The sequence below is a fragment of the Meles meles genome, chromosome X (assembly GCF_922984935.1).
Source record: "Meles meles chromosome X, mMelMel3.1 paternal haplotype, whole genome shotgun sequence".
NCBI classification, from domain to species: Eukaryota; Metazoa; Chordata; class Mammalia; order Carnivora; family Mustelidae; genus Meles; species Meles meles.
Window position 1 is genome coordinate 19,897,819 of NC_060087.1, and position 72,089 is coordinate 19,969,907.

The 72,089-nt window shown below is 39.3% G+C and overlaps 2 protein-coding genes and 1 non-coding gene across 3 annotated transcripts; 1 reads left to right on the top strand and 2 right to left on the bottom strand.

The window, feature by feature from the left end:
• Nucleotides 1-809: 809 nt before the first annotated feature.
• Nucleotides 810-36,251, bottom strand: KLHL15 (kelch like family member 15). Its single transcript, XM_045994868.1, has 4 exons — nucleotides 36,214-36,251; nucleotides 35,449-35,639; nucleotides 21,515-22,226; nucleotides 810-6,157 (listed from the first exon to the last, which is right to left on the bottom strand). The coding sequence occupies exons 3-4, from the start codon at nucleotides 22,217-22,219 to the stop codon at nucleotides 5,048-5,050; spliced, it is 1,815 nt and encodes a 604-aa protein (XP_045850824.1). The 5' UTR covers nucleotides 22,220-22,226; nucleotides 35,449-35,639; nucleotides 36,214-36,251; the 3' UTR covers nucleotides 810-5,047.
• A 3,291-nt stretch (nucleotides 36,252-39,542) lies between these two features.
• On the bottom strand, nucleotides 39,543-39,681 carry LOC123935636. The gene has a single exon (XR_006816928.1). It is a non-coding gene; the product is annotated as a U4 spliceosomal RNA (small nuclear RNA).
• Nucleotides 39,682-47,751: 8,070 nt separating this feature from the next.
• On the top strand, nucleotides 47,752-66,381 carry EIF2S3 (eukaryotic translation initiation factor 2 subunit gamma). Its single transcript, XM_045994869.1, has 12 exons — nucleotides 47,752-47,885; nucleotides 48,437-48,500; nucleotides 49,454-49,581; nucleotides 49,666-49,787; nucleotides 51,772-51,866; nucleotides 53,374-53,532; nucleotides 55,417-55,551; nucleotides 57,946-58,040; nucleotides 58,565-58,709; nucleotides 60,104-60,273; nucleotides 60,539-60,711; nucleotides 65,960-66,381. The coding sequence occupies exons 1-12, from the start codon at nucleotides 47,817-47,819 to the stop codon at nucleotides 66,021-66,023; spliced, it is 1,419 nt and encodes a 472-aa protein (XP_045850825.1). The 5' UTR covers nucleotides 47,752-47,816; the 3' UTR covers nucleotides 66,024-66,381.
• Nucleotides 66,382-72,089: the final 5,708 nt, after the last annotated feature.

A 72,089-nucleotide genomic window follows, 5' to 3' on the forward strand; every position in this document is an offset into this window, starting at 1 on the left:
GTGGGCCACAGAAAGTGTCACACTAGATGTGAGCATACGAAGAGAAATAAAAGATCCCTTCGTCCAAGGAGACTATGATGTCGTTGTGGAGAAAGAATTCTACCCAACTATTATGAAAATGACATGAAGAGCTATGGATATGTTGAGTGTAGAAGAGGCAATTAATCCAATGGAAGATATAACCCAGGTTTCCGGAAAACAGGAGAGCATCTGAGTTGAGTGGGAAAGTAAGCGGATTTTGCAAGCGGGGAAGGGGAAAGAAGGCAAGTAATTTGAGGCTGGAAACTAACAGATCACAAGAGAATGGAGTGCGGGAAGTGACAGAGAGAAAGAGGCTGGAAGGGTGGCTTGAGGCCAGGATCCAGGGAATCCTGCTGAGATTTCTCAGGAGTCCATTTTAAAGAGGGCACACACGGGCCTATGTATATCCAAGGGCCAGCTTCGTGATGTAGCCAGCTTCGTTTCTGCCTATTCACTAATTTCAGAAATGCATTTAAAAACGATCCATCATAAATGCTAAAGGAAACCTACAAAACCACCACACTGCATTTCCATTCTGCAAAACTCTGCGTTAGTGGAACTTTAATTACTTGGCTTCATTATAAAATTTCCACTGCATGTAAGTGTAAATAATTTCACTCTAATGCACTCATTTGAATCTGTGGCTGAAAGCATTGGTAGAAATCCCATTTTTGTGGCACTTCCTTGGCACACTGAAGGAAAACAAAATGTATACTGTTAATCAAGTCATGAGTGACTCTGAAAGTGATGGGTTGCATAAAGATAGCAAATAATAAGAGAAAAATCTATTTTAAAGATTAAAAATATTTTATTTAAACTTTTCTTCATAAACACTTTTAACATTTTTTTCTCAATTTAAAAACAGAATGGATAGCATAAACATGTTTGAATAGATTATATTCACGGCTTGGGAAAAATTACCTGACAAAAATGTAAAGGCTTTCAAAACAGGTATAAAAGGCAAACCTTACATTATTCTAAGATTTTTAAATCGGCCCTAGGATTATTTGACTACTGGCCCAAAATGTACCTAAAGGTCAAAATATTTTTCTATAGACAAAGGATGCCCAAGAGGTAGAGGGCATATACAAGTTAGGTAGAAAATAACCTCTCTGACCACCTCACTGTAACTCTCCTTCGGAAAGCGAACACCTAATCCTTACTGACACACTGATAGATAAGGTTTTTAATGCAGTTGTTCCCAAAGATGTAAAAAGAAAATCCAAGAGTATCGAGGGGGAACAAAGCAAGCTGATGGCATTCTCTCGGCGTTGCTCGTGTAACACCGAAGTTACACGGGTACATGTACTGAAAGGCTAGGACTTCCACGAGCTTACCGATTCCAGTCTGTCTATTGAATATTTGACTTTATAAACTCTCAATAAACTAATTTTTCAGGACTTGCATTTTTAAGATAAATCTCTTTTTAGAAGATATTTATTCCCAAACCAACTCTAATCTCATTGAACAGACATATGATCCCTAAAAATGTTCAGAGTACAAAAAAAAAAATCAAAAATGTGTAATAGGCAAAAAAGAAAAATGGCACTAGCAGTTTTACTGCCATATAGCCCTCAGTTATATCTAATTTACACTATTATCTATGTTGTGTTTTACTTCAGTCTAAAACTTTAAATTATGTATTCTCAAAAGAGCTAGTCTTTTCTGAGATAGCTTATAAACTGAAATATCAATTTATATTATAAACTGAAATGTTATGACCTACAACCACATATACATATATAAAAATAGTCCCACTGAACGTTTGACATGTTTAGATTATGCAGCTCAAATAATTTGTTATAAAATATTTTAAAGCTTAGTTTCATGTAATTAAGACAAAACTCTCCATTTTTACCACTTCTCCTCACACAAATGTGTGTGTCCTTTACTATGACTCGAGCAGGCTTCCCAGAATGAGGTGTCCAAAGGTGCTGCTTTAGAAAAGATAAGTGAAGGGCTCAGTCAATATTTCACAAATTAGAGTAACACGCACACAGAGCAGAGTAATGAGGACACAGAGAATGCTGTCTCAAGAAAAGCTAATAGTTCTATTAATTAAGCTTTGCTTTTTTAAAAACCAGTAGTATTTCTTCCAATATAAAACCTTCAATGTGAGAATCTTGAATTTTATGAAACGGCTGTAGTGCAAGGATTTTCTTTAAGCAGACTAAAATCAAAACTGAGAGGGCCAAAGATATGGGGGAGAACAAACATTTCTAATTAAGATGTAATTAATGAAAATCGGCTATTTTTGTAAAGTCTGCCGTTTAAAATGTAAAGTGAAAACACACAAGGATCACAACAGTTACACTGTATAGTTTCCAATCTGACTGAATTTTTTAAAAACAACTATTTTGAGCACATACAATGTATATTAACAAAAATGGTTCCAAATGAAGCACACAAAAAATAAACTTGAAAAAAATTCTATGGAAAAATTTTCCATAGTTTAGTATAACAAAAATAAATCTCTTTCAACAATTAAACCACAATTTTAAAAGGGAATGTAAGTTAATCATGGATTTAAAATAACCTATATTAGCACTACATATAAACAGGTGAGTTTTCTCAATACATTCAGAACCCAAGCAAATAGCAACTATTCTTAAAGCTCAAAACTGATTACAGCTAACATCAGGTCAGACATGACTTACGTGTGAAGCTGAACCCAGAGTTAGTTCAAGTTAAGATTTCAGAAATTTTCTAAAATGTGAACTTTGATCTTGGCCTTGTGTCTTGAGAATGGAAGACCAAGAATATGGAACTGTTTGCCCAGACTTTACCCTAACTAGGGCTATGAAGTCATACCTAAGCAATTAAAGAGAACCACCACTGGTGTGTGTGAAGTATAAAAGCCTGATGGGGTACCCTGTCTTGGTTTTTTCCAGCAAAAGACAACGATGAGGAAAATAATGAAGACGTTATTGTTATTTTCTTTAAAGCAAGACAGCACACACACAAAACACTAAACCAACTAATGTATTAGAAAAAGAATTAAATGGCTAACCTAATGCCTAACTTTCAAAAGTAAAACGATTAAAAATGCTTGTTAAAAGGTAGAAAAAGACTTTTACTCATATTACTATGGCAAACAAGATACTGAATTCCATTTTTAGAAAGTGAAAGTAAATGACAGAACCACTTAATAAAAATTTAAGTCTCATATACAAAAGAATATCATTAACTTGATTTCTAAAACCAACGCCAATGTTTCTCTTTCTCAAAAACTACTTGTGTACCTGACTGTTTCTTAAACTCAAATGCCTCCAGTTTTGGAGTTTTAAAACCAGGTCTTTTTTTCATAGTTATCTAACTGCCAAAAAAACAAAACAAAACAAAAAAAAAACAAAACCCAAAAGTCTTCACATTTCCGTGACTTCACTCTTTCATTTTGTGTTCAGTGGTGGCAGCAGCAAAAAAAAAAAAAAAAAAAGTGAAACTAGAAAATTTATACAACAGCCATAGAAGAAGGCATTGCAATATTGCACCAATATCCTAAGACCTGGCAAGTTTTGCCAGTGTAGAACTAGTCTGTATCAGATATAGACTCTATTCAGGAGAAAATGGCATCCATGTGAATGATCCACTCCCTGGTTATTCTTGCTTAATCTTGTTCTTCCTTCTGAGTTTCAAGAGTTGAAAGGTGCGCGGCTAATCCTAAAACACTTACTATAAATGCTTTTAAACAGTTATTCTTGATCTGTTCTGAACTTTGAGGTTACTATCCTTCATGCTAGTAGCTTTCAGTAAATAAAACAAAGGCTGGGGGCTTACATCCCCAGTGCCACTAAGTATTCTGTACTAAATAAACAAGTAGATATGACCAGTAAGATTATAATTCTGTTTCTTACCTCTACATCAAAAATGAGCTCAAATTTTCCACGAGTTGCTACTTTCCATTCAATAACAGACGCAGCAGCCTTACTGAGTGTAAAGAATGGGAGTTGCACTTACTTTTAAGGGGCCTCTATTTAGGAGTCTGGTATGACCTAAATGCTCTTTAAAAGTGCTTGCACGCCGCAAGGCCCGGGCTGCGTCTACCACTCCGATTCTCACTAAAAACAGGGTAACGTTAAACAGACTGCAAAGAAAAACATTTTCAAAAAGAAGACATACATTGAATAAGGAACACTAACGTTTACTTTTGAAAAGAAAATATAAAATGTTAGTTTTCAGAAATCCATACATGTTTCAGGAACACACGGAGTTCCAATATTACTTCAGTAATATTCAGTACGGATTGAAGATAGGCTACTTTGATACCAATGAGGACTCCAGTTATTTTAACTTTCTAAAAATGTTAACACACGAAAAGACGTTACATCTAAAATTCAACAAGTATGGCAAACCGTGTGTGCAAGTGCACTAGCTTAAAAATATCGCATCCTAACCACGCATAAAAGGAGATGTGCCTTATATGTTTGTAAGATGTATGCAAGTATGGATATGTTTTCACTAACACAATGCAGATAAGAGAAGGCAGCTTAGAAATAGTGTTTTGAATATAAAAAAGTTAATTTTGTAGAAAATTTATATTTTTGCATTTTCAGCAAAAAGCCATGCAAAAAGGTCAAGAGTTTTAAACTTAAATTATAAAACCAAAAGGTCTAACAGACTGTAATACACTGAAAGGTTCCAAAAGATTTCAGATCGAGATAGGAACCGAAATTACATCCAGTGACACTTATCAGGTCTTCTCTTAGAAGATGCAGGACTCCTACGCTGACATCTGAAAGAAATGTTTAAAGCATAAAATCAACTTCTCAGATAAGTGGATCACTCTATTAAACTGCTTCTGGAAGTAGTTTCAAGAGCTAGCGCTTAGAATGAACTTATTGCATGAGTCTGAGGCCACTAAAAAGAAAAAAAAACGGATGCTAGCACAGAATGAAAATTTTTTCACGATATTAGACCAATGGCTTTGATAGTAAAACTGGTGAGGTTTTTCTTTACTTTTTTTAATTAACTACTTTGTCACAAACAAATCTTTTGTTTGGCTTTTTTTAAAGGGAGAAAGATGTCATTAGTTGCAACGCCTGACCTCGTCCAGTATGTATTCCGGGAAGTGCAGGTTGCACACTTGTAAACCATCCAGCTTGCAGGGCATCCGCGGGTACTCATCTTCCTTCCACTTGTTTTCTTCCGGATCAAAAGTAAGGATGGAATCGCTGTAGTGACCGTTGTAGCAAAGGCCTCCAAGAACCATTATTTGTTTGTCCAGCACAGTCACACCGTGGCCACTTCTGCCAATTGGCATGGATGCCAAGATGGTCCACTGATCAGTCTCTGGGTTGTACACTTCTGTGGAAGGGCATCCCTGAGACTCAAAAGAGGCCCTCAAGATCACACAGACACCACCGAAGACATAAAGCTTGCCGTTGTAAGAAATCATCTTGTGAAAGCATCTTGCGTAATTCATTTTGCTCTTATTCTCCCAACAGTTGGTAACCACTTGCGTTCTTCTGGTCCGCTGTTCTATGGTCCCTTCTTTACTGGGGTCGAACACGCACACTTGTTTAGAGGTGGAAGATGAGGTGATTCCACCGGTGATAAACAACTTGTTGTTGAGCACTGTCCCTTCATGTCCATATTTGTTAACTGGATAAGGATCCACGAATTCCCATTTATCATTGGTGATGTCGTATCTCTCGGTTGAATAGAAAGTCTCATCTCTGGTTCTGCCAGCTACGGCATAAATAAACTTCCCAATAACACCAACTGCAAACTCTGAACGTGGCACTGACATGTCTGCCATCCGGAGCCAAGAGTTCTGCCTCGGGTCATACCTGAACACTTTGGAAGAAGCATGGAATTCGCCATCTGGGCCCAGTTCTTCCCCGCCCAACAAGAACACGAAGTTATTGACGATAGCAAGGCAGTCCGGGCGCAGAGGAACCTGCGGGCCCTCCAGCTCCCACCAGACTCTTGGTTTCTTTAAGAGAAGGATTTTACTGTTAACCATGCTATGTCCAATCATTCCTCGGAATACTGTAGTTTGGGGTTTGGCAGAGCGGATGCGGCTGGATTTCATGTCCAACAAAGGCTGCTGGTGAACGTTCTGAAAGTAATTCAATGCTTGGTCAACTTCATAGCGCAGCTGACGGGAGTATCTATAAAATTCGGATGTCTTAACCTAAGAATACAAGTAAAATAATTTAACCAAAAGAAAGAACATCAATGGCAAAAAAAAAAAAAAATATATCAAAGCCAACTAAGGAGACTAGTGTATGATCTGAGGCTTGCTGTACTAAAATTGCTTTTCCTGTTAAGATCACATACTTTTTTTTAAAACAAAGCTATTATATATCTGTTTTTATAATAATCTATGCACAGTCCCAAGCCTTTGAAAGTAAACAAGCTATTTTCCAGGCACAAGCTAAACTCCTCTAGCAAAATGTACTAATCTACTCTATGTCAGGCCCTGGGATATAAGTGGTGATTATGAGGACAAACAGAGGTTTCACAGTAGAGGGAGTCACCGCCATGGTTTCCTTAACCACAAGGAACACTGTAAGAGCAACCATGACAGAATAACTTGGGCAATCAAGTTAGTGGGTTAGTAAAAATTTTAAAAGACACAAAATTCTCAGTAGGTTTTTGCTAAAAAGACTTTGTTGGATATCAGCAACTCCTACAACCATCAAGCAGGTGACAAGGTCCAATTTCTTCCTTTTTGTTTTTGGAGATGGAACTACCTCATTGTGATGATTTATTTTTTTTAACCAAGATCTTATGAAGCACTTTTAAGTACTGTGCTAAGTTCCATAGGGAGACAAAAATGTTAAGTATAAGATGGGGTCTGTTTCCTCAAAGAACTTCGAATATGTTTGGGGAAATGAAAATAGACCCAGATTTGCCAACAAGTGAACGAGGCGGTTGACTGTTGGAAATGAGAGCACACAGCCCATCTTTGAGTGCTGCAGATGTGAAGACAGGGACATACCAAACCGGCCCAAAACATGGGCTGCCTCGTGGAAGAGGTAGGAAGCTGGACAACCACGAAGAAAAAGCCTGTGTCATGACAACAAGGATGAAGTGAGAGTCTCCCATTTCGATGGGAAAATCAGATATTGAGAGAGAAAATGGGCACAAGTGCATGACTGACGTGAAGTAGGGATAGGTTACAAAAGTGAGTACTCCAATCTGAGAATTTAGACTTGAGGTGCTCTGGAGAGTGCTGTCACTAAGGGACACGGGAGAGGCATTCCACCCACTGGCGATCCATGTGAACTGCTGAACTGCTGGGAGGACGCGGACATGGCAAGGTCCAGGCACCCGTGTGGGGGATCCAGGGTGACTGCTTGGGAGGGAGCCACCACCAGGCATTTACTTAGGAGCTTCCTTTTCCTACCTCTGCCCTTTTTCCTCCCTCTTCCCTATTTTTCTCATTCATTCCCCACCTCGGTCCAAAGAAAGTCTGAAACAGAAAGGACCACAAATGTGTTTTAAGTATTTTGGTAATTGTCTTTCAATATAATTGGCTTCCTTTGTAATCCCAAGCATTGAACTTTATGGATTTAATATCATTATTCTGAGAAGGGGTCCTTCCGTGGGTTTCACCAGGCTAGTGAAAGGGTAAACAGCACCAAAAAAAGGTTGAGAATTCCTTGTCTTACTGCGTAAGAGACAAAATGGATATCAATACTTCACTGGGGCTTTACATGTAATATCTCAAGTTAAATTATTCCTCCCATAAGAGAGTAACAAGCATCACTATTTTCCTGAAAAAATGAGGATCAATTCCAAGATGAAAAAACTGAAGCGCAGAACCTTAAGTGACTTGCCCAAATTGTTTACATGACTAAAACTTACAGAGCTGGGATCTGAAACTTGCACTAGGACAGTCTTGCTCCAAAGCTATTTCCAGTAGGTTACTGCACAGCTTCCAGTACTCATTAGAAAACTCTTTAAATGACAAACTCATTTATTAAAACACTTAACATACATGTTCAACAAGTTATCCTAATGACCCTTCTCAAAGAAAAGATAATATAAGGGTTCTTGAAACAAAGAATCAATTGTGTGGATCACAATGACTGGACATCCAACCCCACTCTTCCTAGCAAAACACCTAATGTAGAAGAGATCAAATAATGAATGGTAAAGAAGTAATTTCAATAAACAGTCTAATAATAAAAAATATAGGATCTGAAGTCTCATCCTCTACTTTTGCTTCACATATAAAAAGGTACAGAACAAAGGAAATGAAGTGAGCTTCAATCACTTATGAGAAACAATGGAAACCTGTATCGCCATCATCACCGAGTGTTTATTAACATGGAACGATGTTCACAATAGATTCAGTTTTTTAAAAAAGCAATTGTACACTGGTAGCTCAATTGAATAAGATTTTGTGTATGCCTGCTCACGTTAATAATGGTTATCTCTGAAACTTCAGAAACATCTCTGCATTCTTTTTTATGTATCATATTTATAAACAAGAGTCTTGCCATTTAAAACTGGGTCTCTTAAAACCATCAAATATATATTTGCTTAGGAAAAACGAGCATCTTTTTGTCTTTCCATTTCTTCTATGAATTGCCTAATGGTGTACCTCACCCATTTTTCCTCACCTTTTTCTTAATTGCAAGAGCTAAAAGGCAATACCCTGGAAATCAACAAGAAACAGAAACCTCAAATTAAATATTTAAGTGCCTACTGTGCACAGCCAGTGGCCTGAGAGCTACACAGGTTTTGAAGTAACAGAATCCCGTCCAGCACTGTAATTAAGCACCACGTCAAGCTGCCCAGGATAGCCGATTAAGAATCCAGTAGAGAAAATATCCGACCTTGGCACTCAGGAGTTGTGGGATCTTGGGAAAGTAACTCAACATCCTTATAGCCATTTCCTCATCTGTATTACTGGGAAAACAATATTAGTACCTATGGCTCATAACCCTAAGGCAGGAGACAAGCAAGATCGTCTACGTGAAAAGGAGACTATGATGCCTGTCATGTGGCAACGTAAAACAAACAGTCATTCTTAGCTACCATCACTGACCAGTGGACATCTCTAGAAGTGTCAGCTTAAGTCAGTGCGTCTGATGATGTACTTTCGGTCTGCATAAAAATTCAGTCTTTCCAAAGTAAGAGGAGAAAGGAGACAAACTGTTACTCTGGACCTAACTCTCCCCAATAAAACATGACTGGTAAGATGCAAGGAGGAGGAAGCTTTACAGAAAGCAGCCATGTCATTTGGAAATCGAGAAGGGAAGGGGAATGTTGCACATATTGGATAGGCAGATTTCAAGTTTTTTAAAGGAAAATTAGGATCAATTCCAAGATCGGAAACTGTGTAAAGAAGCTCAAGAAGGCTTGGAGGCTCTCAAAAGCATAATGCTGACTGCATAATTGTAAAACACACTGATGAGGGGAAGAAAAGGGGAAAGTATCTAAAAAATCTGATGTGCTGCACAGAGAACTTTCTGGAATTCAGATGTTAAAAAACCACTTACAACAGATGGTAAAAAAAAAAAAAAACACAAAAAACAAGTATTACAAAGGGTGAAATGGAGCTGTAAGCATGTTGTGAATGAGGCTAAAGCCTCAGGATGAACTGTGACTTTACAAAGCGCCAGATAATGAATAAACGGCGTCTTAGAGGTTAGAGTAAAAAGAAGTAGAGGCAAAAGGGAAGCCCCCTCCTGGACGGGGTGGTTAATGTAATAGTAACAAAGACAAATAGCCTTCTCCTATTTTATTTCCATTCTTGGCTAAGGATGTTTTCTTCTTTCTAATCTGAAGATCAAACACAATGACTAAGAAGAAACTTAAATCCAAGATGGCTGAGAAAAAAGAAAAGAAAAACTAGATAGATATTCTCATTAAATTCAAGTCATTTGATCTCAAAATCACATCCTGGGATCCTGAGAAGCTTCACAGATAAGGCTGCTTAATTGCTTTTCGTAATCTGTGTAGAATCATGAATGGGAAAGTACTAGAAGCCAGACTTCCAAACTACAGACTGGTTAGCCTGAGGCTGATCTGTATTGTTAAAAAACACCACTTGCGATAAGAAAGCGCTACACGCTGGGAGGCAGCATGGACTCACCCAGCAATGCCAAACCTTGACCACTTCCAGTTGAATGAGGACGTAACAGAACTGGCAGAGAATGAGAGAATCTGAATTTGGCAAAGTAATCAACAAGTCCAATGATAAAGAGAAACACCAGGGACCCATGAACCACATAAAACTGCAGAAGTACTTGTGTTAATGCATTCGGGGAGCGGGGGGTCAGCGCGCCGTAAAGTGAGAAGGTGGGAAGTCCACAGCTTTGGTCAAATACCCCAGGGATCCGTAAACTCCAATGGAAAGCTATAACTGACTACCCTCGATACAGACTAACAATGCGATAGGGCAGAAGAAAATCATGGGCTGAATTAAAACAGACAATCCCACCCTCTCCACTTGGTGAAACCACAGCTAAGAGGGCTGAGTTCCATCACTACAATTTAGACATCACAAAGCGGACCACATCCCGGACAGCAAAGGGATCCAAACCATAGGAAAAAATGGTAAAACTGACAAGGAATGTTTAAACTCAAGAGAAAACTCAGGAGAAAGATGGCAACCATTTTCGGGACCAGTCAGTGGAAGTTAGAAGGAAGATTTTGGGCCAGCATAGGGAAAAGCTTTGTAATTAGAACTGTCAAGATAATGGATGTTCATCGCATTATTTTAGGAGCACAGAAACCAGGACAACTCAAGTATCTCACAAATAAGACACTGGTTGGCTGAACTCTCGTATGCAGTCTTTACCATATGCAGTAATTAAAAAGGAGGAGGTTAGTCCACATGCATGCACACAGCTGTTCAAATGTCAAGTGATAAAAACTGCAGAAGAGTATAACATTCTCAAAAAATAAAAATGGACTCTTTTACACAGCTGGCAGTATATTCAGAGGAAAACATATGTATACACATACAACATACAGTTGCCCCTTTTCGGGTTCTCTATAGGTCTATACTTGGCTTTCTTTTTAAAGGACTATGGTAGAAATGGTATGGGTACATATTCTCCCCAAGTCAGGACTGTCCACCTCTGGAGTCAGCATTCCTGCCAGCGGAGGTCGTCCAGGTGGGACCACGTATCAGGAGCGCCACAGAGGTGTCCTGGCATCACATGAGGACGAGGCACCGTGGCCTGTGTGATAGCCTTCCACATTCCAAACCCAGGTTCTTACAGATTCCATCAAACTGAGTCAGCTTAACTACTTCTTACAGTCATTCTCCTGTCTCATTTTCTACCCAACCTCCGGGTCCCTTTGTCCTTTTCTCCCTCCATCCATTCTGTTGTCTTCCTTTGAAACTCCAACTCCAAAGAGTTTAAAAAGTCACTTCAACTCTGTTAAAATCCACATCACAGCTACCTATCTTTATCCAGCCTGTTCTACCTGTAGGCCCCCAATAATGGAAGCTGTGTCTTTGAGATAGTTGATTATACCCAAGAATATTTTCTTTTTTTTATTTATTTGACAGAGAGAGATCACAAGTAGACAGAGAGGCGGGCAGAGAGAGAGAGGGGGGGGAGCAGGCTCCCCGCCGAGCGGAGAGCCCGATGCGGGACTCGATCCCAGGACCCTGAGATCATGACCTGAGCCGAAGGCAGCGGCTTAACCCACTGAGCCACCCAGGCGCCCCACCCAAGAATATTTTCTAACCAAAGAAATTTAGCTCCTCCCCTCTGTCACAACTCAAAGTTCTAGATCTACCTTGCCCTTTTCCCAGGGCTACAATTTTCCTCTGAAACCAAATAATACAAATAAGCATAATTAGTTTCTTCTTTCAGCAAAGAAATGAGGAATTAATGCCTCTTCAATAATCCTGGACAAAGTAATTACAGATACTCTGCTTTAAAACAAAAGGTGGAGGGCTATATGAATGGCATCATTTGAATGCATTAACAAAGGGAGCTATCAAAAAAGAAACATGTGGCTCATCCTTAAGCATTTCTCCCATCATTCACTCCCCACTAACAGTTTATCTGTATATCAGGTGCTTCCAAAAGCAAGATATGGGGGAAAATGACATTTCTTTCATGTTCTAAAGAACTTTCCTTATCCTTTCATAGGACTAAAAAAGCTATCTTAATACTTAGAATATATTCAATATTACTTTTCTTACTCTGACACTTAAAAACCGTATTACAAAAAAGCATCTTCTCTTATGCTGAATACAAAATTAAATTTGTTACCTCTCAAAAACAGTGATCTGAAAATCCTAAATTGGCCATTTCTTCCTCTGATCTTCTTTTAATGTAATTGTGTATGTGCATATAAAGGAGAAAATGTGAGAAATTATTAAATTGGAATGTGGTTCCTATAAATATATATTCAGGTGAAGAAATAATAGCTAGCTATTACCACTGGTCAAAAATTCCATGTTTCTCCCTCCGCTGTCAAAATGTTACATCATCCATTCATAGAATTTTTAACTTGTAAAGGTAATTCGTATATTTTGAGAATTTTGAGAATGAAAACAGAACTGACGATGTAACTAAAACAGCCATTTCCACAGAGCTTACTACTTTTATTTGATTAAAAATCTGCAATTTAAAAAATCTACTAAAACTGGCTCAGCCAGTAGAGCATGTGACTCTTGATCTCAGAGTCATAAGTTCCAGCCCCACATTGAGTGGAGAAATTACTGAAAAATAAAATATTTAAGAAAAAATAGCTGGTTACAGTCTAAAATTATTTTAGGCCTTCAGCCAGCCAATTTAAGATATTATCAGCTATTTCACCTTTCAAAATGTTTTTTTTAAATGCCCAATATACTTAAACAAAACCTCACGCCTTTCACTAGTTTATCCATCAGTGGGGGGTGGGAAGTGCCACTGGGGACCGGAATAATCCCCGAACTAAAGATCCCAGATCTTAGGCTTGACACCGTCCCCAAGTCACTGTGATTATGGACAAGCCTCTGGTTTAGATATTTCCTCCTTATAAAAAGAATCAGTTGCATGAAGACACCTAAGGCCCTTCCTATATCCCAAAATGTTAACCTAATTTTCAGAATGATGAGTATAAGGTGTCATGTGGAAGGAAGACAGGCCTGGCTATCAGTTTTATCATCCCCTCTCCATAATTCAATCTGTTCAAAAGAAATATCCAGAAACAAAGCAGTTACTAAAACAAATTATACCTCTGGGAACCACAGCTACATTTAGTATTATTTTGATATTCAACAAAACGTGGAGCAGTCTTTATGTGCTGCATTACAAAAACATCTACCCTAGTATGAGAAGTCTCTTTATAAAATCATGCTCAGAACTGAAGCTTATACTGATTTATGTTAAAATCATCACCAAAAAAGCTAGGTGTAAAATACCTTTAATTAATCCCTTTGTCCTGAAAAACCGAGTTAACGACCAAGGATAAGGCTATAAAAAAAATCAGTTCCTGCTAAGCACAAATCCTCTCATAATACTGTAATTGCAGTCAAATACCAAGCAGTAAAGACAAATTTTAGTAAGGATTTACCTAACTCTTCTTCAAGCAGGCAACCGAACAGAACTTCCAAAGTCAAGAAACCAGCATAACTGGGGGGTGAGGAAGAGGCCTTTCCTCAACACAATACTCCACCTAATACAAGTTTCAGCATCATTTGGTTAGTGGTCTATCCCTTCAATTTTCTAGAGTGAAAAATATGTAGTTCAAAAATAAGTATGCTCAGAAAGTCTAATTTCCTTCCAATTTCAGCCAAGTCATAGAACACCACTAGAAATTAAATAAGTGTGCACAAGCCTAAAAGGTAGAAAATGACTTCCAGAAAGCCCCTTAAGTGCACTGTATTATTTCATTATAGTTATATTTAGATAGTACAACTAAATTCTAAAGTTCTTCCTATTTATGGAAATATTTTCAACGATGTAAATACTGTAATTTTATTTAAAAATATGGTAAAACAGAAGGAAAGCCAAAAAGGTTTAATCCTAAAGCTAACTTCTGAATGAGTAAGGCTTACCCATGACACATGTAACATTTTCTGAGTAAATATTAAATCTGAGAATTAAAACTTTAAGGCCTAAAATCTTAGTATTTGCCCTTGTTCCTCTCCTGCTGCTAATCTCATCTCCATTTTCTAACTTCTCTGATCTTGTTTGATTTCTGCTTATCATTTGGTTTCTCTCCCTCCTTTTTCTTCCGTTCATTAAAAAAACTTTCTCCTTCTACAAGTCAATATAGCTGTCTGTACTCCATCTCTTCCTGCATGGCTAATTTCCAATTCTAGGATTTTGTTTTCATCAGCCATTTATTTTATTTAAAAGGAAAATCAGCAAGACTGAATTTGTAAACTCCTGTTTTCACTAGGTTCCTGCCTGCTTCATACACCCCTACCAAAGTCTCTCTCCCAGGGGAATCTAACAGCAGTCCACACCGTGAATTACGCACCCTCCAGGAACCTACGAACCTGGGATGAATGCAAGTCAAAGGTAGAAAATAAGAGCACTCTACTCCCCTACATAAAGGGCTTAAGACTTGAGGAGAAAAACACCTTGGGTGATTTTTTAAGATCTCTGCCCATGTTAATTACAATCATCCAAGTCCACGGGGCTGGGGAGGAAGGGTAGGCAAAAAGGAGACGGATACAGAAAAAGACACTAAGTGAACGGTGAAAGTCTGCTTAACCTAATGACCTAGTTTCTACCAGAAAACCCGCTCATCTCTGTGCTTTCACTCCAAGGGGCAAGTGAGCTAGCTGACTGTCAGTTTAAACAATTTCAAGTTTATAGCTGTGTAAGTACTATTTAATATACAAAAGGGATTTTAAACTTCTTCAAAAACAACTCAAACTTATGAGGAACCCTAACCAAATTTCACATTTGAAATCTAGGTTACTGGCTTTGGAAAAACGAACAAACAAACATTTGTATTGTCAAATAAAGCACTGCTTACATTTCTCATGTACTTCAATGAGGGTGGGAAGCAAATTTCTGTTTTCTCCTCTAGATTTGTCTGGCTGTGGCTGAAGTTATTAGAAATAAACTTTGAATTTTCCGCTGAACTGTGGTAACACTACAGGTAATGGTCTGGCTGCTGGACAGAAATTTTGGATCACTCAAGCGTTAGATTAGTCAAAACATGTCACAGTATCTAAGTAAAGGAACTGTGGAGGGCATATAGCACCTACACTTTACACAGATGCAACCGTACCCATACAGTGTCATTACAAGTGATCTGCACCTCAAGTAACTGGAATATCACACCATCCAAGTGTGACACTAAGGACAATCCATTTACTTATGTCACACAGTCCACTGTTAATGCTATCGACATCAACTAAGCTAACAGAGAAAATATTTGGAAGATTATCAGTGTTTTGTGAAGACCAGTTCTGAGGGCTACTAACATTCTTCAGTATCCAAGGTACACTGGGACACTTAATTTATAATCCTTGAATTCTTTCCCTTTCAAGGTGAGTACCAGACACCTTACCCCCATTTTAACATGTAGCTTTTAAAGCCACAAATTCTGCACCTTAAGTTAAAACCTTTTTAAAAAAAGGTATTAGGAAGTTCTTCTGTAGCATTTTTATTCTGATCCTAGGATTAATTTTTACTAATAATGAAGCTGGTTTTTTTTAGCAGACTATCAAAATTATCTCAAAGTTGTAAAAGTTTCTATAACAAGCTTTCATAAAATGCAGACAGTTTGTTAAATCCAAATATATTCTCAGTAAAAGAGAACTTTTTTCTCACTAAAACATTAGATTTGCTCTTTAAAAGTTACATAAACCCAAATTTGGGGCCATATGATGAATTACGCTTAATATATGAGGAAAAAAGCACACTAGGGAACCTGACTATCACAAGCTAGTTTATAAAACATTAAGAATAAAGCAGAATACATCTTTATAATCTGCTCCCTTACTGAACAGCCAGTGAAAAACCAACTGTAAAAGCCTAATTATAAGCTGAACAAATGTGTTATTTTTAATCTTTACAGGACTGAAAGATTTTCCTTCCTTTTGAAAAACTGGAAGATTTTATGATTATGATTAATACAATTTCTAAGGGGAATCATTGGCACACTCTTACCTTATGCATATTTATGATATTGAAGATGCCCTAGGTTCAAAAAAATATTAAAATGTCACTGTACTAAAGAATCAACATATGGGTATTTTAATGAATAATTTAACAATTTTGCTAAAAAGATCTTTTCTATACAAAAAAAGTACAATAGCATTTTGCCAAATACACATTTACTTCACAAAATGTTTTCAATAAAGCAGTAATTGTTTTTTAAAATCCGAAAGACCAAAGAAAGCAAGGTTTAAACTATTTAAATCTTCCCATCACTGAAATTCAAAATGACAAATGTCAGGCCTTATCCCTGTTAACAGACACAAAGACCCTCAGAGCTAGTAAAACACAAAAAACAAAAACACAAAAAACAAAAACGCCACAGACATTTATGTCAGTAAAAACTGAAAATGAAGTCTATTTTAAACACCCACTACAGAGGGGACCTGGGTGGCTCAGTCAGTTAAGCATCTGCCTTTGGCTCAGGTCATGATCCCAGGGTCCTGGGATTGAGCTGAGCATCGGGCTCCCTGCTCCCACTGCCTCTACTCGTTCTCTCTGTAAAATAAATAAAATCTTTTAAAAAATCCACTAGAGATAAAAGGAATCCTAAGACCCCTTCAGCAACTATATTAAAAGGACAAGATCCTTAAAATTTATTTTTAGTTTTCTTTGATAATACATCGAAATCTCCTGAACTGGCCTTGCACATCTCGAAGTTTTCCCACACCTTGTACTTTTTTCAGTGCCATTAAATTTCTCTGGCTGTATTTTGTTCATGCAAACAAACTGGAATTTTCATGACTATGTAACAACTTCTAAACGACCCAAGCTGGGCCAGAACAACTTATATATGTCAGATTGTGCCTCAAAAGCTCTACACAAAGGTTGAGTCTACAGGTTAGTTCCCTTTTACAGATTAAAAAAACAGGCTCAGAAAGGTTAGGAATCTTATCCCAGAACAAGTGGCACTTGTTCAGAGTGGAACCCAGGTCTGCTCGCTTCCCGGTCCAAGGGCTTCCTACGATGGCTGCTAGAGCAGGGAGGGAGAGGACCGCGAGGTGCAGAAGCATGCACTTAACCCTGTGGCTTCTAAGGAACTCTGTGAGGAAATCTGGAAGCCACGATCTCTTTGGTGATGGTCCCACAGAGTACTCAGTACAATGTAAGACCGTCTGTTTTCAGCTGGGGAGAAAAGTAGAGGATAAGGGAGAAAGATACTACAGAAACAGAAACAGAAACTCAAAGATTTCAGCATAGCCGGAGGACAAGACTCAGGTCCCCGCAACAAAAGAGGGCTATTCCCTGATGAGAAGTGGAATGCCCCGTTCCCTTACTATGAAGCTTCTGCTCAGATGTGTTCGTTACTACCAAAGAAAGAATTAAAGTCCACACAGGTTCCTTCCACCAAGCTTTGTTCACTTGCTTTTTATTTTCCTAAGGCCAGGGTCGGGATCCTGACAAAGAGATGCTACACTCAAGGTAACCTCATCAGCCGCGCTACAGAATAGGTAGGTAGGTAAGCTCATTTGACAGTAGAGTGTGCAGAACATCTTCAAAGGCTGAGAAACCAGGAAAAGGGTCTAATATGTGAGAAAGACTGTTTACCATATGCACATTCAGAGAGTTTCTAATGTGAACGACTCACTCCCTGAACTTCTAGAGCAGCGCTGTGCAACAGAAATATAAAGAGCCACAAATGTGAGCCACTGATTAATTGTACACTTTCTGGTAGCCGCGTTTAAGGGAGTAAAAAGGTGAGGTTGATTTTATGAGACTGACACGCTGCCTACTACACTAATGAGGCAACTGAAGTTGATTTAATAATGTGTTTCATTTAACCCAGTATACCCAAAATATCATTTCAAGTTATGATCAATATAAAAATGAGTAATGACACCCTTTTTGTCATCCTAATTGTTAAAATCTCAATTCAGACTTGCCACATCTCAAGTATTCAGTAGCCACTAGCAGTAACCTTACTGAACAGCAGAGTTCTAGAGTCATAGCTATATACTAATTTTTTTTTAGAGAGTAATCTTTTAATCTTGACTTCAGCTAGTTTTAATCCCATCAAACTGAATGGAAAGGCTCTCCATTTTTTTTAAAGGAGGGAAATTTTAAGAATCTAAAAGAAATCTAACAATACTGTGAATAAAATTCTTGATTATCTTAGTCATAGGATAAGGCTACTTAGCCTCCTAAGACCAAAAAAAAAATCATAAATTCTAAGTTTGATTAGAGCTGCTAAGTGCCAAGACTTCTTTGGCATTACAACAATATTTCCCTGTAACTGTTCCTGAAAAAACACAATGCTGAAAAGTAGATGTGTTAACAGGACACATAAGGAAAAGAGGAACTAAGTTAACACCAACACAAAGAAATAATCTGATAAATCCAGAATGTGGGACACACTAAGACAATCAGAGATCTGACCTTTCTCAAGAATAAAAAAAAAGTGCGGGACTGTTTTAGATTAAGATTAGACAGATGTGATAATCAAAAGCAATACATAAATAACGACTAAATTCTAGGGCATTTTAAGAAATGGGAAAATTTGAATATGGACTAGCTATCAGATGATATTATTGTTGATTAACCTAAGTGAAATGGCACTGAACTTGGGTAGGGCAGTTCTTGAATCTAGGTGACAACTATAGAGTTAGGTTATACTATTCTTCCATATTTTCATGTTTGAACATCCTCATCATAAACTAAGAAAAAGGAGAGACAGTTCCAGATTCAAAGGGAGACATAACAATCCAATATGCTGTGTGAACCTTGATTAAATCCTTAAAAAAAAAGACATTTAGGGGACAAGTGAGAAAAATCAAAAAATGAAGAGCCTATTACATGACATTAAGGAATTATTGTTAATTTCAACAATGGTATTATGGTTATGTCGAATTTCCTCACTCTTGGGAGATGAGCTGCTCGCTCAAGCAGTTAGGGATGAAGTGTCATAATGTCTACAACATTCTCTGAAATGGTTTTACACAGCTAAAGCCAATGTGGCAAGATGATAACAATATTAACCGAAAGGATATGTTTATGGGTGATCATTCCACTATTCTTTCAGACATTTTTTTATGTTTAGAAAGTCATAGGAAGTTTTTAATAATTTAAAGCTAAAAATAAAATGTGCCTATCAATATTGAGTTTTTCTAAATTTCAGCAAACATGATAAAACCACAAATCAAAACTGCCTACGCTTTTCCCCATGTAGATTCTCATACTAAAAAAGGACCAGCACAGATGTAACATGTCTTTATTTCTGTGCCCTTTCTGGCAGTGTGCATATATAATGGATATTAAAATGGCTTTGTTTGAGACCTGCAGCATACCAAGTAAAGGAAAAATGGATGGGCCCTATTTTCAAGGGAGCTCAAAATAGTATGGTGCAAAATAGTTCAAATTCTTATTTCCCAATTTTCCATCTCAGTTTGGTTTATGAAGTTTTATTTCTAGAGATAAGCTCTCAAAAATGTTTCTCAACATTCAGAAAGCCATACATTCCTCCTGAAACTAATATAACAATGTATGTTAAACTCCATTGGAAATAAAAGAGAAAGCCACAGATTACTATGATAAGCAGTAACTTTCATACATCACTAAGACAAGAATCACTGACTACTTTCCATTTATCTTACCAGTATTACGAAAATAAAACTAAAAGATTTCTACTATATTACAAAAAAAACAAAGATCCCTCTTTGGCCAGGGCCTTAAGTTTTCCTAAAAAATTAACTCAAGAAGGAAGCTTTAACATTTTTATTCTGGAGGAGATCTACCCAATACTGGGCCAGTGGTGAATAATCACATCCTATGCTACAGAAGCAAACAAAATCCATCAGAAGGTACAACAGATGTTTCATATAATTTACAAAACTACCCGATGGTATTAACTTTCATTTCAGCCACTGTCACTACTGACCACCTTGAACTGGTAATTAGAACATAAAAAGGCTCAGCACTCAGCAATTAAAAATCATTTACTGCTAGCAATTATCCATCATATTGTCCCACAGAAGGAGAAATTTTATTTCTTATTTCACCAGTACTTCCATCTAGACTAAAGTTGGAGGATTTTGTTTAAGCAGCGGGAGAGCATTTGCATTTAGTGCATAAAGACAAAACAGGATTCCCCAGAGAAAGAAAACAATAAAAACAATAGTAAGGAAAAAAATCGTTATCAGAGACAAATGATTTACATAGTTGACGTGGGGCCAATTATCACCCAACAAAAAGTAATGAAGCAATGTATTCTTTAGTTTCAATTATTTCTGCCAGATTGAGTGCATTCTGAGAATAAAGATAAAATCCCATAAAGTTGGGTTCTCTATTAAAAGTATAAGTTAATGATATTTCACAGCATTTCGGGGGGGGGGGGACATGCCAGGCTGCTGAGTGTTATCAGAAAGGGCAAATCTGTTTATTTTTCAAACGGTGTAAACAACCCTCCTTTGCAAATATTATATTTTTATCACCATGTGTGGTAACTAAAGCTAAAGAACTATTTAACATGAAGGGCGTTGAACCAAAGCTTTAAGTGTGCTTTCTAGAAAGAGGAAAAGATGCAAGAGGTAAACAGCCCCAGAGGTAACCGTCTGATTAGAAACCAATTAAGTTAAGCAATTATTGAAACTGCTTTCTCTCTTTTTGGCAAGAAAGGATCATAAGTGAGACTCTGATATAAAAATGAAAGATGCTTGCGTGCAAAAAGGCCAAGGCTCTTTTGGAGAAAGACTATTTTTCAAACAACAGAACTATTACATGGTAAAATGTGCACAAGGCTATTTGATCAACGTCGACAGAGGATTTATAGTCTATTTAGTTAGAAATGCCAAAACAATGGTTTTAGACATAAACATGTTTTCGCGGTTAAATTTAGTTAGTATTCATAGTGAAACGGGAAAAACAGAACTACTTCAAGAGTAGGGAAGAAACAACTAGGTAAGGGTAGGGAAGCATCACCACTAGGGCCTACTGCTTTTCAAGAACCACTTTATGTTTACTCACTACATTTTAGAGGAATACAAAACTGCATTAATGTACATCACTCAAAACTACAAAAACTCTTCTCAACTCTAATTTCTGCATGTATTACTTAAATTAATTTTTTTAAACAGAGCTAACCTGACCCAGTTCAGATTTAATTACTTTGTGAAAAGAAAGAAAAGCTAAAGCAAACTTGGAATATTTTGGATTAAAAAATTATGCTTCAACTTTACAAGTAATTTTAAACAAAACTACTCTACTACCTACCTGGTTCTTCTTTCCCCCACAAAATGTGTTTTTAAAAACCTAAATGTACAAGCTACAACACATTAGACTGCTTACCCACTAACTATCCTTATAAACTATTCTTCTTAGCTCCTGACCAAGCCTGGCAATCTTACCTATAAAGACATACTGCCTCAACTAAACGGTGAGTCCTGTCTGTTGCTTTCAAATGCACTAACCTTCTCAAAAACACTGGATGGGGTCATCAAACAAAACCTGATGTTCTGAATGATGGTATCGGTATGTCTCCAGCGTCTTCTATCATGCCGCAGCCAAGACTGCACAGCCTCGTACAGCTCTATCTCTGGGAACCTGCTCAGATGATCATTATCCAAATAAGACATGAGCTTCTCAAAGCTCAGATAAGACAGGAAGTCAGGTCTGGACATGAGTGGCACAAAGTTGTCTAGCAGAAAGGCGTCCAACTTCTCCCTGACTCCCTCGATGTTTACACCAAAATCATCTAAGAGTCTCATAATTTCTGCACAATTTTCTAAGCAGATTTTTGCTAATAGAAAAGAGCAGCAGAACTTCACCACTTCTATAAGTTGAACATACATGGCAGCCTGAAGGATCTCATGAACAGTATTCATACTCAGTTCTATAGTTCCATAATACATAAATTGAAGGACGTGGCTGAAACCAGTAGCAGTTAGACCTTTTAAATGAATTTTGTCCTGATCTCGCTCCCTCATGTCTGCAGTAAACATAATTCTGAAGTAATCACTCTGGGTGGCCAAGAGTGCTTTATGGGCCTGGAACTGATGATCTTCAATAACCAGAGTGACATCAAGAAGCAATCCCTCCTCATACAGTGCTCTGAACCCAGCAGAGACACTGGTGTCATGGATGGAGGAACAGAATCCTTCCACGTCCCCTGCCATGAATCACCTGGAAAAAAGGTAATCAAAGAAAACTGTGTTAATCATTTCCATGCATTCTGAAGACATTATTAACTTAAGAGCTTAAACAATTTTTCATAATTATCTCAATTCCACTGCCTAAGTCTTAAATGTACAAGCCCTTTGGGAGAAGACAACCTAAAGGTTTACAGGCTAATGTTTTTGGCTTCCCTACCTGGGGAAAAAGTCTTATTACATATCTAGCAAATGATGGTAAGTTGTTAACATACAAATAATATATGCCTAGCCCACTGATTTTACACTGTTCACCGAATATATTTCACTATTCCCCAAAACTATCAACACAAAAAAGATGTCAGCCAAATGCTAAATTATGAGAAAAAGCAACAAAAAAGAAATCACACCAAAAAGTACCACTGTTGACCTTGAAAAAACCTAGGAACTTACCCAAAGGAAATAATCAGATAAATACGCCAAACTGGACACACAAGATTTTTCTTTCTAGCCTTACTTATAATAAAAAACTGGAAAATATTCAAAAGCCCAACAACAGAGTATATTAAGTAAATGTGGTGTAGTTCTCTAATGGAGTACTGTAACAACTAAAAACGATGGCGGAAATCTACCTATTCTGACAAAGGATATTTATTAGGTATTGTTACATGAAAAAACAATGAAGCAGACAACTGCAGTTTACTTGGTGTATTTTCCAAAATGAAATATGCACATGCATGCTGAGATGAGAAAACGTCTGGAGGAACAGATACCAAAATGATATCCCTGGGTAGTAAGATTTCAAGAAAATGAGATTTACCCCCTTCTCTTTTTTACTTACCTCATTAACCTTATTCTAAAAAAACAATGATCACATGTTATTTATATATTTAAAATATAAATATGTAAATTTTTGAAAGGAATGAAAGCACATTTTTGCATATCAGAGAAATGAAGCCAAGAGAGTGGAATGATAATTAGTTCTAGGCAGAATAAACTAATTGAGTTTATTAGGCTGTTTCTGAAGCAAAGTAATTTTCTCCTTTTCACACAACTACTCTCCTTTCCACCCTGCTGGCCAGGCCAAGGGCCACTTATCTTCTCCTCTCATCCTTTACAGCTCCGGGGCCTCCTCCCATCCCGAATTCCCTCCCTACCCTTTCGTCTGTGCCCTGTGGAACCTTGGTTCAGAGTAAACAAACTCCCCTACCAGCTCCTGCTGATCGCAAAGTTTTCTCCACAGTCTGATTTAAACATACAAAAAAAATACTCTTCTGTAGCTTATTAAGCCTACCTTCTAAGCCTTCTTTTAGGTTTCCACTGTCCTTTTTCTAAAATATGGCCTTTCGCTCAGATAAAAATCCATCTTCTACTGCTCCTTGTCACTGATCACATACCCACATCCTCACCAATGACTCTCGCCCCCATGTTCATGGACAACCTTGGCATCCGGCTAAGGCTCCTGTTCTCCACCTTTTCAATGCTCACATTAAGATCACTTGTACAAAACCCACAAAGTCCAACTTCCCTGGCCACCTCAACTCCTACAACCTCCCCCCTTATTCCATTTTAAAATCATGCTCCCCTACCTGCTAGAACGCACCACAATCTAAAACCGGTTGCCATCTAAAATCTCAACTGTCAACTTTTCACTCTGGCTTAACCTTCATCTCTCTTTTCACTTGGCCTATCAATCCCAAACTTTACCTTCCGTCCTTCTCCAGCTTAGACTTTCTAGTGTCAGACCCAATCTCCCAAGTGCTTTCCTTTCCGGTCTCCCCACTCTATCACCAATACCTCCTCCTTTACTTGCCACAAGAGCGCCTCCATGTGTGCCAGGCATTGTGGTAGGCTTCTGGGAATCCCTCACGCACCCTGGATTTGGCAGAGCCCTTCCATGTGGCAGTGAAAAGGCAGCTTCCATGGCCATGCTAAAAGCACTACTTCTCCACCCCAGTGAGTAGGCTATCACTTTATTTTTCTACTTTGTTTCATCAATATGTTATCTGTGACACCCTATGTTTAATTTCTTGACCTATTAACCCATTGATTCAGCAGTTATCCCAATCTAAAGTCATCTTTAAAAAAAATCCTGGGGGGGGCGCCTGGGTGGCTCAGTGGATTAAAGCCTCTGCCTTCGGCTCAGGTCATGATCCCAGAGTCCTGGGATCCAGCCCCACGATAGGTTCTCTGCTCGGTGGGGAGCCTGCTTCCTCCTCTCTCTCTGCCTGCCTCTCTGCCTACTTGTGATCTCTGTCAAATAAATAAATAAAATCTTGTTTTAAAAAAAAGTGATTTTAATTAAAAAAAAAATTCTGGAGGGCCTAGGTGGCTCAGTGGGTTAAAGCCTCTGCCTTCAGCTCAGGTCATGATCTCAGGGTCCTGGGACTGAGCCCCGCATTAGGCTCTTTGCTCAGCAGGAGTCTGCTTCCCTTCCTCTCTCTGCCTGCCTCTCTGCCTACTTGTGATCTCTCTGTATCAAATAAATAAATAAAATCTTTAAAAAAATCCTTTGTTAGTCAGCAAGAAAAATGTCTGAAAGGATAATAGAACACAATGTTAAAAATGGTTATCTCGGGATGGTAGAATATCAAGCAGTTCTAATTTTTTCCCTTTTGCTAAACTGTGTTTTCTAATCTCTCTGCCACAAAAGTGTACTGTGGTTTTTGAAATTTCATTTCTAAAATCTCATTTTAAAAATTGAAATTTCATTTTAAAAATTAAAGGTTTAAAAAAAAACCCTTTAATTGCCAAATCCAATGATTATATACTAGCCCCTATTTCTCAGAATCCTTCTGCAGTATGACTTCCTCCCTTGGTTCATCACTTGCTCTATTTCATGATACTATTTCCCCAATTGTCTTCCTATTCCTGGGCTGCTTACTTCTGAATCTCCTCCCTGGGCTCATGTTTCTGGAATGAACACTGGTGTCCCCCCAGACTTCTGTTCTCAGACCTTTTCTCTTCTCATCTAAACACTGTGTCTCCTCAAATGACTTCATTTAAACCCACGGTTTCTCCTATTACCTACCTCTACCCACACCTTGACCACCTCTGTCCCAGTGGTGAATGGTCCGCTAGATACTCCTGGGTGCCCCACTGGGATCACAAAATCATCATGTCTAAAAAGAGTCATAATTCTACCCTCTCCCAATCAGTTCTTTCTTCCGTATTCCCCATCTTACCAAGAGGCATCGTAGGTGCTCTCGTCCCAGTTTGTCCCTAACTTACCTTCAAGTATTACTGATTAAATGACATAGTATGTTTACTTACCTAAGACAGCAAAGTATGCATAAGGTGAAATTATTATCAAGGTTTTTTTTTTTATTAGTACTCCATTAATCCAAAAGCTATACTTTCATTTTGGAAAGGCAGAACACAAGAGGGCTGTTTATCATTTGGAAAAGAGATATAAAATATTTTAGACTCCGTAAGCAATGCTTGGCAGAACAACTTTACTAATACATTCAAGATTAAAGTAAGCTACTAGGATTTTTTTCCTGAATTATTTTTAAAGGTCAAATTAGAATTAGAGCTTAGAATTTTCCAAGTGATATGAGGCATATGTACACAACTGAACACTGGGAACAAAAGGAACATCATACAGTGTGGTATCTGAATAATCAAACATTATGGTTAATAGAAGACTACCCACATCACACAAATGATCAACTTTCAGAATAACTGGAATTAAAAAACACAGTAAGTTAAACCCATAAAATATCTGATATTTCATTATCTTTCTCAGGATCACCAATTAGCACTCTGACATCAGTCAAGATATTGGTCACATTTAATGAAGATTCAGCAGTATAAGACCGGACATTAGCATTCATATACTTGAGAGTAGACTACTTTGTCTTTTATTAATCTGTTATTTTGATAGTGCCTAAAATACCATATATTTCACTCCTTGTCAAAGTAACCCTCTCTATCCAACAGCTGTCACTATCAGATTAGGTCTCAAATAGCTATCATTCACCTTTCTGAAAAAGGTTCCATCTAAAGGAAATTTTTTTTTAAAGATTTATTTATTTATTTGACAGACAGAGATCACAAGCAGGCAGAGAGGCAGACAGAGAGAGAGGAAGAAGCAGGCCTCCCGCTGAGCAGAGAGCCCAATGCGGGGCTCGATCCCAGGACTCTGGGATCATGACCCGAGCCGAAGGCAGAGGCTTTAACCCACTGAGCCACCCAGATGCCCCATCTAAAGGAAATTTTTAAAAGGAGATACTATGCTGCAGTAAACATAGAAGTACATAGATCTTTTTGAATTCATGCTTTCAGTTTTCTTTGGGTAAATACCCAGAAGTGGAATTACTGGGTCATATGGTAATTCTATTTTTAATTTTTTGCGAAACCTCCATATTGTTTTGCACAATGGCTGTACCAATCTGCAATAGCCAAAATATGGAAGCAACCTAAGTGTCTACTGACTGATGAATGGATAAAGAATGTGGAGTTATACATATATATATATCACACACAGGGAATACTACTCAGCCACAAAAAAGAAAAAAAAAAGAAATCTTGCCATTTGCAACAAGATGGATGGACCTAGAGGGTATAATGCTAAGTAAGTCAGAAAGACAGATATCATATGATTTCACTAATATGCAGAATTTTAAAAACAAATGAACAAGGAAAAAAGAGACAACAGACTCTTAAATACAGAGAACAAACTGGTGGTTGCCAGAGGGGAAGCCAGTGGGGGAATGGGTGAAATAAAGAGGATTAAGAGTACACTTCTCTTGATGAACACTGAGAAATGTATAAAATTGTTCAATCACTATATTGTATACCTGAAACCAATATAAGCCTGTATATTAATGGTACTTGAATTAAAAAAAAATTTTTTTAAAAGGAGAAACCATGCTTTCTCAAAAGCAGCAATCTAGGTTCCAGATACTTACTATGGGAGAATCATCACAGGGCAAAGAAGCAAGGAAAAAAAAAAAGAAAAGGAGAATGACTGGTAAACTGGGAGTCAAAAGACCCTAAAAATACAACACCCATTCGTATTCCTCTGGGCAACCAGCCCACTAAGGGGGACTCCAAGTAGGCCGGCTTCCACCCTGTGATCCTGTCCGGTCACATAAGGTCAGAGTGGGGTGGGAAACAGGCACCAAGATGAACTCTCTCTTGTCAAGAATTTAGAAAAGGGAAAAAGAGAGGCACACCGACTGTGTATGACTAGGACTAGAATATGTCAAAGAGCAGCTGTGGGCACTGACTTCTGCCTGCCATGCTGGCTGACTATCAGAGAAAGCCTGTGAGCTGAGAAAGAAGAATAAAGCTAAAACAAGAGGACAGGGAGTGCTCCCCAATACCCTCATTTTTCCCGTTGCTAAGCCCAGCTCTATTCCTGTCCCCGGATTCTAAAAGAAATCCTTCCATGCTTAGAATGAATTCCAATTTTACTACCTTAGGTGGGTTTTTCCTTCATATTATAATCAAGGTCCCTGACTAATATGTTTTAGAACAGAAATTGCTATACTTTAAGTTACTCAAACCTTCTTGGTCTTATATGTGTACATCTGTAAAACTGAAAACATTGAACATGATTGAATTCAAAATTTTTAGTCATAAAACTCTCACTTATTCTCCTCCAGAGGTATAATGCACTTAGGCAGGCATGCAGACTAAATAAACTATAGTTATTTCCCAAGTCCTAGCAACGCATTTGTCAAATTTACTTGATCTAAGTTGACTCTTAAAACTAATTTGTGATAGCTGGAACATATCAGTAACTTTTTTCTACATGAAAAAGCTTGGGGCATCTATCAATAAGACTAACAGCTTTAGAGCAGCAGCAGTATTTTACATTTTAATGGGAAGCATGTGTATAAGCAGAAAACGGTAAAATACTCAGTGATTAACTGACCAACATTTAATCTCTAAACGGAAGTAGTGAGTTAAGAGTACAGGTGTGGAGTAAGGTGCCATGTTTGAATCCCGGGTCTGCCTCTTACCAGCTGTGACCTTGGGGCAAGCTATTTACTCTCTGTGCTCTGATGTCCTGATCTGTAAAAAGCGACATCAGTATCAATAGAACCTTCCTTATAGGTTGCTGTGAGGATTACATGAATGACTACACGTAAAGACTTGAGACCAGTATGTGGCCCTTAAGGACACCATAATGTTAGGGCTTATTATGCCCTTTCTGTTGGTGTTACTGGAATCAGCATAACAGACCTAACCCTTTAAGAGTCCTGTTGTCTCTGGAAAAACCCTTCTCCTTAGCCATAGCATTTCCTTCAAACCCCAACCTGTCTTTATCAGTTAAGTCCAACTCTAACTTGATAAAGACACTAAGGTTGATGGGTGAAATTTTTCAAGATCATGCAACTAGTTAAGAGAGATAAAACTGGAATTTGATTTGCAAAAAATACAAAGGAATTTGTATTCTGTTGGAAAGAGCAAAACTTTGGAGATTAAGAGTGCTCACTAGTACTTACCACTGCGTGAATTTCAGTTCCTGGAGAATTTCAGTTAACTTCCTGACTTCAGTTTCCATCCATCCACACATTAGGAATTATCACCACCACCTTATTAGTGAGTTGTGGTGGTGATTAAACGAATTTACTTAAATGCCTAGCCCAGAGCAAGGCACTCCACCAGAGGTCACTCAATCTTGGCTTCCACTGTCTAACTCTTGCCTATTTATCATTCACAAAACCAAAGTAACGTGATACCCCCTCAAAATCAGCTCTACAGATCCCACACCTCCCTAGGGTTTATCACAATGTAAGTTTAGAAGAGAGTAGGAGATGTAATGGTAGTCAATTTTGCAATGGCATTATTTTCCATTTTTTCTCATCACACAAGTATAATTTTCTAGCTTTTATTTTGCAATGGCATTATTTTCCATTTTTTCTCATCACACAAGTATAATTTTCTAGCTTTTATGGGCTCTTCAAGTTTTTCTGCCCTAACCAGAGTACCCACTCTCTACATTTGTCCTGTTCAATACACAAGGGCTATGGAGCCCTTGAAATGTATCTAGTCCAAACTGACATGTGCTGTTAAATATAAAATGGATGCCAGATTTTGAAGAGTTGGTACAAAAAAGAAAGGGTAAGTTATCTCATTGTACAAAATGTTGTACTGATCACATACTGAAGTAATATTTTGGATATAGTGGGTTAAATAAGATACGTTAAAAGTAATCTCATCTATTTTTTACTTAAAAAAACCCCAGTGACTATGAGAAAATTTAAAATTACATGTATCTTGTATTATAGTCTATTGGGCAGCACAAATAGACAACATCAATGCTTAAGGCATCAAACAACCAAACTTATAAATGAACACTTGAAATAAAACCACCTTGTTCACAATCCATACCCTGGAAGCTACAAAAAAAGAAAAAAAGAAAAAAAAGTGAGTCTTAAAATAAAAACACAAAACACACGTAGAAGCAAATTAAAAATATTAATTAGAAAAAGGAAAGTGTAAGAATACAAAAAAAAATTAAAACTTATGCATAAGAATTCTGTAAGAATTATAGCAAATTATGGAATAAGTAAATAATTATAAAAATAAATCACTGTAAAACTAAGCTCAAATAACTAAAAATCAATGAGGGCTGGTGAAAAAACCCATTAAGGGGTTTTGAGAAGAGAGATTCACTAACATACAAAATGTTCAATGTACAAAAATTCTGTATCCTCACTTTTCAAAAACAGATCATCAGATTAAAGGGAATCGTGGTTTATAAACCCACGTATGTATATATTCTACATTTGGCTTTAGAATTTCAAATGGAAGATTTTTTCCCTAAGCAGGACCAACTTAAACTAGTGACAAGACATACACTACTAGGAAAGAAATATTGAAGAGATTGTCTTGTCTCATCAACTTGGCACTGATTTTTTTTTTAAAAGCCTCATATTTTCTACGCATAAGAATGATTAGTATAGGGGTGCCTGGGTGGCTTAGTGGGTTAAGCCTCTGCCTTCGGCTCAGGTCATGATCTCAGGGTCCTGGGATCTAGCCCTGCATCGGGCGCTCTGCTGAGCGGGGGAGCCTGCTTCCCCTTCTCTCTCTGCCCGCCTCCCTACTTGTGATCTCTCTGTCAAATAAATAAATAAAAATCTTTAAAAATAAAAATAATTTTTAAAAAAGAATGATTAGTATAGCAATTTCCAAAGTGTAGTCCAGGGACAAATGGGGTCCTCATACCCTAAAAGGACTCCACAAAGTCAAAACTATTTTCATAGTAATAATTTTAAAAGTTGTTTTTTTCACTTTCATTCTCTCAGTGTTTTCCAGAAGCAACACATGTGATATGGTAACAGATTAAACACAGAAGCTGATAAGATGCCTATTGTCTTCCATTAAGTCAGACATTAATTAGATCTTCTCACCAAGTTTTGTATGGTTTTGGAAAACACTTTTGTCAAAAATGCTATTTAATGTGTAATGGGTTTAATATTCCAGTTTTAATTTATATTATGATAAATATAAACAGATACAACCCACACAAACAAAAGCTCTTTAGGGTCTCCAAAATTTTTTTTTTCTTTTTTAAAGATTCTATTTATTTACTTGACAGAGAGAGAGGTCACAAGTAGGCAGAGAGGCAGGCAGAGAGAGGAGGAAGCAGGCTCCCCGCAGAGCAGAGAGCCCGATGTGGGGCTCGATCCCAGGACCCCGAGATCATGACCCGAGCCGAAGGCAGCGGCCTAATCCACTGAGCCACCCAGGCGCCCCAGGGTCTCCAAAATTTTTAAGAGAATAATGAAGTCTTGAGACCAAAAGGTTTAAGTACCACTGATGGTATGATCAAGAGATCAATGACAACACACACATATACACAAAACATACTCTTCCTACCTCTGCCCTGGAAGCCTATTACTGCTATTTATATCACAGAAATTTCTAACAGTTCAAACTCTCTAGTGACCAGTAAAGAAAGAAGTCTGGTGGGGGTAAAATTGGACAGGAAATTAAAGGCAAAGAAATTAAATGCTTCCTTTTCAGTTAGAAGGCTGCCATTCTGATTTGAAGGCAAAATTCTAGGCAATTAAATAGAAGATGTTTCAAAATTAACCTCCATGTTTATGCCATAAGCATTAATGCTTTCGCATTCCTCCCAAAGGTCCTTAAAAATTCATACAAAATCCTAAGTCATTTGAAACAAAAGCCAGATTCTCAGAGCTTGATACACTTATTTTCAATGAAAAGTTTAAATTATTTCATACTACCTTCATGCTTAAACTGGTAGCTTACCAAAGTTGGTGCCTAATGCAGAAAATCCCATACTCACACACTAAAAAGAAAATGCAAGGCTTACTATGGATAAAAACAGAATTAATTTCTGAGTCATAAAGTTTCTCACCATTTCTGTAACTTATAAAGAAAAAAAATTTTAAGTTCGGCAATCTCAAAGTGGCTAACTTCTCAATCTAAACGGCAAGAAAGGGGCGCCTGGGTGGCTCAGTGGTTTAAGCTGCTGCCTTTGGCTCAGGTCATGATCTCAGGGTCCTGGGATCGAGTCCCGCATCGGGCTCTCTGCTCGGCAGGGAGCCTGCTTCCCTCTCACTCTCTCTGCCTGCCTCTCTGCCTACTTGTGATCTCTCTCTGTCAAATAAATAAATAAGAAATCTTAAAAAAAAAAAAAAACCGGCAAGAAAATTTTAAAAACAGACTCACTGTATTAGCTATATTAGCAGTCATTTTACTCTTGGATACACTATTCAGACTGAGAAACAACTCAGTTTAATATGGGAGGAAAGCCTGCACAACTTTAATTTGTTTAATACTGGAAATTCTTTCTTGTCTATCTAAATGTTTTTATAACTCAGTACCAAATTGCAAATGACTGTTTAAGCTTTTAGGAAGGCTCTGGGTTCTCCAGCCCCAGGTTGGCACCTATCATCCAAATTACTTCACTTGTCAGGTATGTTTAGCATTTAATCATTCTATAATATAAGAAACCTTGCAAGAAAAAAAAATCACTCCTGCTTCAATGCTATTTTTTCATCAGAAGATTTTCATTTAATGCTCCTCTGCCTATTCCTCAGTACGAACGGTAGTAGTCCAAGAGTGATGTCATGGAAAACAGCTTCCCTAGCCTTTAGAGATTGGATCCAGTGAGAATTCTAGGAAAAGCCTCTATTGGGGAATAAAACCCCAAATCTTCTAAGTTATATCCTAACAAGAAATCATCAACATTATAATGTTAACATTCTAGTTCTCTATAAGAATTATACAATCAAACTAAATCTTTCATAAGGTCTTGATATTCTGATATAGATTTACTGCAAATCTTTAAATAATGCAAAATCATTAACTAAACTCAATGATTTTATCAGAGACAAAGGAATAAATTTTCTATCTGTTCTTATGTTTTTTTCAGTGATTCAGCCAGATGAGCCTTATATTAAAAACAGAGTACCTTGCCTTTTCCAGCTTCTTCCGAAGTAAAAATTTCTAATTCTGAAAACACCTTCCACTTTTGGGCTAGTAGCAGTACAACATATATCCACATAAAGATGAAACATGAGAGCCCCTCCAACGATTCTTAAGATGGTAATAATAATTATCTATTACTCTCCTCCCTCATTCACCCTGCCCCAGATACACTGGCCTCTTTAGCTGTTTCTTGAAAACCAGCCACACACCCACCTTAAGGCTTCCACACTTGCTGTTCCCTTTGCCTGGATCACTACATTCCCAAATATATACGGTTCCCTTAAAGTCTACTCCAGTGGCATCTCAAGTGAGGCCTTCCCCAAACCTCATCTTTAAAAACAAAACAAAAAAACCAAAAACCTCACCCACCCCCCACAACCAGAAATCCTCACTTTCCCTTTCTGCTTTATTTTTCTCTATAGTACACTAAAATAGAGATAACAGGCTCTTTTTTCCTTAATTAGTTTGCTTTTTATGGTTTTTTTTTTGTTTTGCTTTGACTGCTGTATCCCTCACAACCTAGAAATAACAGCACTTGGCACGTAATAAGTGCTTAATATTTGTTGGATGAAGAGATCAATTTAATCTTCGTGACACTCCATGTTCTGTAACCCTCCTTGATTTAAAGATGAAAAGAATCAAAAGCTCACAGAGGTTAAGGAACCTGCCCAAAGCTATGATTCTTAAGTGGTGGAGTTGGGGTCCATCCCACTTCAGATCATGTGTGTTTAACCAGTGTCCTACAATGCTTCACCAATGACTCTTTCATTTCTCTTCAGTAAAAAACCCCACACCAACTATAGCATTCCAGTTCAGAGGACACATATGCTAATAAATTAATTCAACCTCTCAAACTAAATATTCATTCTTCTCCCAGCTAATGTTATTAACCCTTAAAATATTTACAATGTGAATGGCAAGCTGACAACAGGCCAACTAATTTTGGGGGCCCAAGCGAAATGAAAGTTTGGGTCCCTTATCCAAAAGCAGGAAAAAAATGTTATTAAAGGTACTAGAATAAAAAGGTTTCTCCTTTCTTCTGTGGTCTCTCTTGACTTGTCATGGTGTTTTTTTATTTGTTGTTTAATGCATTCTAAGTGAAGAAAAATTAAAAGTTTAAATTAGCATGAATTTTACCGTTCACCTTTATATTACACAATGCCAGTTTTAAATGCAGATTATTACACCAACTTCAGGGCCCTTTTGAACACCCATGAAGCCAAGCCAGCCCTGGTTCCAAGATTTTAGACCCAGGTAACCCAAATCAAGGCAGAGAGAAGGTCAAACCTTGAAACTCCCAATAAAGCAGTGATTTGCCAAAATTTTATCTTTAGGACAAACGATAAGCCCAATTTATAAAAGATAGCACATTAAGATAGGCTCTTCCATTTGCTAATTTAATCGTGCCTGCTTATATTACTCTGCCTTTTTATAAAACACAAAAGCATACTCTAAAAAACAACTGGTATTGGATTATAAATAAAACATTTCAGAAAAAACTCAGAAAACCATTTGCTGGCTAAAATAACAAAATACTAAAAAAAATGCTTCTCTTTCACTTTTTGTGGACCATTTTTAAGCCAAACCATACTACATTTTTGATGTACCCAGTAGGAATGATTCCATACTGATCTGTTACACACATATTAGTTCTGACAAATAATAAATCCAATTTCTCAAACCACAAATACTTACTCTTCTATTATTCCTAAGTTACATCAGCAAGAGAGTGCAAATTAACACCAATTCCCTCTGAAAAACTGGCTCTAAGCACCTACTAGGTGCTGCGATGATTTAAAAAGAGAATTATATAAACACTATTACATTGTCAAAAAGTTGAAAATTTCTATGCATTTCTAGATCTGTTAAGAATTACAGATATCTGAATCCATTTATAAGCTCTTCAAAAACAATTTTCAAATTAGTAGAGATATTCAGGCATCCTGTTCTCTAGACATGAAAAATAGCATTAGAGTATATATCTTAAAAGCATTTTCTAAGTTACCATTAAATCGGATCAACAAAAATAAATATAAATTCGGAAAATATATAAGACTAAACAGTAAATACTCCAATAAGCGGCCTAGAAAAATGAAAAGCAAAGAACTACAGTAACGTTAAATTTGAATTAAAGAATACCGTTATTTAAATAAGCAGTTAGCATTTCGTAGGAAGAAGGCCAAGCAACGTGACTATTATATATCCAGTCGATTCACAGCACTGCTTCGCTATTCCGTACGTATTGCTTATACTTATAATGCAGGGGGGAAAAAAAGAGGCAGCAACAGTTAGCCACTACAACATTAACCACTCTGGCAAAGGTTACTTAAAAAATCGCTTTGCATTTTTACAACACTTTACATCTATAGGTTATTTTCACATATATGACCTCATATAGTCCTCTCTACCCTGTGATGTGGCTATTACTGCCTAGATTTCATAGATAAGAAACCGATGTTCGGTAAGCGATTTTCTCAGCGTCACCCAGTCGAACCCAGACCTTCTGATTCCACGTTTTATGCCTCGCATTTCGCATAGTTCTATTTCAGGCATAAACAGAATTTTTAAAGGGGAGGAACGGGTTAGGGAAAAAATAATCATGGTACCTGCAGCTGTGTGCTGCAAAAAATGGCTGAATTATGCTTCTTCCGTTTTTTCCCCCCTCCCTGAAAAAAATTATATTTCAAACAATTTAAGTAAACTCAAATTAGGTCCCGGCGTCTACCAAATGTTTGACTCGGGTCTGTGCAGAAAACGCTACCGAACCCGTGCCCAGCGCGGGGCCGCGGACGAAGCCCGGGTTCCTGCAGGCCAGAGGGCCAGGGGCGGCTACGCACCTCGGGGGTCTGTCCAACCTCTAGTGGACGGCAGTCTGCATCAGGAAGAAGCGGGCCAGCGGTGGGCGGTCGGGCGCCGGGATGGCACTCGTCAGGCTCCTTGAACCTCTACAAGGGGCCGCTCCCGGGCCGGGCCGGGGCACTCCGGCGGGGGGCGAGTCTGCGCGCCTGCGGGTCTCTCGGAACCAGTCCTGGGAAAGAAGACAGTGCTGAGTCGCGAGTCGAGACAGTCGGGCTCGGCGTAAGGCGGCGCGGCGTCGGGGCCGGGCCCGGCCTTGCCAACGCCAGGGGCCTCGCGGCGCCCGGCGGGGCTCGGCCGGAGGGCCGACTCGGGGCCACGGGCGGGGGAAAGGGCTGGGGGGCCGCGGGCAGCGGCAGAAGAACCGGCACCAACGGCGTCGACGACGGCGTCTCCGGGCTTCTGCCCCGAAGCGCGCCGAGCCTCAGGATCACCCACGCCGGGGGTGGAGGAAGGCGGGAAAGGGGCGGGCAAGGGGCGGAGCGTGCGGGGCCACGAGCCAGGGGCCGCTCCGGGCCGCGCGCCCCCTGCGGGCCGCGGGAGCCGCCCGGGGCTGGCCCAAGGAGGCGGGGCCCGCCGGCAGGGGGCTCTATGCGCCGTCGTCGCAGCGCGGAAACCTGCCACGCGGGTAGGGAGGTTGAAGGGCGGGAAGACGAGAGTTGGAAAGCAGGCCTCGGAGGCGTCCTTGGCCCCCATCGGCGCCTCGAGGGGGCCCGTGCGCGGGCCGCGGCCCGGAGGGTGTTTACCTTCCCCCTGGTCGAGCGCCAATGCCGCCATGTTTCAGCCGGCGCGCGTCACTTCCGGCGCCGGGGGAGCGGGAGCGGGTGTGGGAGCGGGGTGGGGGCAGGGCTGTCCCACGCCCGCGGGGCCCCACGTTCAAGCCGGCCACGCCGGCGGGCCCCACCGAGGGAATAATGCGGCCGGGCGCTGCTCTGCGGGCCCGGCCGAACGCGCTTTCCCTCGTGGCGTCGCCGTCGGGGCTGGGAAAGCTCGGCGGTGCTCGTCTCCCCGCCGCGGTCCCGCTTAGTCTACACGAGCGGTGGGCTCAAGCAATAGCGGTGAGCCCACCCTGGACAAGTAGAGGATTGGGACGCCCGGAAAATGTCATTTTGCATCTTAAACACCGCGGTGGGGTTGGGGTGGGGGAATCTGCGACGACGGGCGGGAAGCCTTGCCATAGCTCCCTGTTATGAAATTGACTACATCTGCGCCAAATGACATCATTTTTGTAAGGCAATTTGCAGGGGGTTATTGCGTCATAGTTCCACTTGGCTTATTACACAACGATTACACGTTTCGGAAATGCATTTCCCAGAGGTGGGAAAATTCATAGAAAATGGCATGTCTGCACCACACAGAAATGTCGGATCTAAAAACGCTGTTCTATTTGCGTCAAAATAAGATGGCAAGAACGAACATTCAGAGAGCAGCGATTTTGGGGGTGGCTATTCTTTTTAAGTAAATCAGCTGTAGAATTTTAGCTAATGCTTTTTAAACGCCGCCTTTCTTGATTTAAGAATATTAACACTATAGGACTGTTCTGTAAATTTGTTATTGTGAAATCTCTTTGTGAGAAAAATGTGAATGACAGAAATACACAGCTGGAGGCCAGTGGTTCTACAGCTAACCTAAATTAAGCCATCCGTTGCCCATTTCTAATCCTAAACTGAGGAATTTCTCCTACCCCAACCCCCACCCCACCCCCCGCCGCCATTTTCTCTCTAGACCAATATCCTGATGAATTTACAGTGAGGTGTGTGGCTAAAAGCGATCGTTATCGCTTTCTAGCAAACTTGAACATGTCATGTTTCCCAAGAGGCCAAGATAGCACACAGTGTACTGTTTTGCTGAAATAGACTAGTTCGTGGGAAAAAAATGGAGAATCACCTGAATCTTTTGGAAACAGGGAAATAAGCTTAACTTTTCTGACTTCAAACTATAAAACGAGCTTTAAAAAACTATAAGCCCTAAAATATAGCATACATTCAACTTTGAATATTTGAGTTTTCATACATTATGTTTGAACATTTAAAAGTGGTGAATTTTTATTTTTGTGTACTAGCGAACAAGCTTGTATTTTGAAGTATATATTACATAGTGTAGCAGTGACCTGTCTAGAGAGAAACTTAGGTTCTTGACTCAAGCAGGAACCAAAATGTGTCTGTGTTCTGTGTAGCTGGTATGTACACCTACAGCGAGTGATGTCCTAAACCATCGTGATTAGTACACCCTTATTATGACATTACCAGGCCTCATATGTGGCATTTCATTATGTCCAAAAGGCTCTTCTTTTTAAACCACCTTTTAAAAAATAATTTTATTTATTTATTTGACAGAGAGAGATCGCAAGTAAGCAGAGCATCAGGCAGAGAGAGCAGGGGAAGCAGGCTGCCTGCGGAGCAGAGAGCCCACAGGGGCTGGATCCCAGGACCCTGAGATCATGACCTGAGCCGAAGGCAGAGGCTTTAACCCACTGAGCCACCCAGGCACCCCAAGGCTCTTTTTAAAAAAATACCGTTTCTGAAACTAGGCTGTGTCTTTTCATCAATCCGTATATTTACTATGTAGAGTCCATTCCTGGGCGGGAGCGGGGGGATGGGAGGGGTGAGGGCATAGGGGTTGTGGGGTTCTATTTAATCAATGATACCTCTTTCACTCTCATTTTTTAGAGTATTTTATAGAAGGGTCTAGTACAGTAAGGAGCATTCTGCTTCTCTGAGACCAAGCAAAGTAAAACCACGTCATTTAAATAAACTAACTCCTCCAGGTAATTCCTGTATTCAGTTACTTTTCCCACCAATTACTGGAAAGTAATGGGAGCTCCCAAATACCTTGAGGGCATCCTTTCACATTGGTAGAGTCCCACGGGGCAAATGGAAGCTGTCTTTTCCTAGCCCTCTAACTTAAGTATTTGAAAATACTCCTCAAATCCGCTGCCTTGCTGTCTGAAATGTCCCGAGGCATGCTGGAGCCTTGGGCCTGAAAAAGGTGGTACAGTTGGAAGGAAGTTGCAGCCTGGAGGTTAGAAGGATTTAGGATACTGTACAATCTTACCCTGCCCCCACTTTTTTTTTTTTTTTTAAGCAGTCAAGGCTTTTTAGAAACCTAGAGCCTGCAGTAAGGTAATTGTCTTGGTAATCACTTTGCATGTAACTGGCTCCCACCTTAACCTCTGGGAATCAGAGTTACATCTTCAGTGAACTCTGATAAGGTTACACATGCATCTCTTTCCTCTTTAATACTGTTTGGACAGGCGCCCTATAGTCAATCAGGGGTTTTAAGGCATCTTGTTGAGTTCCAGTCCATTTCAGTCCCTCAGGGCCCACCAGCATCCCCCTCCCACAAAATCAGTACCAACTTCTGCCAGCGCACACTAAGACCTGTACACTGACACATTCCAAAAGGATGGTGGCTATTGTCCTAAATATTACCTTTTGGTGCATATACCACATAGAACCTTCAAAACGCAATCTGAGCAGCTCCTGGCTGGTTCAGTTGGAGGAGCGTGCAACTCCTAATCTCAGGATCCTAAATTTGAACCCCACGTTGGGTGTGGCGATTACTTAAAAAAAATAAGCTTTTTTAAAAAGTGTAATCTGAGAGTCCCCAAATTTTCCATCCTTTAAAGTTTGTTGTTTTTACAACCCAATAGAATAATTTGATCCTTGGAGCACCTGGGTGGCTCAGTCAGTTAAACGTCTGCCTTTGGCTCAGGTCATGATTCCAGGGTCCTGGATCGAGCCCCGCATCAGGGCTCCCTCCTCCACGGGGGAGCCTGCTTCTTCCTCTTCCTCTGCTGCTCCCCGGTTTTGCACACTTGCACTCTCTCTCTTCCTCTCTGTCAAATAAATAAAATGTTTAAAAAAAATAACTTGAGCCTTTATGTTGCATGACTAACAGGAAATGTGTGTCTTCATGAATGTTGGAAGATTGGGCTAATGCTACATGCCTTGGTTGTTGCTGGTCACCTGTCACTTGGAATGGCTCCTTGTAGCTTCTCTCCTATTATCTCTAGCCTTCTGGTCTGTCACCACCTCTCCACGTTTCTGCGGTATTCCCTGTGTACTTCCCAACTCCCAAACCTGATTCTCCCTCCAGTCCTCTAGCAAAGCAGAAACCTAAGGCCATCACAAGGAAACTTCGGTCTCTTTAATTAGCAATAACTGCGCCTCAGATAAACCTCATTGGCTACGATACTGCCACTGCGCAAAGCTTTTTATTTTACTTTTTGAAAGATTTTATTTATTTTATTTGACAGATAGAGATCACAAGTAGGCAGAGAGGCAGGCAGAGAGAGAGAGGAAGGGAAGCAGGCTCCCCGCAAAGCAGAGAGCCCGATGTGGGACTCGATCCCAGGATCCTGGGATCATGACCTGAGCCGAAGGCAGAGGCCTTAACCCACTGAGCCACCCAGGTGCCTGTGCAAAGCTTTTTAAACAGGACATGGCTTCTCTGGTCATCTCTAAGTCAGATTTGTGGCCATTAGGTGGGAACCCTTTGCTAAGCATAGGAAAGGGTTTGTCCCATCTCTCTTCCCCAAACTCATGAGCCTTTAAACCCATCCCCTGGGCCCAGCCAGGAGAGTGCCAGGTCCCTAAACAAAAGGAATATGGGCACACACACAAAAAGCCTTCAGAGAGTACTCCCCCTCCATGAGATAGTGTGTATTTGAAGTATTTATATTTGTGTTAGTTCATCAGTGTGGGGAGTTACCTCAACGTAAAGGAATTAATAACTTATCTCTGTATGGCTGAGAGGACTCAACAATGTGTTTCTTTCTGGAACCAAATGCTTCTTCGTGTTTCATTTCCATCCATAAAGCCCTAGCAAGCAATTCTCTGCTGGCAGTTGTGAGAATAACTGCTTTGTGCTTGCGGCCAGCAGCTAACAAGGGTTTAGAAACATTCAGGGTTGGTCTCAGAGTCCCCAACACATTGTGACAGGTTTAGACAACATGGGGTGCTCTGTGAGCAAGAACAAAGGTAGGGGGATGTAATCCGGGCTTGAGACGGTCAAGCCAAGCAAGCCTTCTCAGAGGCAGTAACTTCTAAATTCAATCCAAAGGGAAGAAGTACAGGGGAAAGGGAAGAGAGTAAAGGACCTCCTACAACACAGTCTGTTTCAGGCCTAGGAGAGGCAGCAAGGCAGCTTTATTTAGAGAGCCGCTGGTAATTTAGTAGGATTACAGTGTAGGACACAAGAAGGGGAGAGGAAAAAGAAGAAAAACCACGAAGGCTGCTGAGTATAGACTGAGGCAGTGAAGGCTTCACCCCTCCTGTGTGGCCTCTCACACCATGCTCTTTTTTTTCATAAGATTTTATTTATTTATTTGGCGGAGAGAGAGCACAAGTAGGCAGAGCAGCATGGCACACAGAGGGAGAGGGAGAAGCAGGCTCCTCACTGATCAGGGAGCCGGATGTGGGGCTCAGTCCCAGGACCCTGGGATCATGACCTGAGCCAAAGGCAGACTCATAACGGACTGCGCCACCCAGTGCCCCATGCCGTGCTCTATCAACTGTACCATGCTATTATACTGATGAACATACCAAATGATTTTGGTTTTTACTCCTATATAATTCCATAAATTGTTCAGTTACTATAGTAATCTACTAGTAATCTAACCTATGCTGATTTACTTGTTCATGCCTTCAGTATTTATGAGGGCCTACTCTGTGCCAAGTCCTGTACTAAGCACTGGGAATCTGTCAGTGACCAAAACATGTAACAATCCTTGCCATCTCAAAGATTAAATAAATGAGGTAATAAAATAAATAAGCAAACTATGGGGCCTATTAGGGTGTGATGAGTGTTACAGGAAAAAACAGAGCAGGATAAAGATATTAGGAGTGTTGAGGATGAGAGCTATTCCAGTTTTAACTGGGATGGCCAAGTTAGGGAGTTGCATTTGACTTAAAGGAGGTGAAGGACCAGACTGTGTCAAGCCTTGTAGACCATGTAAGGGCTTTGGCCATGGAGAGATTGGGAACCATTGGAAGCTCAGCAATATAATTCACACTAAGGCTGCTGTGTAAATAATAAGAGTTTAGGCATAATGTAATGTACAACATGATGACTGTAGCCAACACTACTATATGTGGTATTTGTAAGTTGCTAAGCAAGTAAATCCTAAAAGTTCTCATCGCAAGAAAAAAAACGGTTTTTTCTCTTTTATCTGTATGAGATGATGGATGTTAACTTATTATGGTTATCATTTCATAATGTATTTATGCCAAGTCATTATGCCATACATCTTCAGCTTATACAGTGCTGTATGACAGTAAAACTGAAAGAAAACCAAGCATACACACACACACACACACACACACACACACACACACACACACATAAATAATAAAATAGGCTATTTAAAAATTTAAGTGGACAAATGTGGAGGCAGGGAGATGGGTAAGGAGACTTGTCTAACAATGGAATAGAATAGAGGCTAAAGGAGAGACTTTGGGAAGGGGCCAGACTGTAGATATTCTGAAGGTAAAGCCAACAGGGTTTCCTGGATGTAGGGATAAAGGAAAGAGAGGAGCCAAGGATGTCACCTAGGTTTCCAGCCTGAGTGACTGGAAGGATGGAAATGGAATTTCCTGAGATGGGGAAGACCTCAAGAGGAACAGGTTTGAAGGAGGTGTGGGAGAAAGGACAAGGAGGCATGCCAAGGGGAGGAAGCTGTCCCGGAGAACAGGGAGCCGGTGTAGGAGATCAGAGTGTGGATGCTAGGAGCAGGAGAGGGAGGTACTAGAAGTTGGTAAACGTCCACCATGGATAAAAGGTGCAATGAATGTTGCCATGTTAACTGAATAGATTCACTTTGAAATGCAGTGTAGACAATGTCCCCTTGCAAATGAAAATGTCAGAAAGAACAAATGTTTAAAAAGTTAATCATTTTTGTCCTCCTTCTGAAACAATGAAAAATAACACTGTGCTTCAGAAGCCTCAACAGTGCAAGCCACATATAAAGATAGAGGACTGTCAGGGAGATAGAGGAGTAGCCAGTGAGATACTGGTAAAAACAAAGAACGTGGTATGCCAAGCCAGATTTTTAAAAAAAAGTATTTTAAGTTGTTAAACATCCACTATCTATAAAAGATGAAATGAATGTCACCATTTTAATGGAATATATTTACTTTGAAACACAATGCCCCCTTGTAAATGAAAATGTTAAAAAGAACAAATTTCCTCCAAAGTTAATCGTCTTTATGTTCTTTATGAACCAATGAAAAGCAACACTATATTTTAGAAGCCTCACAGTACAAGCCACATATTCATAAGCACCGCATTTCGGTAGATGTGCATGCAAACACACACACACATACACACACACACCCTAAGTGTGAGTGCCAGAATTGAGGTGAGTGGGAGCAATGAAGAGATGCTATATGGTGTTTGCTCAATGAAAGAAGTGAAAAAAAAAATAAAGCCTTCAGTAATAAGTGTTGCCAGAAGCCCAGCTTTGGGGTTTGGGGAGTGTGGTTAAGGGTAGAGACGGGATTGAATCCAGGCTCTGAGGTTATTTATTGCTCCGAAAACTAAGTTCTTAAAAAAACAGTGATCACATAGCTCTCTGGGGACAAAGTGTCTTTGTCAGTACAGGGCAGAGAGGGACTTCAGGTAAGTCAGTTCTGGCTGCCACAGCTTGGGGTGGTGGTAGCTGAAGTCCAAGCAGGGGAAGCATTCCTTGAACAACAGGGCCCAGGCCAGGCAGGAAGGCCTGAAGAGCTTCATGCTTTCCAGCGATGTGAGGGGAGCAGCACTGTTTGGGGTGGGGGGCGCATTGGAATGCTAAATATAGGTGAAGCAGGATAGCCCCGTGGGATGGAAGCCTCCATACTGTCAAGATGGTGATTCTCCCTAAATTGATCTGCAGATTCAAAACAATCCATATCAAAAACCCAGCAGGCTTTTTTTTTTCTTTTTTTGGCAGAAATGGACAGGCTGATCCTGAAATTCATATGGAAACGCAAAAGCTCTAAAAGGGCCAAAACGGTTTTGAAAGAGGACATAGTTAAAAGACTTAACGCTTTCCAGTTTCAAAATGCACGATGAAACTACAGAAATCAAGACAGTGTTGTATTGGCATAAGTGCAGACATATAGATCAATGGAACAATATTGAGGGTCCAGAAATAAACTCTTTATTTTTTAATAAACCCTTTTATGGCCAATTTATTTTCTACAAAGATGTCGAGGCAATGCAATAGGGAAGAGATTGTCTTTTCAACAAATAGTTCTGGGACAATCAGATATCCGCATGTAAAGAGTTAAGCCCTTTTGGATGGAGTTAAACCCATTCCTCACACTTTACATAAAAATGAACTCAAAATGGGTCATAGGCCTAAATATAAGAGCTGAAACTATCAACCTTTGAGAAGAAAACCTAAGAGTAAATTTTTGTGAATTTGGGTTAGGCAAAGTGTTCTTTTTCTAATTTTTAATTTTTTTATTTTTTAAAGATTTTATTTACTCATTTGACACAGAGAGAGAGAGAAAGAGAGAGGGAACACCAGCAGGACTGGGAGAGGAAGAAGCAGCCTTCCTGCTGAGTAAGGAGCAGGATGTGGGGCTTGATACCAGGACCCTGGGATCATGACCTGAGCTTACGGCAGACGCTTAACAACTGAGCCACCCAGGCGCCCCTAGATAAAGTGTTCTTAAGTATGATACCAAAAGCATGATTCATAAATGAAGAAATAAATTGGACTTCATCGAAGTTAAAAACTTTTGCTCTTCAAAGACCACTAAGAAAATGAAAAGACAAGCGACCGGCTGGAAGAAAACATTTGCAAATCATGTGTCTGACAGAGACCGGTATCCAGAATCCATAAAGAACTCTTACAACTCAATAATAAGAAAAATAAGCAACCCAATTTAAGAACGGGCTGGAATAATAGAAGAAATATGAATGGATAATAAGTACGTGAAATGATGCTCAATACATCATTAGTCATTAGAGAAATGCAAATGAAAGCTGCACCTACTCAAATATCTATAATAAAAAGGAAAAAACAGTATCAAGCGTTGTTGAGGATGTGGAGAAACTGGAGCCCCCATACATTGCTGGTAGGAATGTAAAATGTGCAGCCACTTTAGAGTTTGTTCAGGGACGCCTGGGTGGAAATCTTTTTTTTTTCTTTTATTTATTTGACAGAGACACATAAGAGAGGGAACACAAGCAGGGGGAGTGAGAGAGGGAGAAGCAGGCTTCCTGGTGAGCAGGGAGCCCGATGCGGGGCTTGAACCCAGGACGCTGGGATCATGTCCTAAGCTGAAAGCAGACGCTTAACGACTGAGCCACCCAGGCGTCCCTACATAAAAAAAATCTTACAAAAAAAGTTTGACTGTTTCACAAAATGTTAAAACATAGATTTGCCATCAGACTCAGCAATTGCACAACAAGATATTTACCAAGAGAAAGAAAACATGTTTTCATAAAAATGTGTACAGCAATGTTCACAGGAGCATTATTCACAACAAAAACTTGTACACCAATGTTCATAGCAGTATTATTCACAATAGCCAACAATCCAAATACCCATCAACTGATGAAAGAATTAACAAAATGTGGTATGCCCATACATGGAATTAACTCAGGAATAAAAAGGAATGAAATGCTATTGATAGATACTATGACATGGATGAACCTCAAAACCACTATGCTTAGTGAAAGAAGCCAGATGCAAAAGACTACATGTTATATGATTCCAATTACGTGAAAGTTCCAGAAATCAAACCTAGAGACAAAGGCCTTTAGTGGTTGCCCCGGGGCCAGAGATGGAAATGGGGACTGACTGCAGATAGACATGAGCGATCTCTTTGGGGCAACAGAAATATTCAAAATCTGGATTGTGGTTACACAGCTCTGAAAATTTACTAAAAATCACTAAAGTGTATACTTAAAGTGGGTGAGTTTCATGGTATGCAAATTTTACCTCAAAGCTAACTTAAGAAAAAAAAAGAGATTTGGGGATTTTTTTTTTCTTTCTACTTATTTGAGAGAGCGAGAATGAGAGGGGGTAGGGTCAAAGAGAGAAGCAGACTCCCTGCCTAGCAGGGAGCCTCATGCAGGGCTATATCACAGGACTCCAGGATTATGACCTGAGCGGAAGGCAGTACACTTAACCAACTGAGCCACCCAGGCACCCACCTCAAAGCTAACTTTTTAAGAAGAGTATACTTGTAATTGCCTGTGAATTCCAGCTCTGCTACTTACAAGCTGTGGAATTGTTGGCATGTTATTTAATCTTTTAGGGACTCAGTTTCCTCGCCTGTAAAAATGGGAATTATACTATCTACTTCATCAGATTGTTGTGCAGGGTAGATAAAGTGAATGCTTGTTAAGTCAGCACCAATATTTATTTATTTTTTTTAAAGATTTTATTTATTTATTTGACAGAGAAATCACAAGTAGACAGAGAGGCAGGCAGAGCGAGAGAGAGGGAAGCAGGCTCGCTGCTGAGCAGAGAGCCCGATGCGGGACTCGATCCCAGGACCCTGAGATCATGACCTGATCCTAAGGCAGCGGCTTAACCCACTGAGCCACCCAGGCGCCCAAGTCAGCACCAATATTTAACTATAATTTTAAATTAATACTATTTCTTGTGACATTTCTACTTTTAGGATGTTTCTTTTTTTTAAAGATTTTATTTATTTATTTGACAGAGAGCACAAGTAGGCAGAAAGGCAGGCAGAGAGGAGGGAAGGCTCCCTGCTGAGCAGAGAGCCCAATGTGGGGCTCCATCCCAGGACGCTGGGATCATGACCCGAGCGGAAGGCAGAGGCTTTAACCCACTGAGCCCCCCAGGCGCCCCTTTTAGTATGTTTCTGACAATGGAGCATATTATGTTCTATTTATAATCAATGAATTTTATTTTTCATTGAGATATAATTCACATACCACAAGGTTCCCTCTTTTAAACTATACAGTTCACTGGTTTTTAGTATAGTCACAAAGTTGTGCAAGTATCACTAGTTTGACAATTTTTTAAATTGAAGTATAGTTGACCAATTTACATAAATTTCAGGTGTATGACATAATGATTCGACATTTCTACATTTTTACCACCTCAACGGATTTTTCTGAGTTGGCTGGTGTAACTATTCAGAATCTAAGATTAAATTCTAAATTTATAAGCTTACAGATCTGTAAGTTCCTGAAGTTAGGAACTAAATGCCTCCATTCAAATACAATACAATGTACAGCCTCTACCATCATTTAACCGATGAATGCATTTATTGAAATAGAACTTCCTATTTTAGGTAGACTGTTGTAACCTAAAACTTATGTGATAGAAAACATACTCCTTTTAATCTTACTTCAGTATTCTATGAACACAGGTGATCTAAATTCATATTCACCTCTCCTCCTTACATTTTTTGCTGGCTAGAAAAGAACACCTGTTCATGACAGAAAATTTGTAAAGTACAGAAATGCATGGGGAGAAACAAAAATTACTCGACTTCTTTTTGATACACCGTGAAAAAAAACCGGAAATTTCCCGAAGTCTTTAAATTTTAAAACACCGATTTAGTGGTAATCTTTCCATTGAAGAAGTGAGTTTTCCTGTATGGGCTTCAAAACAAGAGCAACAACAAAAAACACCTCCTTGGGCGCTCTTAAAACACCTAGCTCCATCCTATGCTAACTCCACGCTGTGCAGTTCAGAGCCACCACGGACCGCCTCCCAGGCCCTAGAAACCTGAGAACAAGTTAGGGACTTTGCTCTTCCGGAACATCCCTGATCCGCTGAGCACTTCATCAAACCTCCGCGCGAGGGCGCCCTCCTGGCCACCCGCCAAATGACGCGAACGCCGTAAGCGCGGCCAGCGTGGCCATCACAGCCTAGCCGCACCCCAAGCGATCTCGCCTTATTAAATTATGGAAATCGGCAAAGATGGACAGCCCCCATCGTCTGTCCTCACACCCACAGAGAACATTCCCAGCTTCCGGGAAACTCTTCCGGCCATCCCCACGGGAACCGGAAATGGCTTCTCCCTCACCCGCGCGCTTGGCGGTTGCATCACCCGCCTAGCGGAGGTGGGGGGAGGAGGGGGGTCCTTCTTTTGGGGCTGCCCTCAGCGTTGCCTGTACAAAAATCCGTCAGGTAGGCGACGAATGGATTCCAAAACCTTGCCTCCTGTTTCTTCAGTGAGTCTTCCGTCAGGCATTGTGTAAACCCAAGCGTAGAGAAGTCCAAGCAGCGAGGACCCTGCTGCACTGGCCCGCCTCCTTTCCCAGGCGTGGGTCCTAGTCGGCCTTCCCGCCTCCCCTTCCCCGCCCCACAGAAGGGGACCTGCGTTGGGTCAGGCGGCTGCTTGGGCGACTTCCTCCCTCTCGGAGCAAGATGGCGGGGGGTGAAGCTGGAGTAACTCTGGGGCAGCCGCATCTTTCTCGCCAGGATCTCGCCACCTTGGTAAGGTTTCGTTCTGCAAGGATGCGGAGTGAACTCAGAAGTGAATGATCGAGCCTCCGGGGAGGCGTTGAGACGAGACAGTGCCGGGCTGTCGGGAGCATGTGTTAGGAGGGAGACTCGTGCCGCCGCCTGCAGCTCGGCAAGTCCGTGAGCTTTGCATGGGGCTCTGAGTTTGTGGGACCTCAAGCCCCCGGAGGATTCGGCTGGAAAGTCATGGTGTTAAGTGTTACTAAGGCTTTTGCTTCTGAAGGTGTGGGAAGGGAGTATCTACCGTGTCCTCAGTGCTTATGCTGACAAGGTTGCCGGGGCGGGGTGGGGGTGGGGGTTCGGTCTCGGGCTTTGACATCTCCCATAGTGAGTGGAGGTGTAGTTCTGTAACGATGAAGGACATTTAGGGCTTCCCAGTCATCAAAGTACAATATTGCTTTTGCAGGAAAAGTGCTTTAGAAGTAAAGGAGAGCTGTTCACATGGTGGCAGGCTACGGGTAGCAAATGTAAAGTCAAAGTAAGTCTTACGTACAGAGATTTAAAATAAAAATGTTTCATTGCAGGATGTTACCAAGTTGACACCACTTTCACACGAAGTTATCAGCAGACAAGCCACAATTAATATAGGTAAGATAAGAATTAGTTAGCTACATGACTTTATCTCGACAAGTAATTTTATTATCTTCTCCCTTTGTGTGATTATTTGAATTTTATGAGGACGCAGATATTCAAGAAATAGACTTTGAGCCTGTGTGAGTAAAACACCTGCCGGATTTTGTGGGAAGCATATACTGTTCACGCCTAGCTCATGTCTAGGTGAGAAGAAAAGGTACAGACATATGAAAAATTTAGTAGCATAAAGCAAGATGTAGTCATATGCAGCAGAAGAGGTGAAAATATGGTACTTTCCACACAGGGTTGTTGCAAGGGCATAATTTTCAAAAGTTTTATTTGGTATATAAGCGATTATTAAGTAGAAGGGTTTTTTTCCTCCCCTAATTACCACCTAGAACTTTAGAGGAGAAGGTTTGTTGACTGAGTGTAAATTTAGAGTATTTGATAGAAGCAGCACAATTAAATCTAGTTAAAAGTAAAGCTCTACCATCAGGTTATATTGAGTTATAAGATACATTCTACCCTTGATAGCATTAACATAATTAAATCTGGGTTGTTTTCCTGTTATTGCGGTTTCTTTTTGGTTGTGTCAGGACTCATACTTTTTTACTTCACTGTGGTTTTGCCGGAAGTTCCTTAGTATCTAAGATTTTATCTTATTGAGTGTTTATTTTAAATGAAGGCAGTTTTTTAATATGGTTAGAAACATAAGATGAATAACTTTTGCTGTACTGGAGTGTAGTTTTTGACGAGATTGTCCTTACAGGGAAAGTTCCATTCAGTCCTGTATCAGAATAAGGTTTTGGTAGGAAAGAATATGAAGGAAGAAAAATTGAAGTCACTGTTGGTTTTATGTTGGTATTTATAGTGAGTTTTAGCTTTGGGTTTTTTACTCCAGTGCTTTCTGAAATAGTGTTCTGTGTAACTGAATGCTCATGAATTAATTTCTTATACTTTGTCTATAGGTACAATTGGTCATGTAGCTCATGGGAAGTCCACAGTTGTAAAAGCTATTTCTGGAGTTCACACTGTCAGGTTCAAAAATGAACTAGAAAGAAATATTACAATCAAGCTTGGATATGCTAATGCTAAGGTGAGCTTGTGTTGTAGAACTAGAAATAACTTTGTTGAATGTGCAGATAACAAATTTGAATCTTTTTTTTATTGGAATTTTTAGATTTATAAACTTGACGACCCAAGTTGTCCTCGGCCAGAATGTTACAGATCCTGTGGAAGTAGTACACCAGATGAGTTTCCGACAGACATCCCAGGGACCAAAGGGAATTTCAAATTAGTCAGGTGACCTCTTTCAGAAAACACCTTATACTTCATGTTCTATTGTCTTGTGATTGTGCTTTTTGAAATATTTAACAGATATTAAATTTTGAAACTAATTGCTGAGTATTTTTTTTTCCCATTTTATTTTTTTCAGCATAACAGTATTCATTGTTTTTGCACAACACCCAGTGCTCCATGCAAAACGTGCCCTCCCTATTACCCACCACCTGTTCCCCCAACCTCCCACCCCTGACCCTTCAAAACCCTCAGGTTGTTTTTCAGAGTCCATAGTCTCTTATGGTTCGCCTCCCCTCCCCAATGTCCATAGCCCCCTCCCCCTCTCCCAATCCCACCTCCCCCCAGCAACCCCCAGTTTGTTTTGTGAGATTAAGAGTCATTTATGGTTTATCTCCCTCCCAATCCCATTGCTGAGTATTTTTTTTTTTCTATTTTTTGGTGTTCTTATTGTCTATAATGACAGTAATTTGAAAAGTCTCAATCATCCTCATCCTCAATTTAGATACTTGCATGTAAGTTCTCCAAAGGAAAGGTAACATGTGAGCAAATGGAATGGAGGGAAACAACAGCTCATTGGATTGAAGGGAAGCTTTTTGCCAGGCTTCCTACATTTCTTTTAAATAATGTTGTTTCTGTTTTTTAGATAGGGGATGAACAAAGCCATTCTTAATTACTTCTCTTCAGTACATGGGCTTGTTACCCCATCAAGTTTCTGAATGTGATTTGTATCCTGGTTCTTTATCAGACATTATAGACTCCTATTCCCTAGTGATGTTAATGGGGTTAGGGATGGCCCACAAGGAAATTTTACTTTGGGCCATGGCTGGGACTGGGGAAAGGTAAGTGAAGCCCTTGCCTGGAACCCCAATGTAAGGGGGGAAATCCTAAAGAAAAAGAAAAAAAAAAACCTCAGTGATCAGGATAAATAGTATTTCAAGGCAGTGCTTTTTGAAATTGATGCAAAGAAATCCTAATAGAATATTATTTGTTTAAATAAAGACAACTCAAAATAGCACATTTTTCCCCTCTTGCTTCAGTATCATTTTTGGTTGAGTGTGGCATTATTAGTTACCTTTGATATTTTACTCATCGTGAATTTGTTTGCATTTTGTTCTTAAAAATCTTAAAAATTTAAATGTTATTTATCTTGATTCGTGAGTTTTTTTGGCATTCTCTAAATTTTTTTAAAGATTTTATTTATTTGACTGAGATCACAAGTAGGCAGAGAGGCAGGCAGAGAGAGAGGAAGTGGGCTCCCCACTGAGCAGAGAGCCCAATTTGGGGTTGATCCCAGGACCCTGGGATCATGACCTTAGCCGAAGGCAGAGGCTTTAACCCACGAACCACCCAGGCGCCCCATGGCACTCTCTTAAATTTTGCATCTAAGACAAATATCTCACTCAGCCTCACCCTGGTTCTAGTCCTCATCAGAGAACAGCAAACTTTTTTTTGTAAGTGGCCAGATCATAAATATTTATATCTCTGCAGGCCACAGGTTCTCTGGGAAGAAGCTACTCATCTTTGCTCTTGTGTTATGAAAGTAGATGCAAATAATATGTGCTTGAGTGGGTATGGGCCAGATTTGGCCTAAGGGCCTTAGTTTGCTAACCCCTGTTTTAGGTCATGACCATATGAGCATACACTCTTTAAAAATAGTAATTCTCAATGAGTAGCAGTTTTGCTAAAATAGTATTGCCGTCTCTATTTCAGATTGGCAGTTCCAGCTTTTCAAGGTGCTGGAGGAATTTTTGGCAAATTATTTTTTTAGGTGGTAGTGCCCATTCTGTTAACACTGTTTTAGCTTTCAGAGTCCAGAGTGCTCACCATTACACCATGGAACCGCCCTGTTTTAGCTATAAAATTGCTGACGTTTCCAGTATACATTTTATATCATGCTTTATACCATATTCATTTTGATTGGATTTGGGAATTTCTATCTGAAAATATGGATTGATTTTAGGACTGATTGTTATTTCTTCATTGTTAGACATGTTTCCTTTGTTGATTGTCCTGGCCACGATATCTTGATGGCTACTATGCTAAATGGTGCAGCAGTGATGGATGCAGCTCTTCTGTTGATAGGTAAATATATCAGAATCGGTTTCGACAAATCAGTGTGGAGCAAATCCAAGATAGAATATTAAAGGGGAACTAAGGACATTAAGGGCCATATCCATTATCTAAGAGTGACACAAATGGGAGCTAACATGTCATCCAGGATGACATCCCTGCCTACCAGGTATCACAAAATACTAAGATAGATGTGGGACTGATAAGAGAATTCTTAGGTTAGTATATATATATTTTTTTAATTTAAATTTTTATTTTTTTATAAACATATAATGTATTATTGGCTCTAAGGTTAGTATATATCTTTAAAGTCAATAGTGCACTTTTCCTACCTAGATGACATGAGATGGTTTATTATTTTAGTTAAATATTTTTGTAAGTGTATATGTATTTCTCATCCGCAGCGATGTTGATATATAGTGGTTTTATTTAGATGCAAATCTTATTCATAGTAAGTGCTGAAGTGTAGACCTAATTGGGGTTTTCAAAGCTAGGGTTGTGCTACCTTCCTTATGTGAGCTGTCAAGAGATTTCATTGCTATGCGACATTGTTTTTATTTTTTTGAAGATTTTATTTGAGATTGAGAGAGATAGAGAGGGCAAGAGTGGAGAGGGAGAAGCAGGCTCCCCACTCAGCAGGGAGCCTGACGCAGGGCTCGATCCTAGAACCCTGGGATCATGAACTAAGACAAAGGCAGACAGTTAATGTATGGGACATAATTTTTTAAAGGGTGCCAAGTAGATACAGTACAGGACTGCTCAATATCACTGCTTGGGGAAGTTGATTGTTGGAATGCCCAACAAAAACATTGCCAATGTTTATGATACGCTATTGGTTGTCTGTGTATTTAGTGTTCTTGTCTCCCTTTGTTAGGGAGTACCTTTTGGTAGTAGTCGAAATTCACAGACTGCATTAAGTGTTTTCCCTTAATTACTATCTACCTCTTAGGAGCTGAACTGGGCCAAAACATCTCTAAGACTGGATAGAGCCAGATGGCTATACCTTATACCTGAGCAAAGGGCAGACCCTGGGATGCCAAAGTTGTTGATTCCAAGCTTCTTGCATAGCACCAGGGATGAAAGTCAGATGATCTGGAGGCTCCAGTGAACGCAGGCACAGAGGGTGAAACAGGGCAAACGGTGGACGCTTGGCAGTGATATCCAGGACTTTTGCCTGGAGTAAGGCTAGAATATGCAAAACTTTCCTTCATTAGATGCCAGGTAAATTTGTTTTGGTAGTAAAATACACATAAAATAAAACTTACCATTGTAGCTATTTAAAGTGCACAACTCAGTGACATTAAGTACATTAACAGTTCTATAAGCATCACAAATTTCTAGTTCCAGACATTCTCATTGCCCCAAAAGGTTACCCCATGCCCATTAAGCAGTCACTCTATGCCATACCTTCCCTCCAGCTCCTGGCAACCACTAATCTGCTTTCTGTCCCTTTGGATTTGCCTATTCTGGATGTTTTCAGTTAATTCTCAATGCATCTTTTTTATTCTTCATCATCTAGCTGGTAATGAGTCTTGTCCTCAACCTCAGACTTCTGAACACCTGGCTGCTATAGAAATCATGAAACTGAAGCATATTTTGATTCTACAAAATAAAATTGATCTGGTAAAAGAAAGTCAGGCTAAAGAACAGTATGAACAGATCCTTGCGTTTGTACAAGGTAAGAAGACATAATCACTAATAAATCTGAATCACTTTGAGAGATATTTAATCCAGATACCAGATGTTAAATTTAACTTTTACTATAATAGACTGTCTGAAATAGATAAATTTTTTCATCTTTTTTTTTAAAGATTTAAAAAAAATTTTTTTTATTATTTATCTGTCAGAGAGAGAGATCACAAGTAGGCAGAGAGGCAGACAGAGAGAGAGGAAACAGCCTCCCCACTGAGCAGAGAGCCCGATGTGGGGCGCGATCCCAGGACCCTGAGATCATGACCTGAGCAGAAGGCAGAGGCTTAAACCACTGAGCCACCAAGGCGCCCCAAATTTTTGCATCTTAAAACCTTATTTACCTACCTACTACTTGTTAGCTACCTGATACAATTAGTAAAATCTATGTGAATTTGATAAACTAAAACACATACTTTTTTTCATCCATGTGTATTTAAAATATTTTACTGAGGTGTAGTTGATGTTAGTTTCAAGTGTATAATATAGGGATTCAATAGTTCTGATAATTCAGTACATAATGGAGTGTTCCCGACAGTAAATATAGTTACTGTCTGTTACCACACAAAAGTTGTTAAAATATTATTGTCTATATTCACTATGCTACAAATTTCATCTCAGTGATTTCTTTTAAAATTGGAAGTTTAAACTGAAGTATATTTTTGCTGACTGGAAGTTAGAACTGAAGTTGTATTCTGGAAACTGTGAGTCTGTTTAGGAAAAAAAGTCCTCCTTAATGAACAAAAGCTTTTTTTGTTTTGAACTCGAGTCTTACACTATTCTTACCGAGTACTTTGATCATTGGAACTGACAATGATATATTTAATCTTTATAGTGTTCATTTCTCTGTTCCATTCATTTCTCTGCTGCATAAGGTTTTTCATTTCAGGGAAGACATAATGCATGTTATTGTTGACAATTCTCTTAGTGTTCAAAGGATTGATTCCCATGAATCTAGTTCTGTCGTGATGAAAAAGAATAAGTCATTTTGATTAAAATCTAATTATGTTTGGTCCATTTCTTTGACCAACCTGTTTGACATATAATTAATAAGGAGCAAATATTTTATGAGCCAGTAGTCTTTGATTAGCAAAGAGTCTGTAATTTTACCTTGACATTTATTTGGAGGTTAATTACATGTTACTAGAAATCTTTAAACTAGTAAAGTGCTTTTTCCCAGGAGTGTTAATATTTACTCCTTTAGATGGTATTATCATTTTAGCATAGAAATACATGCGTAAATATATTTTAACAAATTTTTTCCATAAAAGGAGTAGTATTCATTTTTAGGAGTAAAACCAACAATACTGCCACCTTTCTAAACAGAATTATCAATTTGCACCTGTTGGCATTTGTGTAAGGATGTTTAGGCATCTATTTTAGTGTTTCTTGTTTTTGTTTCTAAAGATTTTATTCATTTATTTGACAGAGATCACAAATAGGCAGAGATGCTGGCGGTGTGGGTGGGGGGAAGCAGGCTCCCCGCTGAGCATCTAGCCTGATTCGAGGCTAGATCCCAGGACTCTGAGATCATGACCTGAGCTGAAGGCAGAGGCTTAACCCACTGAGCCACCCAGGTGCCCCTGTTTTGTTTTGTTGTTTTTTTTTTAATTTATTTTAGAGAAGAAGGGGCACAAGAAGAGGGAGAGAGAGTATCTCAAGCACACTCCCTGCTGAGCACAGGGCCTGATGTGGGGCTCAATCACATTCCAAGATCATGACCTGAGCTGAAACCAAGAGCCGGAGGCTCAACTGACTGAGCTACTCAGACACCCCGAGGCATCTGTTTTTGTAATCTTAACTTTTTCATGTAACACAGAAAGACCAGGTCCTGTAAAAGTAAAGAATTTTAATCTTTTTGAATTTTGTATAGGTACAGTAGCAGAAGGAGCTCCTATTATTCCAATTTCTGCTCAGCTGAAATACAACATTGAAGTTGTTTGTGAGTACATAGTGAAGAAAATTCCAGTACCACCAAGAGACTTTACTTCAGAACCCCGACTTATTGGTAAGTGATAGTATTTGTCTTTAACTCTTTTTCTTTTTTTAAAGATTTTATTTATCTTTTTTTTTTTTTTTTTTAAAGATTTTATTTATTTATTTGACAGATAGAGATCACAAGTAGGCAGAGAGAGAGAGGAGGAGGAAGCAGGCTCCCTGCCAAGCAGAGAGCCCGATGCGGGGCTCGATCCCAGGACTCTGGGATCATGACCTGAGCGAAAGGCAGAGGCTTTAACCCACTGAGCCACCCAGGCGCCCCTTAGATTTCATTTATCTTTTTGACACAGAGAGAGAGAGACAGCGAGAGAGGGAATACAAGCAGGGGGAGTGGGAGAGAGAGAAGGAGGCTTCCCGCTGAGCCGGGAGCCCAATGCAGGGCTTGATCCCAAGACCCTGGGCTCAGGACCTGAACAAAGGCAGAGGCCCAATCCACTGAGCCACCCAGGCACCTCTGTCTTTAACTCTTAATTTGATCTTTTACGTATTGATGATTTGTCTTGAAGGATGTTTATTAATACTTCCTCTTTCTGTAGAGATAAAAACAATCTTCATAAATTTTTTTGATTCTGGGATTGTTTTGACAATGTTAGATTGCATTACTGGAAGAGGGACAGAGTCCCCATACAAAAGGAACTTTAACCTTTTTGTGGTCTGTATATGGTATGTCACATGATCAGGATGGAGTTATACAGTATTCTCCGTGGAATTAAAATGTTTTGGTCAGTAACAGGATATTAGAACTTTCATACAGATGTTTTTATTGTACATTAATGAAGATTTTACTTAAGTTCATAGGACCAATATTGGTACTACACTAAGCTTGTGGTTCCTACACAGCCTTTTTAAAACAGACATTTGAGCCTCTCTGAGCCTGCACCACTTTATATCGTGGGAAATGTTCTCTTGGGTAATTGTGATGTGTATCCTTGTTTAAAGTCACTTTTTTTTTCCCCCCAATATTTTATTTATTTATTAGAGAGAGAGAGAGAACATAAGAGGGGAGAAGGTCAGAGGGAGAAGCAGACTCCCTGTGGAGCTGGGAGCCCAATGCAGGACTCAGTCCCAAGACTCCAGGATCACTACCTGAGCTAAAAGCAGTGGCTTAACCAACTGAGCCACCCAGGCGCCCCCAAAGTCACTACTCTTAACCTAAGTTCAGTATGTGTAGTTCGAAAGTTGTTTTGTAGTTTTTTTGTTTTGTTTTGTTAAGATTTTATTTGATTTATTTAACAGAGACACAGAGAGCACAAAAAGGGGGAGTGGGAGAGGGAGAAGCAGGCCCTCTGCCGAGCAGGGACCCTGGGATCGTGACCTGAGTTGAAAGCAGATGCTTAGCAACTGAGCCACCCAGGTGCCCCTGTTTCGTAGTTTTAGAACTAAATTTTAATTTAAGATGTTATACAGAGATAGATAAAGGGAAAAAAGTCCACAGTCTCCCTGCCTTTCGCTTCTAGTCCTTTAGCCCAGAAGCAGCCAAAGTTAATGGTGCGTACTAGTCTCACACCTTCCTCTTTTTTTTTTTTTTTTAAAGATTTTATTTATTTATTTGACAGACAGAGATCACAAGTAGGCAGAGAGGCAGGCAGAGGGAGAGAGAGAAGCAGGCTCCCCACTGAGCAGAGAGCCCGATGCGGGGCTCGATCCCAGAACCCTGAGATCATGACCTGAGCTGAAGGCAGAGGCTTTAACCCACTGAGCCACCCAGGTGCCCCTCACACCTTCCTCTTTATGCACATCATTATGTATAAACATGTACGTGTTTCCCATTTCAGTTTTACTTTATGGAAATGGGATTGTACTCTCTGTGTTACTTGTGTCTGATTTTAAGTGTGTGTTTTTTTTAATAGAATGTGTGGGTTATCCTTTTAGGTCATTATAGGTTAGACATCCTTTTTTAGGGGTGCCTGGGTGGCACATTTGGTTAGGTGTCCAACTCTTGGTTTCAGCTAAGGTCAAGATCTCAGGGTCATGGGATTGAGCCCCATGTCAGGTTCCATGCTCAGTGCGGAGTCTGCTTAAGTTTTTCTGTCCCTCTCCCCATCCCCCCAGCACACATGTATGCTCTCTATCTCAAATAAATAAATCAGTCTTTAAAAAAAAAAAAACAAAAGCCGAAACATTCCTTGATACCTGCTGATGTTCCATAGTATGGATGTACCATAATATGGCCCCGTCAATGAACTTTTATTTCCACTATTTTCATCATAAGTAAACCTTCAATAAACGTAAGAGTAATGACAATAGATTTTATCACAAAGTTGCCCGTGTGTGTGTGTGTGTGTGTGTGTGTGTGTATAAATATTATGTGGCCTCTATCTTAGAAAAATTATCTTAGTAAAGATTATTTCCTTTAAAATTAAAATGAGCAGATTCCGCTTTAATTTGTGTTGTTTTCTTTTAGTTATTAGGTCCTTTGATGTCAACAAACCTGGCTGTGAAGTTGATGACCTTAAGGGTGGTGTAGCCGGTGGCAGTATTCTAAAAGGAGTATTAAAGGTGAACTGGATTTTGATTGTTGTGTTTTTATTTGTTTATTTTTCCCTCGTCTTACTCATAAGGTGAATACTGGGACACTCCAAATTAAAAGTAAAAATTTTTTCTTAAATATTTTATTTACTTATTTGACAGAGAGAGAGATCACAAGTAGACAGAGAGGCAGGCAGAGAGAAGTGGGGAAGCAGGCTCCCTGCTGAGCAGAGAGCCCGATGCAGGGCTCGATCCCAGGACCCTAAGATCATGACCTGAGCCGAAGGCAGAGGCTTAACCCACTGAGCCACCCAGGCACCCCGGGAACACATTTTATATGGAGATAGGCTTGTGTGGTAGGTAGTTAGCAATAGTTGGATGGATGTTTCTGGTTTTAAACCTCTCTTCCCCATTATTATTTTTTTAATAACAATCCTCGACATTGCCTTTTCAGTTTGGGCATCTTCCTATTAAGACTTCTGCTATGTAAGTGGTAATGGTGTTGTCCCACAGTAATTCTAATTAGTAACTTCTGTGTTCTTCTGTGTTTACAGGTGGGCCAGGAGATAGAAGTCAGACCTGGTATTGTTTCCAAAGATAGTGAAGGAAAACTCATGTGTAAACCAATCTTTTCCAAAATCGTGTCCCTTTTTGCAGAACATAATGATCTTCAGTATGCTGCTCCAGGAGGTCTTATCGGTAAGGATTTTTCTCTCATCCCTACATTTTTGTTGTATTTTTCGTGGGAAAAGGATTGCCCAAAAAGATATATTGTAGGTTTTTAATTGGGTATTTCAAATAATTGATTGGGGTGGGGAACACTAATGTGGTTAAGTTACTGGTTTTAGTTCATAAGATGGTTTCATGTGTTTGTAAAAACTATTTCTAAGGATAAAGAAGAATGTGTTTTGGTTTAGTATATGAAGTAACTCCTTTTAGCAGTAATAAGTGTTATGATCCAGCATTTAAAATAATTAAGTATACTTTGTCTACATAATTTTGGTGGTAGAGTGGTTGTTTTTTTGTGTGTTTTGCAAATGGAAAATTACCCACAAATGTCAATTGAATCCTTTCAGATCATGTTTACTCTGAGGTGGGAATAAAAAATAACTTTGATTGTGTATCAATTACTGAGAGGATTTTATGGATTTTTCTAGTTCGTTATAATTTAGTGTTTTACCAGATACCCAGAAAAAGACAAGATTCAGATGAGACTTAGACAAGTTGTACCTTTGAATTAAAGAAGTTGTTGTTGGGTAAAGAAGGAGTTTGTCTTTTGGTTCTCTGGTTTTTGGGTATATAATTCACTTTTTTATCCTGTCATTAAGAGTTTACTGTATATAATTTAATGATAATGCTTATGTAGCCACCACCCAGCTTGAACAGTTAACCAGTACTTTACCAGTCTTGGTTCATCCTTTTATCCCCTTCCCTCTCCTCATACGCAGCTAAAATATTTTGAAGTGGATCCTAGGAATCATATATGAAGTCCTGAAGTTATTTTTTTAATCAGCCTTTCAGGGGAGAAATGGCAGGCAAATATTCTATAAATTACTCATTATGAATTTTATATCTTTTCAACCTTTATTAAGTATATTCAAACTCATTTTTTTTTAAAGATTTTATTTATTTATTTGTCAGAGAGAGGGAGAGAGAGCGAGCAAGCACTGGCAGACAGAGTGGCAGGCATAGGCAGAGGGAGAAGCAGGCTCCCTGCTGAGCAAGGAGCCCGATGTGGGACTCGATCCCGAGACGCTGGGATCATGACCTGAGCCGAAGGCAGAGGCTTTAACCCACTGAGCCACCCAGTCGTCCCTCAGACTCATTTTTTAGTTAGGTTGTCATCTCTGTCCTTTGTTTAGAATTTAAATCGAGATTGTTCTCAAATGCCCAACTAATCCATGGGTTTATGATTCGGTTTCTTCAGGTAAGACAGGTATTTTGTCATGCCCATGAAGCTATTACATGAGTATGAGAATATAAATGTGTATTAAAATGTATAGGTATATATTGTACTTTTTTGACTAAGTTTTGGGTAAACTGCTTTATAGAAAACAAAAAGTTGGGCTTTATATATCTTGTTTTTATATCAGGAGTGGGAACAAAAATTGACCCCACTTTGTGCCGGGCTGACAGAATGGTGGGCCAGGTACTTGGTGCAGTTGGAGCTTTACCTGAGATCTTCACAGAATTGGAAATCTCCTTTTTCCTACTTAGACGGCTGCTAGGTGTACGCACTGAAGGAGACAAGAAAGCAGCAAAGGTAAGTGCTTTCTGTAATTCCTGTTTCAGAAAAGTGGCAGTGATGTTAGGACCAGTTTTGAGGTTCATTCTTTTGTAGTTAACGTGGGATTAACATAAAGAGTGAGTGAATTTGGCTTTCTACGTTTAGGAACTTGAAAATCTCATATTAGGTTAGCAGAAATGGAAAATTGCTGGTATGGCAAGATATGGGAAAATAAGCTGTCATTTTTGGCAAGCATTTTCTTGATTTTGGGGTTTATCTTTCCTCAATTTTATTTTCCTAGGTGCAAAAGCTGTCTAAGAATGAAGTGCTCATGGTCAACATAGGATCCCTGTCAACAGGAGGAAGAGTTAGTGCAGTCAAGGCCGATTTGGGCAAAATTGTTTTGACTAACCCTGTCTGCACAGAAGTAGGAGAAAAAATTGCCCTTAGCCGAAGAGTTGAGAAACACTGGCGGTAAGTTTACTAGCCTTCGTCACTATCTAATAAAAAAGACACAGTCAGTTTCCTTAAGTTCTTGGTGGTGTGCAGGCATACTTTACCTTGAACACAACAGTTTTTTAGCTTAACTATTTATTGAGGCTTTAGCTCAACTATTTATTTGGATGACTTTGAATCTGTATTTCTAGCCTTGATTCCGTGATACACACAGCCTGTGAAAAAACCAGTGAATTTAGGCTCGATCTTTCTCTTTGGCTTTGTAAAACTTTATATTTGGAAATAATTTCAAACTTAACAGGAGAATTGCAAGAATTGCACACAACTCTTGTTCCTTTTCCCAGATACGCAATTTATTTGAGTGTGTGTGTGTGTGTATTCTTCTATTTGTATAAACTTTTTTCTCGGCTATTTAGGAGTGGGTTGTATATATCATATCTCGATCTCTTAACATGTTGGTTTATATTTCCTAAAAACAAGGACATTCTCTTAATTAACCATTTCAAGAAGTTAACATTGATAATTACTGAAACCTACAGTTGATAATCCAGTTACACAGCTTGTCCCAATAATGTCCTCTAGTCCCTCTGGTCTGGGCTCATGCAGTTCATTTAGTTGTCATACGTCTCTTTGATCTCTAATCGGGTACTTCCTCAGGTTTTTTTTTCTTTTTTGTCTTACTTGACATTGACTATTTTGAAGAACACATTTTTACTCTTCCTCAATCTGAGTTTATCTGATACTTCCTAAGATTAGGTTTAGGTTATGTATCCTTGGCTGGAATAGTTACATAGATGGTGATAGCTCCTCAGGAAATCACAACCAGAGGCACATGAGATCTGATTGCTCCTCCTTGTGGAAGTTAATTTTGATTATGCGGTTGAAGTGTTGTCCAGTTTTTCTACTGTATACTGTTTTTATCTGTGCACCTACTAAGCATTTTATGGGAAGACTCATTGAGATTAAGTGAATAGCTTACTCCTCATCACATCTTACCACCCTGGATTTAGCATCTACTGATGATTTTTGTCTGAATTGAACTTGATTATATGATTAGAAAATGGTGACACTCCTCCCCCAACCCGCCACTTCTCATTTATTGTTCTTTCTTCCATATTGTTTACTTAACTGGTTATAATATAGACTCATGGAGTTTTATTTTATTCAATAGGTTATGATTCATTACTGTCCTTACTTATTTTCATGCTCAAATTGCTCAGAGGGAAGCAGGGAGCAGAGAGCCTGATGCAGGGCCCCACCCCAGGACCCCAAGATCATGACCTGAGCTGAAGGCAGAGACTTTAACCCACTGAGCCACCCAGACGCCCTTTGGTTGAATTTTAAGTAAATAATCCTGCTTTGTGGTGATTTATGTCATTTGATTTTACTCTTTGGTGTGATTATACCATTTGCTATTACGGACACACTGATTCCCAGGGTATTTTAAAATAGGCTTAAATAATAAACTCTCAGAAACTCTCAACAGGGAATGTATTATTCTTACTTAGTTAGAATGGTACATTTCCTAGATCAGAACAGATTTTAAAATAAAAGGATTTTTGTGTGTGTATCTGTCCACTAATACTATAAGAGGATTTTATCCATGTGAAACTAGATCTTGCTTAAAAATTAGCAAGACTCTACCAGAAAACTGTTAGAACTAATAATAAATGGATTCAAGAAAGTTGCAGGATACAAAATTAATATATAGAAGTCTGTTGTATTTCTAGATACTAATAACAGTAGCAGAAAGAGAGATTAAGAAAACTATTTTATTTATGGTTGCTTGGGAAAGAATAAAATACCTAGGAATAAATCTAAGGAGGTGGAAGACCTATACTCTGAAAACTATAAGACTTTGGTGAAAGAAATTGAAGACAACACAAATGGAAAGACACACTATGCTTATGGATTAGAAGAATTAATATTGTTGAAATGGTGTTACTGTCCAAAGCAATCTACAAAATCAGTGCAGTTCCTATCAAAATAACCATTTTTCATAGAACTAGAATAAACAATCCTAAAATTTGTGTGGAATCACAAAAGATCCCAGATAGCCACAACAGTTGAGAAAAAGTACAAAGCTGGAGATGTCACAGCCCCAGATTTCAAGCTGTCTTACAAACCTGTAGTAGTCGAACAGTATTGTACGGGCACAAATATAGAAATACAGATCCATGGAAGAGGAAAGCCTAGAAATAAACCCATGCTTATATGGTCAGTTAATCTGTGACAGAGGAGGCAAGAATATACAGTAGGGGAAAGAGAGTCTCTTCAAAAAATGGTGCTGGGAAAACCGGACAGCTATACACAAAAGAGTGAGGGGCGCCTGGGTGGCTCAGTGGGTTAAAGCCTCTGCCTTTCGTTCAGGTCATGATCCCAGGGTCCTAGGATCGAGCCCCGTGTCGGGCTCTCTGCTTGGCAGGGAGCCTGCTTCCTCCTCTCTCTCTCTCTCTGCCTGCCTCTCTCCCTACTTATTATCTCTATCTGTCAAATAAATAAAATCTTAGAAAAAAAAAAAAAGAAAAAAGAGTGAAACTGCTGGGCCACTTTTTTTTTAAAGATTTATTTATTTATTCAAAACAGAGCATGTGCACAAGCATGGTGAGTGAGGGAGCAGAGGAAGATGGAGAAGCAGACTCCCCGCTGAGCAGGAAGTCTGACTTGGGGCTCTATCACGGGCCCTGAGTCCATGATCTGAGCTGAAGGCAGATGCTTAACTGACTGAGCCATGCAGGCACCCGAAAACTGGACACTATTTTACACCATACCCCAAAACAAATTTAAGACCTAAATGTCAGACTTAAACAGACTTAAACTCTTAAAACAGGCAGTAATCTTTGACATCAGCTTTAGCAACATATTTATGGATATGTCTCCTCAAGCATGGCAAACAGAAGCAAAATAAACTATTGGGACTACACCAAAATACCAAATTTTTACATAGCAAAAGAAACCAACAAAATGAGAAGATAATCTACTGAACCGGAGAAGGTATTTCTAAATGATACATCCAATAAAGGCTTGGTATCCAAAATAAATAAGGAACTTCAACAACTCTAGGCCAAGTCAGCCAACCAATTCAGCTTTATTTTATTTTTAAGAGATTTTATTTATTTATTTATTTGACAGAGAGAGAGAGATCACAAGTAGGCAGAGAGGCAGGCATAGAGAGGGGGGAAGCAGACTCCCTGCTGAACAGAGAGCCCGATGCGGGGCTCTATCCTAGGACCCTGAGATCATGACCTGAGCTGAAGGCAGAGGCTTAACTCACTGAGCCACCTGGGCACCCCAAGAATTCGGTTTTAAAAAGGGCAGTGCACCTTAATAGACATTTTTCCAAAGACTTACAGGTGGCCAACAAAGACATGAAAAAAGGCTCAGTATCACTAATCGTCAGGGAAAATCAAAATCACAATGAGATACATACCACTCCAAATGGCTAGTGTCAAAAAGACAAGAAAAGGGGTGCCTGGGTGACTCCTTTGGTTGGACATCTGACTCTTGATTTCACCTCAGATCATGATCTCAGGATCATGAGATTGAGCCCCATATTGGGCTCTGTCTCAGCTGGGGGTCTAATTGAGATTCTCTTTCTCTCAAATAAATAAATAAATCTTAAAAAAAAAAAACAACCAAAGGTCAAAAGATAAGTGTCGTTGAGGATGTGGAGGAAAGGGAGGCATCATGCAGTTTGTGGGAATATAAATTGGTGCAACTACTATGGAAAACAGTATGGAAGTGCCTCAGAAACTTAAAAATACTATATGATCTAGTCATTCTACTACGGGGTATTTCCCCAAAGAAAATGAAAATGCTAATTTGAAAAGATACATATGTGCATATATCTATGTTTATTGCAGTGTTAAAATAGCCAAGTGTCCATCCGTATATGATTGGAGGAAGGAGATATGGTATATATACACAGTGAAATATTACTCAGCCGTAAAATAATAAAGTCTTGCCATTTGTGACAACATGGATGGATCTAGAGGATTTTATGCTAAGTGAAATAAGTTGGAGAAAGACAAATAACTATATGATTTCACTCACAGATAGAATCCAAAAAACAGACAGCCTCCTAAATAGAGAGGACAAACTGGTAGTCTCTGGTGGGGGCATGAGGTGGGTAGGGGGACAGTTACAGTCAGTGAAAGGGATTAAGGCTTCCAGTTATACAATAAATAAGTCCTGGAAATGAAAAGTGCACTTTAGGGAGCATATTCAATGATATTGTAATGTATTGGGGCACCTGGATGGCTCAGTGGGTTAAGGTTAAGCCTCTGCCTCCAGCTCAGTTCATGATCCCAGGGTCCTGGGATCGAGCCCCACATCAGGCTTTCTGCTCAGCAGGGAGCCTGCTTTCCTTCCTCTCTCTCTGTCTGCCTCTGCCTACTTGTGATCTCTGTCAAATAAATAAATAAAATCTTTAAAAAAAAAATACTGTAATGTATGGTGCCAGATGGTGAGTACACTTATGGTAAGCATTGAATAATATGTAGAATTTTCAAATCACTATGCTGTATACCTGAAACCTATATAATATTGTGTCAATTATACCTCAATAATAAAGAAATTGAAGTAAAAAAATAGTCACACTTCTAAAAATTAGCAAGTACGTTAAAAGTGTTGAATGAGGGCATCTGAGCGATCTTTACATTGCCTAGGATTGTGGTTTTACCCCGTGTTTAGATGAGTTTTGTTCTAGAAGCTGTTGTTGAGGTAGCAATCCAGCGTGGTCATTGATTAGAGCAAGCATCGAAAGAGGGAGCAGAAGTCCCTCTGCTATTGAGAGTAATCTGCTTAGTTCTTCTCTTAATTTTCTTTGGCAGCCAGGGTCATGTTAAATCCTTTGTGATCTTTTGAGTGCTGTGAATGGTCAAAAAGCATTTTTCAAGGAGAAAAGGCTAGAAAAGGAGATTTTTTAGAAAATCAGACTGTGGTAGATTGTGTATCAGCATGATTCCTTAGGTGGACTGGAGGACTCTGGTGGTTCTGGAGGAGTGAGTATATTTCTGTAGAGTGAAGACAAGCATATCTGTAGTAGCATCTTTTTGTTTTTTTGGTCATTCGTTGTGGCTGTGGTCCATCTTTGCGGGTCTGAGGACCTAAGAAGAAAGTATGAACTTTCTTAGTGGAGCAGCAGGTTTGGGGAACATTCAAATTTAGTAGATAGGCAAGTAAAACCTGTTATGTCATATGATTGTGTAGTAATGATAATGAAATGAGTGTAAAATTCATGGTTTTTAAAATTTTCTTTTTGCAGTTTAATTGGTTGGGGTCAAATAAGAAGAGGAGTGACAATCAAGCCAACAGTAGATGATGACTGAAGAATTCCGGTGAAATCATACCTTCGGATGGATTCAGAATTTCTCTTTACAACCTAGGGGTATATTTTCAAAGCAATACTGAGAAATTAATTTCACAGCTCATTACCTTAGTGGTAGCTGTAAGGTTATTCTCATTTTTTGGTGATGAAAATTTAACCTCTAATGCTAAAATAGGGTCTACAATAAATGTAAAAATTGGCATAATGTTGGATTGAATCTACATTTTAGCGGAAATTAATCATTCCCAAGTAATGTGTAATTTATACATCACTGCAGGATTGAAATGAAACTGCTACAGCCAGCCTTTTCTGTAGCACACATACCAAGAAACCTGTTTCAAATAAAGGTTTTCTTCTTACTTTGCATGATTCATCTTTGAGTGGTTCCAGGCTTGAAGAACTATTGTACCAGTAAAAACTTGGAAGACACAAGTTCTTGAAAACCAGCTTCCCTCTGTCCCGTATTTTATGTTGCTTTATCTTTGAAATTATGAATGAAAAAGAAATTAATAAAAATTAACTTTAGAGCATAGGAGCTCATTCCCATGGACACACCTTTATGTCCCCTTCCTCTTTTCCTGAACTGGAACACAGGAAACTAGAGCCAGAAGTTCTCATCTTCCCCTTTTGATGCCCTGCAATTGTTTCTGCATTGGTTCATACCTGAAACCTGTTAGCCTTCCCCCGCTGGAAGACATTGTTAAACCAGATGATTCTAGATAAGTAACATAGATCTTTCTAGGTCTTACTTTGTTTCTTTCTTAACTGCTTCATTGATATGGTTATAATGTAGATTCTAATATTAGTAACCTTTGGATCTTTCAAGAGGTCAGTGATGTTAGAAAGCAAAGGATGTGCCTTTTGATTTTTACCTTACTCTCCATTTTACATTTTTCTTGTCCTCTGCTTTTTTTTTTTTTTTTAGATTTTATTTATCCATTCAGGAGAGAGCACGAGTAGGGTGGAGGGGCAGAGGCAGAAGAAGAAGCAGACTCCACTGAGCAGGGAGCCTGACACAGGGCTCAATCCCAGGACCCTGAGGTCATGACCCAAGCTGAAGGCAGATGCTTGACCGGCTAAGCCACCCAGGCACCCCTGCTTTATTTTTTTTTATTTTTTACTTTATAAGATTCTCTTAAAGTGGTAGGTCCCAATTCTAGCTGACATTAGATTTTCTGGAGAACCTTTAAAAAAAGGGAAAAAAAGAAAAAGGTGTCCTGAAGAGATTCTGATTTAATTGAGTAGGGATGGAGCCCTGGCATTGATATTTTAAAAAAATTCCCCAGTGTTAAGAAGTGAGTATAGAGAGCTTAGAAGTAGGTGTATCAAATAACACAAAATTTACTGAGTTTTGGTAGTCTGATAACACAGTGTGATAATAGTCTCTAGTTGCTTTTCTTAAATTGCATTTAATGTGGGACTTGATGCCACAGTATAATAATAAGCCTTTTTAGGAATTGAAACTGTCCTGTAGAAATTTAGAAGATGTGGCTATGAATTATTACTTAAATTTATAAGTTCTGAAGAAGCCTATGATGTTGCATACTTGATTGACTTTGAAGGGTTGTGTTGTAGCATGAAGGACATTTAAATAAAGCAAGGTCCTAATCCAGACATTACTTTTATATTTAGCATGTTCCCTTTGTTTTGTAAGCCCCTTCCACCAGTAGTTCAGGGATAACAAGACCCAGAGTTTCAATAGTTGACTAAATTTATCTTAAGAAATCTCATGTCAGAATTGAAAGCAAAAGTCTTGTCTCTTGTCTATTTCCAGCATCTACATGAATTTCAACAGATTTATGAAGCACTATGTTTAATGTAAATAACAAACATGAAAACTGGGGGCCTGATTTTCTTAAAACTTGAAGTCAGTGCATTGATTCTTAGCAACAGCTGTACCTGGTTGAGAATCTGCCTGTAATGCAGTGTTACTGATGAAAGTACATTGCATGTATTCTCCCTCTTGACTCACCTGTCAAGATATTTTTGGACTCTGACCAGTTCTCATCCCTTCTACTGTTAATGATAGAGTTGACACCACTGTGGACTATCCCCTACAACAGCAGTGCACACATAACTCCTCTGTGCTTCCACACTTGCCCCACTGCAGTCTCTGGTCAACACAGCCAATGTTACTCTTTTTGTAAGAGAATGCTTTGTGTACCACTGTATGATAAGTTTTAAAGTCTCACAGAAGTGGGGGTTATGAGATCAATCTAGCTCTGACATGCAAATGATTTCCACGCTGCCATAGAAAGTTCTCTCTGTTACATAACCTCCAAAAATGATGTGTGTGTGTGTTTGGGTTTTGCAGAGGAAAAAGAATTTTCTTTGATAAGAGTGCATATAGCTGCACTCGTAAGATTTTTTTTTTTTAAAGATTTTGTTTTTATTTGACAGAGACCACAAGCAGGCAGAGAGGCAGGCAGAGAGAGGGGGGAAGCAGCCTCCCCGCTGAGCAGAGAGCCTGATGTGGGGCTCAATCCCAAGACCCTGGGATCATGACCTGAGCCGAAGGCAGAGGCTTTAACCCACTGAGCCACCCAGGTGCCCCTATAGCTGCACTCTTAATAAAACTCTGAAATCCTATTTCTAGAAAAATTTAATATGGTGGCGCATTCATTGAAATGGATGCTTTTCTAGAAATATATTAATTTTTAAGGAATTGGAAAAAATGAAACCAGTACCCTTAGTATACTTACAATCAAGAAACTTGGCTTACTAAAAAATTACCCCTGCAAGGATGCCTGGGTGGCTCAGTCGGTTAAGCATCTGCCTTCAGCTCAGGTCATGATCCTGGGGTTTTAGGATCAAGTCCTGGATCCAGCTCTTTTTTTTTTTTTTTTTTAAGATTTTATCCATTTATTTGACAGAGAGAGACCACAAGTAGGCAGAGAGGCAGGCAGAGAGAGAGAGTGAGGGAAGCAGGCTCCCTGCTGAGCAGAGAGCCCGACGCGGGACTGCTGGATCCAGCTCTTTGCTCAGTGGGGAGTCTTTCTACCTGTGCCACTCCTCCCACTCATTCTCTCTCCCACTCATTCTCTCTCACGGTCTTGCTCTTTTGCACTCACTGTCAGATTAATAAAATTTTGAAAAAAACATTACCTCTGCACAAGTTTCCACAAACAATATACATTCTGCCAAATTTCAAAGGTGAGGTAATTTCAAACATTAAGCTGTTTCAGAATATGGGAAATGAAAAGACAAAAAAGGAGACCTCATAACTCACTGTTCAAAGTTCTATCCCTGCTGCCAAACTTGGAGAGAATACTACCAAAAGCAAAAAACCAAAATCACTGAAACGTATTCTCACCAAGTTACAAAATCCATGCTAAAATAGTAAATTCCAGCAAAATTATATTAAAAGAATAATGCATTCTTGTGTACACATGGAAGTAGGTTGAAAAAGAAAAGCATACCTTGAAGATGTATTTTAAATAGTCCACAATAACTTTAAATGTAGGTAATGTGGAGAAGGGAACTATTAATTTGTTTCATGTGCTTGGTAGAGAACCATCAGAATCATGGTTTTAAATGATGGAATATTGGAGCACAATAACACCGTTCCAAGATTCCATAGGTGGGATAAAAAGTTTGGGTTGGGTAAAAACGTGATGTTGTGAAGTTAGTGAAGTAACTAGAGTGAAATTCAGGGTGGGAAGCAGTTTCATAACACTGGAATTCATGTGATTGTTTCTCTGTATTCTCATTAAGGTCTGCAACAAGGCAAGAATGTCAGCTACCACTTCAGTTCTACAACAGTATTCTCTGGGGCTTAGCAAATGAGATACAGATACTGGGAATGGAAGCAACAGAATATTATTTACAAGATATAAGATTATCTAGAAAATACCACCCAGGAGCTGAAAAGCATGAACTGCTAAGAGTTCAGTGAGGTGAAGGGATTCAAGGTAAACATGCAAAAATTATTAGTTTAGTAAATAACTTATTAATTAGATTACAGCCCCCCCCGACAGATCAAAAAATGCAGTGGGTGTAAACTGTCCAGGTATAAACTTAATAGGAGTATGCAAGATCTATATGAATAAAACATTTATTGAAGGTCAAAAAACGAGATAGAAATGAAAAAACAGGAAATATTCTTGTATGGGAATACTCAATATTGTATAGCTGGCTGCCATTTTTTTTTTAAAGATTTTATTTATTCAACAGAGAGACCATAAGTAGGCAGAGAGGCAGGCAGAGAGAGAGAGAGAAAGGAGGAAGCAGGCTCCCCACGGAGCAGAGAGCCCAATGTGGGGCTCGATCCCAGCACCCCAAGATCATGACCTGAGCCGAAGACAGGCTTTAACCCACTGAGCCACCCAGGCGCCCCTGCCATTTTTTTTTTTTTTTTTTTTTTGCTATAAATTCAGTGCAATCTGAAGACGTTTCAATAAAACTTAACTTGTCCAGCTGATAAAGATTTGGAAAAGTAAATTCACAAGAATAGTAAACTTTTGGAAAAGAATTATGGGAGAGTCAACTCACCATGTTTTAGATCATGGAGAGCCACAGTATAAGAAGTATGGTGTTGATGCAGAAATAGATCATTGGAACAAACATTATAACCATGTATAAAAATTTAATAATGCTATAGGCTGCATTTTATGTCTGTGAAGAAAAGGAAAGACTTTTTTTAGTCCAAATGGCTAGCCATTTGGAGGTAAAAGATCTTTTATTTAAAGTCTTATTTAACAGGTTCCTGGGTGGCTCACTCGATTAAGCATCTGCCTTTGGCTCAGGTCATGGTCCTGGGATTGAGTCCTGTATCGGGTTCCTTGTTCAGTGAGGAGCCTGCTTCTCCCTCTCCTCCCCACTCCTGCTCTCTCTTTCATGATCTCTGTCTCAAGTAAATAGATAAAATCTTTGAAAAAAAAAAAGTCTTATTTAAGGTTTCATTTCATTGAGACAAAATTTGGACCAAAGAAAAAGAGATTAGTTTAATAATTTGGGTGAGGAATGCAAAACAAACCCCAAAACCATAAAGGAGAGGTTGGCAGATCTAATATCTAGAAAGTTCAGGGCCGAAGATATCACATATGTAAAAGATGATAGATTGAGAGAAAATACTTAAGACTTACATGACATATGAAAGATTAATATTCCTAAGACAAATCAATAAGATAAAAAACAGAAATGGGACAAAATATTTATTGCATCCCTTTCAGTGAGCTAAAGACAGGAAGAGAGGTGGTGTTGACTCAGGAACCTGCTGATTTGACGTGGGCGAAGACCGCTGTTAGTGGCAGTCAAGTGATCCCGCAGGCAGGAGCAGATGTGACATCTCCATGGAGTTTTCTCCATGCCTCAGACTTAACAGGGAGGGGCCGTACTGCTGCCAGTGACTTCCTTGTAAGGTCAGTTCTTGCTGAATCAGAGAAAATGAGTTTTGTCCTGAGCCATTGTACCGTTTGTTTGTTTTTTTCTTTTTAAGATTTGTTTATTTTAAAGCATGTGAATACAGGGGGAGGGGCAGAGGGAAAAAGAGAATCTGAAGCAGTCTTCGTGCTGAGCTTGGAGCGCAGTGCAGGCCTTGATGTGGACCTCAGCCTCATGACCCTAAGATCATGACCTGAGCCAAAACCAAAAGTCAGAGGCTTAACCAACTGAGCCACTCAGGTGCTCCCTGGGCCAGTGTACTTTTATACTCTGGGATTGTGTCACTGTTGAGGAGGAACTAAACAAATACTTAATGCTTTCATTTAAGGGAATGTTCACAAATACTGGGCTTCAGGGAAATAACATTGCATTCTGGAGGATAGAGCACTGCTATTGAACAGTATGTCTGACTAAAGCTTTTGGCAACAGGGGAAGTCCATCTTGCAAATGTGTATGGGCTAAATTTATATACAAGAAATAATATAATACCCAATACAAGTTTGTAAAGTGCTGAGCCTATCGAGTAATAAGAAACGTGTAAACAGTGTGATTCATATTCACTGAATAAAATTTGCGAAAATTGTGTCAACTATACTCAAAAAAATTGGCAAAAATTGAAAAGATTTATAGCAGTCAGTGTTGGTGAGGATACATTATTGGTGGGACGTATAAACTGGAATGTTTT

What these genes read in the sequence shown, in the direction of transcription:
- KLHL15 (XM_045994868.1), bottom strand. Translation starts at nt 22,219, where the DNA reads ATGGCAGGGGACGTGGAAGGATTCTGTTCCTCCATCCATGACACCAGT. An exon ending in CATCCAGTGTTTTTGAGAAG is followed by an intron (nt 6,158 to 21,514) that starts GTTAGTGCATTT and finishes TTGTATTCTTAG; the next exon opens with GTTAAGACATCCGAATTTTA.
- EIF2S3 (XM_045994869.1), top strand. Translation starts at nt 47,817, where the DNA reads ATGGCGGGGGGTGAAGCTGGAGTAACTCTGGGGCAGCCGCATCTTTCT. An exon ending in TTCAGAACCCCGACTTATTG is followed by an intron (nt 55,552 to 57,945) that starts GTAAGTGATAGT and finishes GTTTTCTTTTAG; the next exon opens with TTATTAGGTCCTTTGATGTC. An exon ending in TGCTCCAGGAGGTCTTATCG is followed by an intron (nt 58,710 to 60,103) that starts GTAAGGATTTTT and finishes TTTTTATATCAG; the next exon opens with GAGTGGGAACAAAAATTGAC.